The sequence below is a fragment of the Anabrus simplex genome, chromosome 4 (genome assembly GCF_040414725.1).
Source record: "Anabrus simplex isolate iqAnaSimp1 chromosome 4, ASM4041472v1, whole genome shotgun sequence".
Taxonomy (NCBI): domain Eukaryota; kingdom Metazoa; phylum Arthropoda; class Insecta; order Orthoptera; family Tettigoniidae; genus Anabrus; species Anabrus simplex.
In genome coordinates this window covers 142,583,165-142,655,253 of record NC_090268.1, presented here as the reverse complement: position 1 = coordinate 142,655,253, position 72,089 = coordinate 142,583,165, and the positions used below count along the sequence as shown (strand labels likewise).

General features: G+C 40.6%; 1 protein-coding gene and 1 pseudogene across 1 annotated transcript; both read left to right on the top strand.

Moving 5' to 3' along the window:
- The first annotated feature begins 9,157 nt into the window (after positions 1 to 9,157).
- On the top strand, positions 9,158 to 9,787 carry LOC137500468 (craniofacial development protein 2-like; annotated as a pseudogene).
- Positions 9,788 to 38,041: 28,254 nt separating this feature from the next.
- On the top strand, positions 38,042 to 64,520 carry LOC136871714 (dual specificity protein phosphatase 3). The gene is made up of 4 exons (XM_067145239.2): positions 38,042 to 38,166; positions 38,319 to 38,497; positions 43,463 to 43,686; positions 63,405 to 64,520. Exons 1-4 carry the CDS (start codon positions 38,146 to 38,148, stop codon positions 63,617 to 63,619), a joined length of 639 nt encoding a protein of 212 aa, XP_067001340.1. The 5' UTR covers positions 38,042 to 38,145; the 3' UTR covers positions 63,620 to 64,520.
- Positions 64,521 to 72,089: the final 7,569 nt, after the last annotated feature.

Sequence of the window (72,089 nt, the reverse complement as noted above, 5' to 3'; positions counted from 1 at the left end):
AAATAACGGTTCTACACCCGTCACAAACGAAAAAGGGGTACAAGTCTCGTTTCTATGTAAGGGAAATGCTACGAGTAGCTCTTTTTCCAAATATTTATTGACGAGAAAGTCAAATAGCAGGTTAAGGGAAACAATATTTAAATTGAGAAGTAGGATACGGACAATGAAATCAGAAAAACGTTTTAAGATATCTGAACTTCACCAAAAATTTCCGATCAGGATGATGCGTTCAATAATTTCAGAAGGAAACCCTGAACCGCAAAGTGCTAAAAATTGTGATAACTTCCTGCATTTCAGGTAAGCTAATCTTATGTATCGGTACGTCATACATTATAGATAATATTCTATGAGATTAACTGAATTGTTCCTTGTGATCATTTGAACATTAATGCTGCTGATATGTATTTGTCTTGATTGATCACGAAGTTTTCGTGAATTACTTATTTCGTCTTAACATAGTGTGAGACAAAGGCCTACGTTCAGGAAAATAAGTCATACAATTGCTCTTAGTCTATTTTTTATCTTATACGTGTTTGGTGTCCTCTGAAATTGCTAGTTTTAATTAATTTTTATAGTTTTTCGTAAACCAACGTGTTGCAATGAGCGGACGAGACAGAATAGTAAAGAGCACTCTAGCGGCGCTTGTCGGAAGTATCTCGAGGACAAGTTTAGAGTGCTGTATTTCTCGGCCTTGTGTATCCCGTAGGCAACGCCATAACCGACTAGCTAGAATATGTAGAAGGCCGTGGATGGCTAACCATAACGTATAGTCTACATATTATTATGCACACCCAAATATTAATTATTTACGTGTTTGTTTCCTGAGTATTATTTTCGTTTTTAGTTTATTTTCTAGTAAGTTAATCAGTGGCAAGTTGTACAGTTCTATTCTCTATTTTATATGATCATTTGTTGAGGTTATTGTCAGTTTATTATCCGAAGGTCCCATTATCATAATTCCATAGTGCGAAAAACAATTAAACCTTTCTCAGAACTATGGGAAAAATATTTCAATCATATTTGAAATAAATGGGATGGAGAAACTCAAACTAAAGGAAAACGGTTATACCAATTCATTAGGTTTATATCAGATATACCCTGGTTTGCGACAGGCAAATATACGCGACGTCACGTTACTACAATTATATCCATGAGATTAAATTATGCATGTACTCCTGAACATTTATTTCGTATAAGAATTCTTCCATGAAGTTCACAAGCTACTCATTAGGTAGCAACCTTAGGCAGGTCATTCACGCTCCGAAGTAGACAATGAAATAATACGAAAAAATCGCCCTCTAATGCCATCCTCAAATGGATCATGGTCAATTTTGGAAAAGATAACGGAACATAAGCAGTAAATGCCCATACACTAAAAAAAAATAATGCATTACCGCCCAAGTTTTTGTGTTAGCGAACTAAAGCATCTAACTGTCTTTTTTCTTTTAAAAAAATACAATTTGCTTGTTCTATTGTATGTTATTCGAAAACCATTTCCACAAAGCATAGGATCACGTTCGGGAACGTGAACCTTGAGATAAACTTAACATAACATTTCGGAGCGAGGTGGAAGTTGAGTGTATAATTACAGTCCCGTGAAGTATGGAACTTGAAACGAAGTGATTATTTCCTTTCTGTAAATATATTTTGTCTTGTAAGGTTAGGTTAGGAGTATTTTAATTGTGAAATGGACTTTAGTTTAGGTTAAATAAACAATAACATAGTCGATCTGCACAAGTTGTCATTGATTTTAAAAAAGGTGCATACCCGATTTGGCGTTATGAATCAGAAAAATCAAAAGAGAAGGAACGAGCAAGACCAAATAATACCTATCAGAACTTAGAGTTGCTGCTTGGCAGCGGACCGGAACGGTTGCCTGTATAGTGCGTGCGGTTGCAAGTAACGTACGGTCGAGTGCAGTGTAGTGAAGTGTGTGTTACATAGCGTATTACTATCATTTAAATATCAGTGTAGTGCGTGTGATATGGCAACGCATAGTGGAGGTGACGAATTGCCTGATCCGTCACAGCTACAGGTTGAACGGGAAATAGAACTCCGTATGGAAATGATAACTCACTACCTAAATCGGCTCACTTATCCAATTCTTCTTCTCAAAATATGGAAGGATCCAATGATCCACCCCACTCGGATTCCACTCCTCCTGTTGTAACTGAAACGTATCCCAGTACTGACTATGGCCCATATATTGTATATGTGGAATCCACCAATCCCCAAAATATCAGTCATTTGCACACGATGGCTTTGGGCCGCAAATTTCATGAAAATAATTTGCGTGCGAAACCCATTACTCGCAAAGGGTGTATTCGACTCCAGATTGAATTCCCGTATGCAGTGCAAGCTAATACTTTTATTAACTAATCCCCTTCTCACTACTCTTCAAATTAAAGCATTTATACCAAATTCCATTATTATACATGTGCGTATCATCCGTGATGTTGAAAAAACACTTACGGAACCTGAGATTCAAAAAACTTAAAATCACCGATCCTAGTCAAATCTGTTAAACGTCTTAATCGTCGTGTCACACAACAAGGTAGTACACAATATCTATCCGTTAAAGTGGTATTAAGTGGACTGGCGCTCCCTCAACATGTTTCTCTATACAGTGTTCATATGACGGTTGAACCGTTTATTTTTGTTCCTATCCTTTGCGGCAAGCGCCAAAGGTATGGCCACCGACACAAGAATTCTCGGGCAAATACTACCAGATGTGGTCGTTGATCACTTTTCCATTCTACTAAAGACTGTATAGAAACATTCTTTAAATGCGTCCACAGTCTAGGCCCCCATCTGACTGATTCTGCCACCTGTCCCAAACAACAACACCAGTTCCAAATTAAAAAATGCATGAGCACTGAGAATATCCCCTTCTAAGCTTCTCTAAGCTTCAACACCCAAGTTATTCTCCTGATTGGCATTGGCAGAGTTTCCCCCTCTACCTCAAGCTGCATCTCCTATGCCTGCCAAACAACCAAGAAAACGCAATTTCACTCAAATTGTTACTCAACAAATTCGGCCTGTACCTGTACCAGGATATGACCGAGATGGTTATTTAAATCTAATCCGTGGTCCTCCAGCACCAGTTTCTCAATCCCTTTCACTGCCGTCCACTTCCCATTCAACCGCCCCATCTATACCACCCGCTTTAGGAGCTCGAAATGTATCAGAAAGTGTGGCACAACCACCATTGTTAGATAATATCCAACGCCAACGTATACATCTACGAAATTATATTACCAATAAACTTGTACAACTAATCCAACTTATGGTAGACTATCACCAAATATCTCATTATCTGACAGTCTCACGCATCGGAACGCCAGGAGCATCCTAACTAAGCAACATTAACTAAAATTACTTATCCAACAAACATACCCTCAGGTTATAGCTTTACAAGAGACATGGTGTTTGCCGAGTCATAATTTTTCTTTTCCGGGTTATAATACTGAACGATGTGATGGGCAAGGATTTGGTGGTGTGGCACTCCCCGTTCAAAACCACATATTATATCAACCATTACACATTACTACTCTAATTCCATACACCTTCAGTCTCGGTATCCTTTGTAGCGATATATACATTATCAATATCTATTGTCCCCCGGATATTTATATTTCAGAAGAGCAATGGTCGAACTATTTCCCTCAGTTTGATCATGCATCAAAGATTATCCGAATCGGTGATCTAATTTGTCATCATACAGTGTGGGGTAGTGATTCTGACTCGTCAAAGGTATCCATCTCTTAGATGCGTCATATCAACATAATCTCATAATAAATAACGATGGCTCTCCCACAAGATTGACTCCCCCAGGCTCCACCACCCCCAGCGCGGTAGATCTTACTCTATGTCGTAGTTCTATGGCACTACTCACAACATGGCATAGATACATTTACAAGCGATCACTTTCCCATCATTATTACGTACGGCATCAGTAGACCGTACTCGTCTCTGTTTGACACCAGAAATATTCCTATGCTACGATCGCTTAAGAATTTTGACGCGAATACCTTCCGTCACTTTATTGAAACTCAACTTTCTTTCATGCCTTATAATATGTTAACATACGATTCCCTCCTGCAGAACGTCTTTCGCTATATCAATATCTATCACCCTTTTAAAGTCGTTACAACCCCTCAACCACGACAACCTTGTCGTCTGCGATGGTGGGATGATGAGAGTCACAACATTACACAGAAACGTAAAAGATTATTTCGCTATTATCGCAAAAACTTATCGCCTCACAACTATTTTGCTTTAAAACATCATAATGCTTATTCCCTCCGAGTTTTTAATGCCAAGCTACGGGATAATACCATCTTATCGACATGTAAAGTGCCATATCAATGGAATGACTTCTTTCTTGTACCAATCCTTAAACCGAATAAGATAGCTTCTGATTTGTACAGTTACCGTGGGATTGTTCTAAATTCATGTATGAGGAAAACATTCCTTAATATAATACTACAAAGATTTACATGGGTGCTTGAGTACAATAACCTGGTCCCAAAAAATCAATATGCGTTTCTTAAAAGCCGTAGCACACACGATGCTATAAACACCATTGTACTCGATCTATTTTTGGCCAAGGCACGCCGCCACAGTACCATACCTACGTTTCATGATATTAAAGGAACATATGAATCTATTCCGTTCTGGTTTTATTTCTATTTTAAAACAATTATTTACATACCGTAATTTTATAATAAAACCATCTCAACATCCTATTTCTAGTCGGCAGACGTCAAATGGTTTGCCGCAAGGAGACATTCTCAGCGGGATACTTTTCGCTCTTTACATGAGCGATTTTGACAGGCTAATAACGCGTCCCGCACGCATAATAGCGTACGCTGATGACATCGTTCTTTACATATCTCACACCAACAAAGATATATGCCGACAGCGAATGTCACAACTTATGAACGAGTCTACATCGTGGTTGGAATCCCATGGCCTCCATCTGGCAAAATCCAAAAGCTCAACTATGATCTTTACCCATCGCCGTAATTACGACCGGAACCCTCTTATGTTCGATACGTATTCTATCCCTCCCTGTGCCCATTATAAATACATTGGACTACATTTAGACCTAAACTAACCTGGACTCCCCATATTAAACATCTACGTTATAAAGCTACTTCTCTTTAAATGTCCTCCGAACTACCACGCGCAGAAACTGGGGAGCGAACACGGCGACCGGTCTTTCTTTATATAAGGCCAGAGTCCGTGCCTATATTGACTACGGTGCCCACTACTACTTTAGCGCATCTAAATACGTCCCAATTCAGTGCTCTTCGCATCTGTCTCGATGCTCTTCACACAACGCCCACTAACGCTTTACGTGTGGAAGCTTGCGAGCCTCCTCTAAAAATACGCAGACTTATGTTAACAACAAAATACCACTTAAAGAAATTTGTCATCTTAGTGACTCCCCTCATGCCAACATTACAACTGTTGTACGAACTTTCCACTCTTCCCCATCAAGGTCCTCACAAAATGTCAACACTATACCACGCACATATCTATTACATGGATATCGCGATGCTCTTTTGCGCACGCATTTCTTGCCGTATTTCTCCTTTTCTTATGAATGTTTCATTCATCGTCCTTATGTTATTCTCCCTCCTGCCTCTAACTATTACCGCGTTGCAAATCAGCACTGCTCACAGGCACCGTTTCCGAAAAAAATACGTGTCTCCCCTTTTAAAAGTACTGTCGATATATACACAGATAGCTCTAAGTTATCGGCTGGCGTTGGAGCGGCCTTTTTCGCTGTTCAACCTCAGTTTGGCCAACAATTTAGATTACATAATCACTTTTCCATTTATTCTGCTGAACGTTTTTCTGTACGCCAAGCTGTTGTTTATGTTACACAACACAATTATGCAAAAGCAACCATTTACACTGATTCTATGAGTGTACTACAATCACTCTCCTCTACCTCATTCTCATACAATTGGTACCTATTTAACATAAAACATCTTATTTATACACTTGATCACTCCAACGTATATCTCACTTTCGTCTGGGTGCCAGCGCATAATGGAATTTTTGGCAATGAGCGAACAGATATTTATGCAAAGCAAGCAGCAAGTCTTCCGCTTCTCGCCTTTCCTATAGCTATTATCCCCCACTGAAAATTGTATACATGTCAAGACAAGGCTCACTCTGAATGGCAATCAGAATGGCATGTTATTACCAAGTACAAAGTTAGATCGTACTACCAAGTCCAACCTTTTATTCCTCTACAATCGTGGTTCATAACAACCCAATACTCTAGATGACATATTACTACTATCATCTGCCTACGATATAATCATGTCCTTACTCCGCAATATAAATATCGATTTCATCTGACACCTCACCACTTTTGTGAACGTGGTAGCCCCGATGGAGATGATTAATCATATATATTTTCCACTGTCCCTTATATCATTCAGCCCGACGACGTTTTTTACACCACATTGTACAGCACAATCTTTGATTGCCTACCAGTATTCATGGTGTGGGTTACTGTAGTCACGTTCTAGTTCGTGAATCATGGGCAACCGCTGAGTGACCCTGTAAGTGATCCTGAGATTCGGGATACAAGTTGCTATGGAATGGAAGTGGGCATCTCGGACATACTCTGAGTCATGGCCCTTCTTGTGCTCAGGCGGCTAGGACTGTTCAATTCACCCGTGGTCCATAACCCGTTAGAGGAGATATCCATACTTGGACTATGTGCAAGTATGGTAGCATCCTGCTTCATGAATTTACCGAGCTCAGAACATTTTATGCAAGCCACGGACCTATATTATTTATTTAATTACTCGTGTCAGAAGCATACTTAATCATACAGTTAAAATAAAGTGATAATTAGACTATTTACACTGACTGACAGAGCAAATGCAACACCAAGAAGGAGTGGTCAGAACTTTATGCCAATTGCAGGGTAGACTGACGTCACTGAGGTATGCTCATGATGTGAAATGCGCCGCTGTGCTGCGCACGCAGCGAACGATAAATGGGACACGGCGTTGGCGAATGGCCCAATTCGTACCGTGATTTCTCAGCCGACAGTCATTGTAGAACGTGTTGTCGTGTGCCACAGGACACGTGTATAGCTAAGAATGCCAGGCCGCCGTCAACGGAGGCATTTCCAGCAGATAGACGACTTTACGAGGGGTATGGTGATCGGGCTGAGAAGGGCAGGTTGGTCGCTTCGTCAAATCGCAGCCGATACCCATAGGGATGTGTCCACGGTGCAGCGCCTGTGGCGAAAATGGTTGGCGCAGGAACATGTGGCACGTGCGAGGGGTCCAGGCGCAGCCCGAGTGACGTCAGCACGCGAGGATCGGCGCATCCGCCGCCAAGCGGTGGCAGCCCCGCACGCCACGTCAACCGCCATTCTTCAGCATGTGCAAGACACCCTGGCTGTTCCAATATCGACCAGAACAATTTCCCGTCGATTGGTTGAAGGAGGCCTGCACTCCCGACGTCCGCTCAGAAGACTACCATTGACTCCACAGCATAGACATGCACGCCTGGCATGGTGCCGGGCTAGAGCGACTTGGATGAGGGAATGGCGGAACGTCGTGTTCTCCGATGAGTCACGCTTCTGTTCTGTCAGTGATAGTCACCGCAGACGAGTGTGGCGTCGGCGTGGAGAAAGGTAAAATCCGGCAGTAACTGTGGAGCGCCCTACCGCTAGACAACGCGGCATCATGGTTTGGGGCGCTATTGTGTATGATTCCACGTCACCTCTAGTGCGTATTCAAGGCACGTTAAATGCCCACCGCTACGTGCAGCATGTGCTGCGGCCGGTGGCACTCCCGTACCTTCAGGGGCTGCCCAATGCTCTGTTTCAGCAGGATAATGCCCGCCCACACACTGCTCGCATCTCCCAACAGGCTCTACGAGGTGTACAGATGCTTCCGTGGCCAGCGTACTCTCCGGATCTCTCACCAATCGAACACGTGTGGGATCTCATTGGACGCCGTTTGCAAACTCTGCCCCAGCCTCGTACGGACGACCAACTGTGGCAAATGGTTGACAGAGAGTGGAGAACCATCCCTCAGGACACCATCCGCACTCTTATTGAATCTGTACCTCGACGTGTTTCTGCGTGCATCGCCGCTCGCGGTGGTCCAACATCCTACTGAGTCGATGCCGTGCGCATTGTGTAACCTGCATATCGGTTTGAAATAAACATCAATTATTCGTCCGTGCCGTCTCTGTTTTTTCCCCAACTTTCATCCCTTTCGAACCACTCGTTCTTGGTGTTGCATTTGCTCTGTCAGTCAGTGTACAAAACTTACAAAAATAGACAAACAAAAGGAAAATTGACCAAATTTAACATACATCACGATGATGTTTTTCCAAAATTGAGCCACAACTATGGCATTGTCATGAGCAAGCATTAAATCTTGCTCTGAACATGAAAATGGGCAGAGAGGACATTAACACATGTGGATTACTGTTTGTTCTTCACCGCAGTCGCACTTGCTGTCCTCTGATGTGAAGCCCCGTGCTTAAGTAAGGACTTAGCCCTGCCGACACCAGTTCTTAATCGGTTTAGGGACCTCCAAACACTCCAGTCTTCATTGTAACCAGCCGAAAGATGTTCACGCGGCTCCAGTAATTCTTGCTGCTTAGAATTCCACAAGGAAAGTCTTGCCTTATCTGGTGGTCCTTTCAAGGACTTTGATGTCTGGAGGAAACTTTTTTCTGGATTTCAGCATAGATTGAGATTGATGATGACCAAACGGCGGGTGAGCTTCAACATTCTCAACCTTCAGTCGTTCTTGATCAGCAGCGATTTCTCGATGAATACTTGGAGGTGCAATGCCAGCAAGACTGTGTAGCTTCTCAACAGGGATAGGTTTCAGGTATCCTGTAATTAATCTACAAGCTTCATTCAGGGCAGGGTCCACAGTCTTGGCGTGGGATGACCTATACCACACAGGGGATGCGTATTCCGCAGCAGAGTAACACACAGCCAGTGCCTTTGCACCCCAGTTTGTACCTCCCATTTCACATGCGAGGGACTCCTTGGAAACAACTTGGCGAACGAAATAGAATTCGATGGGAAGCTATCAATATTAATGGGGCTTATGGAAGAAAGAAGGTAGAACTGGCTGAGTCAGCAAAGAGGATGCATCTGGATGTGCTAGGAGTAAGTGATATTCGGGTAAGGGGAGATAATGAGGAAGAGATAGGAGATTATAAAGTGTACTTGACGGGGGTTAGAAAGGGAAGGCCAGAGTGTGGGGTAGGGCTCTTTATCAGGAATACCACTGCACGCAACATAGTTTCTGTTAGGCACGTAACTGAGCGAATGGTATGGGTAGATTTGTGAGTTGGAGACATTAGGTCTAGAATTGTCTCCGCGTATTCACCATGTGAGGGTGCAGATGAGGATGAAGTTGACAAGATTTATGAAGCATTGAGTGACATCGTGGTCAGGGTCAACAACAAGGATAGAATAGTGCTAAAGGGCGATTTCAATGCGAGAGTTGGGAATAGAACTGAAGGATACGAAAGGTTGATTGGTCAATGTGGGGAAGATATGAAAGCTAATGGGAATGGTATGTGTTTGCTGGAATTCTGTGCTAGTATGGGTTTAGCAGTTACGAATACATATTTCAAGCGTAAGGCTATTCACCGCTACACATGGTAGGCTAGGGGTACCGAATCCATAATAGACTAGATCTTAACCAACTACGAATTCAGGAAATCTGTTAGGAATGTGCGTGTTTTCCGGGGATTTTTCGATGATACAGACCACTATCTGATCTGTAGTGAACTAAGTATCTCTAGGCCTAGGGTAGTGAAAGTGAAATCTGTCTGCAAACGAATAAGGGTAAAAAAATTCCAGGACGAGGAAATTGGACAGAAGTACATGGATATGATTAGTGAGAAGTTTCGAACGGTAGACAGTAAGCAGGTCAGGATATAGAAAGTGAATGGGTAACACACAGGGATGCTGTAGCAGAAACAGCAAGGGAATATCTAGGAACAACTGTATGTAAAGATGAGAAAAGGCGAACATCTTGGTGGAATTATGAAGTGAGAGCAGCTTGTAAACGTAAAAAGAAGACTTATCAGAAATGGCTCCAAACAAGGGCTGAGGCAGACAGGGATTTGTACGTAGATGAAAGAAACAGAGCGAAACAAATAGTTGTTGAATCCAAAAAGAAGTGGTGGGAAAATTTTGGTAATAACCTGGAAAGGCTAGAACAAGCAGCAGGTAAACATTTCTGGACAGTAATAAAGAATCTTAATAAGGGAGGGAAAAAAGGAAATGAACAGTGTTTTGAGTAATTCAGGTGAACTCATAATAGATCCCATGTAATCACTGGAGAGGTGAAGGTAATATTATGAACATCTTCTCAATGTAAAAGGAAATCATCTTGGTGGTGTTGCGAACAGCCAAGCTCATGGGGAGGAGGAAAATGGCGTTGGTGAAATTACGCTTGAGGAAGTGGAAAGGATGGTAAATAAACTCCATTTCCATAAAGCAGCAGGATTAGATGAAATTAGACCTGAAATGGTGACGTATAATTGAAGGCAGGGATGAAACGGCTTCATAGCATAATGAGATTAGCATGGAGTGTTAGTAAGATACCTTCACATTGGACAAAAGCAGTAATTGCAACTATGTATAAGCAAGGGAACAGGAAGGATTGCAACAACTATCGAGGTATCTCATTGATTAGTATACCAGGCAAAGTATTCACTGGCATCTTGGAAGGGAGGGTGCGATCAGTCGTTGAGAGGAAGTTGGATGAAAACCACTGTGGTTTCAGGCCACAGAGAGGCTGTCAGGATCAGATTTTCAGTATGCGCCAGGTAATTGAAATATGCTAAGAGAGGAATACGAAGTTGTGTTTACGTATCGTAGATGTAGAGAAAGCATATGACAGGGTACCGAGGGAAAATGTGTTTACTATACTGGGGGACTATGGAATTAAAGGTAGATTATTAAAATCAGTCAAAGGCATTTATGTTGACAATTGGGCTTTAGTGAGAATTGATGGTAGAATGAGTTCTTGGTTCAGGGTACTTACAGGGGTTAAACAAGACTGCAATCTTTCACCTTTGCTGTTTGTAGTTTTCATGGATCATCTGCTGAAAGGTATAATATGGCAGGGAGGGATTCAGTTAGGTGGAAATGTAGTAAGCAGTCTGGCCTATGCTGACGACTTGGTCTTAATGGCAGATTGTTCCGAAAGCCTGCAGTCTAATATCTTGGAGCTTGAACATAAGTGCAATGAGTATGGTATGAAAATTAGCCTCTCGAAGACTAAACTGATGTCGGTAGGTAAGAAATTCAACAGAATTGAATGTCAGATTGGTGATACGAAGCTAGAACAAGTCGATAATTTCAAGTATTTAGGTTGTGAGCTCTCTGAGATTGAGTCAAGGTGTCGTAAAGCTAATGTAGTGAGCTCGCAGTTGCGATCAACAGTATTCTGTAAGAAGGAAGTCAGCTCACAGACGAAACTATCTTTACATCGGTCTGTTTTCAAACCAACTTTGCTTTACGGGAGCGAAAGCTGGGTAGACTCAGGATATCTTATTCATAAGTTAGAAGTAACAGACATGAAAGTAGCAAGAATAATTGCTGGTACACACAGGTGGGAACAATGGCAGGAGGGTACTGGGAATGAGGAGATAAAGGCTAATTTAGGAATGAACTCGGTGGCTGAAGCTGTACGCATACATCGGCTTCGGTGGAGGGATCATGTGAGGCGAACGGAGGAGGACAGGTTACCTAGGAGAATAATGGACTCTGTTATAGAAGGCAATAGAAGTAGAGGTAGACCAAGACTACGATGGTTAGACTCGGTTTCTAACGATTTAAAGATAAGAGGTATAGAACTAAATGAGGCCACAACACTAGTTGCAAATCGAGGATTGTGGTGACGTTTAGTAAATTCACAGAGGCTTGCAGACTGAACGTTGAAAGGCATAACAGTCTATAATGATTATGTATGTATGTATGTATGTATGTATGTATGTATGTATGTATGTATGTATGTATGTATGTATGTATGTATGTATGAATGTATGTATGTATGTATGTATGTATGTATGTATGTATGTATGTATGTATGTATGTATGTATGTATGTATGTATGTATTGTCCCCGTACTAGGTCTGCCGGCAAACAAGAGACATCCCAGGGGTGCTCAGTTCACAGGACCGCAGACTTAACAAAATATGCAAGTGGCAGGATTGACATAAGGTTTTGAAAATATGAATGTTTCGAGTATAGAGAACATATCACACTTTTATACAAAGAAAATGAAATATTAATCATCCTGACATCTATGATAATGAAAATAATCGCTACGTTACGTTAATTACTATTGCTCTTGATCTGACAAAAAATACTAACAAATGGGATGGTACACGTAACTTAGTTTTTCCTACCATTCTAACAGCGTGTTGAATATAACATTACTTTTTCTTCGTTTGAAAACATTCATTTAGTAATTTAAAGTTTGATTGATTAGAAAAATGAGATCTTTCGTAGAATTCCTCGAACAATCTGGAAAAATGCATTAATTTTAATGAAGTGTATAACAGAAAATATCCATATTAGTTCATTTACTACCCTGACAAAACATGGACTGAAATTCTGTTCATCAAAAATTTTGTTAACATTTAAATGAAAATTTGAACTTGCCTTTGTTTTCTGAAAGTTAATTAGAGACGTCGAATATATCTGTCACGTCTTCCCACTTATCTCCTCGTGAGAACTAATAACAAAACTTATTATTGCTTGGTCATTAAAAGAATAAATTGAGAATTATGACCCTACGGAAAATCAATAAATAGAAAAAAATCTTCAAAATGAAAATCCTGTCCACATAATGAATCAACACCATCAAAGTGTCACACATCACCACAACACAAATGCACAGAAAATAAATATCTTGACACTAGAAAATCTCTAAATCGACAACTAGCTACTGAAAAATGCCAAAGAAAGAAATATTTACAATATTTACATGTCATCATCGGGTGTTAACCAATCTCACCAATCGCCCGTTAGCTCGTTCCATCATGTTAAAAGGTAAAGTCTCCACGTGAGTACGAAATAAGACATCGAAAATTGAGCATGCATGGTTCCGAACTGTAAATTTATCAGGATATTCAATTGAGGATCTATTCCCTAGACCTAAGGTCCTCCAGTAAGATATACACGTACATTAAACTTAGAATTACTGACTTTCGTTAAGACTATTAGGATATTATCCTAAATTATGGAGTACATCGATCAACATGAACTTGTCCTTATCAAAAGAAGACATTCCTATATTAACTACACCTCTTTTAATCTCGAAGATTTCGTATTTCCATTATATCATGATCAACATCATGTATAAAAATATTAACCATTAGCACGTGAAAATTCAATTTCACAAAGATTCATAACGTACGTACACATTCCTCATAAAGTACACGTACAGTACAACATAATAACGACGACCATAACACATCGTAACCACTTATCACGCATGTGTAGTCATGAAAATTATAAGGACCTGTCATCGTCCCAAAACAAGTCATATTCTCATTAAATTTGTCTCGATGATTAACTAATCCATTAGTTATCATATACCAAAATGCATGTACTCTAAACAAATTCATACACTCGATTCGGAATTAACATCCTGATGACATGCTATCGTAAAATACGAGGTACGAGTCCAGTTACCGTGAAAATGTTACAAAATATTGGGAAAATATCCCCTTGATAAATTCTTCGGACACAGATTAACTCACTATCATAATGAAATTCGTACAATGAGAATGGATGGTTCCGATAACACATGGATAACTTCAACTGATCCATCATCTTCAAACTCGACAGCACGTGGTCATGAATCAAGCAAGTATACAAATTAAGCTACAAGTCCTATCTCGCATCTAAGAAATAACCCGTGAAATACCGTGAAAATAAATCGACTAGATATTACAAAACAAACCTGAGGAAAGATTAAGTGTAGAAGTATAGAGCTACATAGAACAGATATAAATAAGACGTTGTCGACTTAACTTATTTAGTTGTCTTCACATCTCGAAGTCTGGGGCCCTCAGTCACCCATTCTAAGGCGAAAGTCCCTGCATTTTGCCGCTGCCGACGCTGGTCAATGGGCTTAGAACTTCATGATGAAATGTGTGGAGTCCGTAGCATGAACTTCCATTTTCTGGCGATGATAACGTAGAGGTCCTCTTCCACGTTTACACCCGTAAGATTGCTGAAACTTGTACCAAATGTATTCAAAGAAATCCTGAGCACACATGTAATTTAGGATGAAAAGAACGCGTACTTTAGAAACTTATCTGCTATTTCGCCATCATTTTATTGCACTACTTAGGTCGTAGATTTGCACAATTGTAGAAAGCGTCGAACACAGGAATGAGTCCCCTATCCCTGATGATAGTATTCCACTGACGTTCTGCGTTGAAACCGCTAGCGAAGTACACGAAGTGACTGTAGAGGGTAGACCAGGAACAGGTGAGAGCTTTTACTCTTACAACTTGCCTTAAATATCGTTGCATAGCGTTCGTTGTAGGAAGTGAAGTCAACTCAAGTACTGAATTCTTCTCGGGTTTGATTAAATAATATCACCTTCATTTCTAGCCGAAACACCGTTGAAATCAAGTAAAAATTCAGTTATTAATTTTTATAATTCACACGTGACATTATTAACACGGTTCTGTCAAATGATTCATATGTACCTTCTTAATTATGCGTATCACGGCACCAAAGATATTATAAATATTTCATTTTTACAAATCCATGTGATTGCAGATGAACATATTCTGGCTATTTTTTGTCTCGCTCGCTTTTATTTTTATTGTTTTTTCCTGTCAGCCAGCTACCCCCTTCACGTCAGTTACAGGTTCTCTATTACCTGGCCAAGGCCACACACGCCATTGCCGACAAAGTGAACCCCAGTAACATACTGACCCATATTGTCAGCCGAGACCTGGATACGGTCACAGTATGTATGTATGTATTTATGTATGTATTTATGTATGTATGTATGTATGTATGTATGGATGGATGGATGGATGGATGGATGGATGGATGGATGGATGGATGGATGGATGGATGGATGTACCAGTATTTCTTGTTTACTCTATAACCTGACTCCAACTGCAATTTCAACAATTAACACTTTTCTTCATGAATCCAACGTCACTTTATAAGTCGCTATCATATTACTCTTTCATTTGTCATTTGTCGGTATGCTTCTGACTTCCTTTGTGTCTACAACCTGATCGGTTTTTTATGGTGACTCTTTATCCATCATCAATTATGCTTCTATTTTGTTAATTGTGCTATTGTGCTACTTAGTGCTCCCTGTGTGACTCTTATAGCTTGCATACGATACCGTTTACGTTTTATGAGTTACTCAAGTCTATAATGCGCACTCATTTTCACCAACCCTTGTTTTCCTTTCGTGTGTATAATGCAGTACTCGCATTAGTTTATTTATATTTATAAGTGTTACCGTCTTTTTGTGGTAGTTATGCGTGAAAGAATGTGCGGGGTGGTGAACAGGTCTCAAGTTACGAAAGTAAAATTAATTTAAAATTTAACAAGGTTATATTTTCTTTTCAAAATAAAGAAATAACAAGCATGGCAAGTACAGAGTAGCAAGTCAAAAGGGTAGTTACAATATTTACAGGATTTGGGCTTCGAGCCCTGACTTCACAATGCTTGGGCAATCAGCCCAACCTTACTTCAAAATAAGTATTAACAGAGGGGCAGAAAACCCCATTCATGCTCAGGAGCACTTGCTCCAAATTACACCGAAAAGCCTCCACGAGGCATACAACACTCAATTTTCGAAAAAGAGCCACTCGCTCTCAACTTTAAGCCTCTCAAAGGCCACACCAAACTCCACCTTCAAGTTGTCCTCACTGGACATAGACACAGGGGTAAAATACCCAACCTACTGAGGTCTATTAAATGAAAAGGGGTAATTACATGACCTCTAAAATAACAATTTGAGAGGAGGCGATCTGCACTCCTAATACACTTGTTTTTAAAACCTAATCTGGCTCTAGGCCACTAATGCAAGGGCTAATCCCATACTACAGAGGTGACTTTAGAAAAGAACAATTTGTTTTACGTTAACTAAGAATAGGTTGAGAAAAATAAGTTCACCTCAAAACAATATGATTGGGAGCTCGAGAGGGTTAAGCACTCTCTATCCCGATATGCAGTTTAAAAGATGGAATAGATACAAGTTCCTTTACATTTTAAGGAAGGTTACATAATGGAAAAACTTCGGACCCGCCCCGAGAGTTAAACTGCTGAGCAAGCAAGAAAAGAAGTAATTAATCGGCCATTACCTGGTTGTTGACCGCTGCCGGAGAAAGAGGCGCTTCCCGCCCCCTGCTATGTACTTTACACACTGAAAGATGGAACAGAAGTGGCTCGGAGACCCTAAAATCAGCAGTTTATATACTCTCGCGGAAGGTTCGAGGCGTTAGGGGAATGAGAACACCCTCCCACAAACTCTTTATTGGGTAGGATACAGCAACATATTCAAGTTGGGGGAAGATACATCCGATTGGTCAGAAATTAATAAAAGAAATTCGGGATTGGCTAAATACAAAACAAGGGGAAAGAGAGGGGTATACAGCCAACTTAAACAATAACAGAAGGAAATTTAACAAGAAACAAACTTTTGAAATAAAAATTTCTCCAAAAAATAGTTCTTTCACTCCGCACTAGGGTGCACTATTGTTGATCTTCAGTAGTGTCCTCTAGAAGAGAAAGTTCACACTTCTTACTACAAGCAAAACAAAAATACGTCGAAAATGACACAGTTCAAAAACACCAAAATTTCCAGGTAGTGACATCTTCTGAGAAACTTGAAAAATAATACCGTCAATAAAGTTCAGACTTCCTCCAGCAGAGGAGTTTCAACTGGCGCACATTTTAAATTAGCGGCGTGGAGGTGTACCGCCCGGTACAGACCTCCCCCCCCAAAAAAGTTCCTCCAGGGGTGACACATGAAATCTGTTTGAAACAAGGTCCAAGTTATGATGTGGATATGAAGATTGATTGCAGAAGCATTTATAAGATTTTCTTAATTTGGTTTGATTCAGTTTCAAAATTTTTGTTGTGACTTGGTGAAGTAAAGTCTTTATGTTTGTAGTAGTTGAATTCAGAAGATAAACTTTTAATACTTGAAAGTGAATAAAATTTTGCAAGGTCCACCAAATATTGCTGTTGAATTCCCAAGTGTAGTAATTGCCACTGGCGTAGCCAAGGGGGGGGCCCACTGGGGCCGGGCCCCCCCCAAAATATTTCCTGAAACTAGAGCGATGATCACCCGTTGTTTTACGTACGGTACGAACAACTTAAAAACGTACGCCGAAATGTTAAGTTAACGTAGCGACAAGAATCTACTAGCAGGGCTCAATAGGCCCATACATAAGTCTCCACATTTGTACTGCTTGAATGAAAGGAAGACACTTAGGATTGTGATGCGCGGGGATATTTACCTGTAGAGGCCTCAGTATTGAGAATGTAACAGTGTGTTGACAAATGTCAAGACATGGAGAAAAGGGCAATTAGGAAGGGATTACTCAGTAGGGGGCCGGAACGTGACCACCGAGATAACAACATCGTGTCAGCTTTTGCATATCGGTTTCAGGAAACAACAATGTCCTAGGGATCCTCGGGTTGTACCGTGGTTGAGAGATGTGCTGTGTTTAAGTTGCAGAGCTGGGAAGACTGTGACAGGATTGTGAGCTGCACGTTAGTTCCTCATTTTGTGCCATATAAGTAACTTTTTTTAAAGAGGGACCGTTCTATCACTGAGAAGCCAACACCATGTGCATCCTCGGTAAGTTATAAAAATGTTTTTTTACTTTTAAAATAACAAGACAATCGCGGAGTCGTGCCTAAGTTCGATAGGTAGGCCTATATATTTTATCAAATGCCCGGGGACTGATTGGAACCTCAAATGGCACCATCAAAAGTGCGGGTAACTATTTTGTAATTGGCGGGCGTGATAACTCAGTTCCAATGGTTCTATCTTCTCATCAGGACGGCCCAGGCTTGAATCGCAGTCGATACATGAAACGTTTTTAAAATGGGAAGTCACGTTCTATTGATAAGGTTTCTACTTAAAACACAGATCCCGTCTCTTACATTTCCTTACACTTTTGAGCCAGAACCGCATCATTTATGGTGGCGTATTTTGAGTGTGGATACAACTTTTCCTTGGAAGGGGGTGTGAAAAGATTTTTTATTTTTTATTTAGAATTTACTTTACGTCGCACCGTAGGTCTTATGTCGACGATGGGAAAGGAAAGGGCTGAGAGTGGGAAGAAGCGGCCGTGGCCGTAATTAAGGTACGGCCCCAGCAATTGCCTGGTGTGAAAATGGGAAACCACAGAAAACCATCTTTAGGGCTGCCGATAGTGGTGTTCGAACCCACTATCTTCCGGATGCAAGCACACAGCTGTGCGCCCCTAACCGCACGGCCAACTCGCCCGGTGGATATAAAAAGAAAGCTTGTCCTACCGAGTGCGGTGACGGATCTTCAGTAGACATTGTTGGTTTTGATTGTTACCATGTACAATCATAGCTTCTGTACTCTTAACAGTGGGTGGGGTTACTGTTCGTAAAATTGATAATATCATTCTTCATTTGTGAGGAAGTAGAATATTTATTTAATTTCTCTTCTTAAAAAAGGAACCACTTCGGTACTACACTCCGTGAAGGTGACTACCGTCCAGGCCGTAGATATTTCGATTTCGGGAGACTCAAGGAAAACTCTACTGCACCCCAAAACAAGGTTTTATCCTCCCGATCCCATGCCTTTCTTAACTCTGTCAGTGCCGGGAATCGAATGCAGAATGCTTTAAGTCAAATTCGTAAATAAGGAGACCTAAAAGTAACCAGCCGGCCCCACGGTGTAGGGGTAGCGTGCCTGCCTCTTACCAGAGGCCCCGGGTTAGTTTCCCGGCCAGGTCAAGGACTTTTACCTGGATCTGAGGGCTGGTTCGAGGTACACTCAGCCCACGTGTTTATAATTGAGGAGCTATCTGACGGTGAGATGGCGGCCCCGGTCTAGATCCCCCTGTGGGTTGGGGCGGTAGAATAACACCCACGGTATTCCCTGCCTGTCGTAAGAGGCGACTAAAAGGGGCCCCAGGGGCTCTGAACTTTGGAGCGTGGGTTGGTGACCACGGGGCCCTCGGCTGAGTCCTTACATTGCTTCCACGTACTTGTGCCAGGCTCCTCACTTTCATTTATCCTATCCGACCTCCCTTGGTCAACTCTTGTTTTTTTTTCGACCCCGACGCTATTAGGTTTGCGAGGGCTAGGGAGTCTTTCATTTTCACGCCCTCCGTGGCCCTTGTCTTTCTTTGGCCGATACCTTCATTTTCGAAGTGTCGGACCCCTTCCATATTTTCCCTCTGAATAGTGTTGTATAGAGGATGGTTGCCTATTTGTACTTCCCCTTAAAACAATAATCACCACCACCACCATCCCGGTCTAGAAAGCCAAGAATAACGGTGGAGAGGATTCGTCGTGCTGACCACACGACACGACGTAATCTGCAGGCCTCCGGGCTGAACAGCCGTCGCTTGGTAGGCGATGGCGCTTCGGGGCTGTTACGTCATGGAGTTTGGTTTGGAAAAGTGAACAGAGAAGGAAGCGACACCCCTGCAAGGCTCCTTAGCTTCCAGCTAGTTCTTCTGCCCGGCCTCGTGCATTTAGGACAGTAAGAAAACGTACGGCTTAATAAATGCTCCTCATAAAACCTTTGTAAAAATACTAACTACATCTATTTATAACAATAATCACAAACGCCTTTTCATGTGGCTCAGTTGGTTGTGTCTCTGTCCTTCTGAGTCCGAGTTCGCAGGTTCAAATCCCGGCTTGGATCGGTAACCCTTAAAACGGTGTTGAAATGGCAACAGCTCAATGTCGTTTCTGACACGTTAATAAAAATTATACATACGAATATTAACGTCACAAAACTCTAACTTTATACTACTATATTCTGTATCCCAGGCTTGCGAGGAAAGTAATTAACAATTTACTTTACGTCGCACCGACACAGATAGGTCTTATGGTGACGGTGGGATAGGAAATGCTTAGGAGTGGGAAGGAAGCGGCCGTGGCCTTAATTAAGGTACAGCTCCAGCATTTGCCTGGTGTGAAAATTGGAAACCACGGGAAAACATTTTCAGGGCTGCCGACAGTGGGGTTCGAATCCACTATCTCCCGGATGCAAGCTCACAGCTGCGTGGCCCTAACCGCGTTGGAACTAATAGGACAAGGTAAACCCTACATAGCATATGTTGTAACGCGTGTTTTTCTTTACCAACTAACAAAATATCTATACCCACACGCTTTACATTATTTATTTATTTATTTATTTATTTATTTATTTATTTATTTATTTATTTATTTATTTATTTATTTATTTATTTATTAGTGCCTTCAGTACAGTGGCGAAGTTAGGGTTCCAGGCCCTCTCGTACACTTAAGCACATACTAATCAGAATCTTAAATAAAATACTGAGATACTTAAAATAGTTAAAACTACATAAATTAATAAAATTGAAAATACATTTAAATAAATTACTTACTAAATTAATATTAGAACTAATTAATATTTAAAACTCTTAAAAATGGCTAATCCTCAAGAACACACACATTCATACTTCAACCATTCAGTCAGCTGTCCTCAGCAGGTAGTCTCGGCAGGTGACCTTAAATCGTGATTTAAAAAAGCTAGTTTTTCTGACCTGAACTGGCAGGGAATTACATAATCTGGCGACAGTCACCACAAATTGTCTATTAATTTTATTTGTGCGGTGCAGTGAAATAGAAAGAATGAATCTAGAACGTGTATTTAAGTTGTGAAATTGTGATAAAAAGATGAATTTAGAAGACCTGTACATTGGCTGACTTTCAGCTACCAGTCTGATCACCATCGTTAAAGTGTGTAGCTGCCGACGTTTATCAAACATCAGCCTTGAGACAGCCTGATAGTATGGGGTGATATGAACATCTTACGTGATATTGTAAATAAATCGCAGGCAGGAATTCAGTGCTCGTTGAAGTTTAAGTGTTTCTTCTCTCGTCAAGTCAACTAAAACAACGTCACAATAACCAAGAATAGGGAGAATGAGTGTCTGTATTCGTTTGACCTGTAGCTCAAATGGAAATACATCCCTCTGCCGTTTAAGAGGGTGAAAAACTCCAAAAAATCTCTTTACGCATTTGTTTCGTCTGATCAGACCAATCAGCTGCTTCATTCATCTATACGCTGGGATTTTAAACCGTTTTACTCTAGGGAATAATTCAGTAGGATTGGCGGGATTGCGACATTGTTTGAGCAGCTCAGTAATTCTCGTGATCCAATTATAATTGTCTGAGTTTTCTTGCAGTTTAGTATAAGAGAGCTTCGTTGTGCATATACAGTACACTGAGTCGTCGGAGGTCCCTGTTAATATCTTGTCCTGCAGTGTCGATATATTTGAAGATCATCAGCACAGAGGTCATGTGTGTTATTTCCTGTCAGAGAAGGTATGTCACTGATAAAAATACGGAAAATTTGGGGCCGCAGAATACTGCCCTGTGGGGCAACACTAAGTTTCATTTTCCATTTAGAGGCCTTGTCGTTTACTGTTACACGCTGTTGACGGTTACTCAAATAAGAACTAAAAACCTTAAGCACAGCCAGGTCGAAATTTAGCCGTTCCATTTTCTTTATAGTCGGAATTACTATAGTGTCAAAGGCGCTACTGAAGTCAAGAAGGATACGTATAATGAGCAGTCGTTTGTCCCTAGTGTTTCTAATGTCTTCAGTAACCTTCAAAAGTGCTGTCGCGGTACTGTGACCTTCTCAAATCCAGATTGTAAAGGGTACAAAAGAGCATTTTATTTAGGTATTCCAGAACTTCCTTGTATACTAAACGTTCAAAGTCTTTAGAAAGCGCAGGGAGTACGGATATAGGACGATAGTCAGAGGGTGATTGTGGGTCTAAACTCTTAGGTACCGATATAATATTGGCTGTTTTCCAGACAGTAGGGAAAGTTCCGTTTAGTAAACAGTAGTTCAGTATGTGCGTCAGTATAGGCGAGATAGCACCCATAATGTTATGTAAAAAGTAATAGGAATATCATCTACACTTGTAGTCTTTGATTTAATCGAATACAAAGCATTTTAACCTGATTTTCTGTGACGCTGTGAAATGTGAATGGTGGATTGGTTGGAGGAGAGGGCGGTGAGTCGGTGCAGTTAATTTGGGTAGGTTGATTATTTATTCTACTAAAGTAATCGTTCAGTTTGTCAAGTGGAATGTCAGGAGTTGTCTGTCTCTGTTGATGTTTTCCTATTCCCAGAGCTCTAAGCTGGTCCCGTGCGCGATTAGAATTTAAGTTGTTAGCTAAACACCGAAAATATATACATTTTTTAAAATTTCTGATTAACTGCTTTGTGCGATTTCTTAAGATGCGGTAAGATTCGAAGTTTGTGTCATCTAGGGTTTGTTTATAATGTCGAAATAAGGAGTCACGGTGGGCCATCATTCTCTTGCCTTCATCATCTAGCCATGGACAAGAAGGAGGAGAAACCTGTATTCGACGAGTGTGTGTGTATATCTTTGCCGCATTATTTGTATAAAATGTCACTTCTTTATTGCTTATCACATGGCCATTATTATAATAACATTACCGTATTTATTCTAAACCAGAATATTGCATCCTTACTCAAACTGTTCATTCTTGCATTCATTTCACTTGTACTCGGAATATATGAAATGCTGCAGTTATGTTGGGATGGGAGTAACAGAGGTAGCCGTGGGACGGGGGTGGGGGGGTTGTCGCCCAAGAAGTCCAGACACCCCAGGAGTTTTAACGAATGTACTTTTATTGAGCATTTTATATATAATGTACATTAATATTAGCTTACGGAGTCCGACTCATTGGCTGAATGATCAGTGTTGAGGCCTACGGTTAAGACGGTCCCGGGTTCGATTCTCGGCTCCGTCGGGGATTTCAATCGCGTCTGATTAATTCTTCTGGCTTAGGACTAGGTGTTTGTCCCAACATATTCATATTCAGACAACATACTACACCACCAACCGCCAAAGAAACACACAACACTGATTACATCCCTCTATATAGAGCTGGCGTCGGGAAGGAAATCCGGCCGTAAAACAGGTCCAAATCTACATGTGCGACACAGCACCCGCGACCGCACAGACGTGGGAAAAGCTGGGGAAGAAGAAGAAGAAGAAGGAGAAGAAGAAGAAAAACTACTATTAGCTTCCGGAATCCGCACGAATCCACCACTCTTACATGGATCCAAGCACACCCATTTCCTTTTTCGGTATTCTACACCACCTAAACTATGGAAGTTTGGACACCTATCAAAATAAAATTCTGGATGAACGGGCCCCCCCCAAACTGAAATCCTGGCTACGCTACTGGTAATTGCTAATAGTAACTGTCCAGGTAGTTGATGTTGATAAAGTAGGATGGCCAGACCGGCCGTTGCAGCTTGCGTCCAAAGGCGGCCGCTCGGACCCCTCAAGTACCCTGAGATACCGCTCGCCCGCACTATGAGGGGAGCAGTGGAGTTGAAGCACGCCCCGCCCGCGGTGAACATATACAGGCTGCGGGCAAGTAGCAGGTCGTGCGCCGCACATCAGCCTTGTCCGGGAGGAGAGCTCCGGCTCGCCGTGCACATGTCGTCCTCGCTGGGGTCGAGGGGGCCCTTCCTCTAGCCCAGTCGCGGCACGGCGTCGCGCGGCTGCGGGGGCACTGAAACATTAAAACTAGGCGGCAGAATTTGTTGGACCATCATCTTTTTTTGAGGGCACAGGCTTGTGGAGAGGTTGAGGGGCCAGCGGCGTGCAAACATCCATGGCATAAGTTAAGCCACTGTGTAGAGTGGAGCAGGAGACGGGAGCGTGGTAATGGCCGTGACAAGGATAGGATGGCAGTTTAACGAATCGGGAGAGGTTTACAAAAATGCTTAAATATAGAAAAATATTATAGAAGGGGCAGAATGCCTTAAAAGTGAAAACTCAAAAAAAATATAACCTTCATATTCCTTTCAAGATAATATGAAGCAAGTTAACACAGAAATTACACCGGTTTCACCTGGGACAGGTGAACCCTAAATATCCTCTCGGTGGCTGGATTGCTTAATAACAACGTAACCGGCGTAAGGAAATCGAGAATGACACACGGCCCATGGAATCTGGGGGCAAGCTTGCCCGCGGGAACAAAATTCTTGACCATTACTTGGTCACCTACCTTCAAAGGGGTGGGTCTCCGTCCACGATCATACCTTTCCCTAACCTTTTCATGAGACACTTTAAGATTGGCTTTAGCCTTCTTCCAAAGATCTTTAATATTATCCGGATCTATTGTCTCGGGTAGAATGTCACTCAGAGACCAGAGGTTAGAGAGCGGCGTGTTGGGAACGAACTTGAACATCAAAGAAGCTGGAGTAAACTTGTGAGATTCATGAACCGCCGAATTCAAAGCAAAAGCTAACCAATGCAGGGACGTGTCCCACCTGGAATGATCTTCATGATGATAGGCAATAAGCGCGGACCTGAGATTACGATTAACTCGTTCAGCCAGAGATGGTTGAGGGTAATAAGCAGAAGTTGTCACGTGAGAGATGGACAGGTCAAAGCAGAATATACGAAATAAATTAGATGTAAAAGCCTTAGCATTATCAGATACAATATATTGGCACGGACCAAAAGAAGCAAAAATAGAATTTAGGCAAGTAATGGTGGACTGAGCGGTAGCCAGCTTAGTCGGAAATAACCAGGAAAATCTAGTAAAGCCATCTACGCATACAAAGATGAACTTGTTAGCATTTCCCTTTGACTGGGGGAAGGGTCCTACATAATCAATATACAGGCGTTCCATGGGGCGCGACGCTTGATGCGAAGACAAAAGGCCTACCTTTGTGGACATGGTGGGTTTACTGAGCAAACAAGATTTACAAGCTTTTACAAGTTCACGGATTTCACCGTCCATACCCTTCCAGATGAACCTTTCACGAATCTTTTCACGAGTTTTAAAGATACCAAGATGCCCTCCTAATGGGTTCTCATGATAATACTTGAAGATCATAGATACAAGAACAGCTGGAACGACAACTTTCATCATCTTATCATGCCTCGATGGGCAACATAAAACACCACTCCTCAGAACATAAGGGACAACATGTTCCCCAGAAGAAAGGGTTTCCATTATCGGAGCCAGCGTCGGATCTTCACGTTGGTATTTCTCGATATCCCTAAAGAGCATGGGAACATCTGTTAAGATGGCATTAACATCAGATAGTATGGACTCGGAAGGTGATGAACTGTCGACCGGTTCATGGGTCTCGACGTCGTTGGAAAACATACGGCTGAGTCCATCAGCAACAACATTTTCGGTACCTCTGATATGCCTGACATCGAATTGGAAGGCACAAATACGGATGGCCCAACGGGCTATGCGACCAGTACGACGCGGCCTACCTAAGACCCAGCTTAAGGCTTGATTATCTGTCTCCAAGTCGAATTTGACATGTTCCAGATAGAGACGGAACTTTTCTAAGGCAAATAAGACTGCCAAACCTTCGAGCTCATAGATGGAATACTTGGCTTCTTGAGCCGACAAGGTCCTAAATGCATAGGCGATGGGTCGCCTCCCTAGTTCAGTCTTTTGAAGAAGGACTGCAGCTACTGCTGACGACGACGCGTCGGTTTGGACGATGAATTTCTTTGAGAAATCAGGCATAGCAAGGACAGGGGCATTAAAGAGAGCTAATTTAAGATCTTCAAAAGCGGCTTGTTGAGAAGGTCCCCACTCGAATTTGATGCCTTTCCTACGAAGAAGGTTCAAGGGCTCCGCTCTATTAGCGAAGTTAGGAATAAACTTCCTGAAGAAATTCACCATACCAATGAACCTGGCGATACCTTTAATGTCCTTGGGAGGTTTAAAATCACGGATGGCCTGTGTTCTAGAATGATCGACTGCTACACCATCAGGTGGCACAATATGCCCTAGGAATGACATAGAGGGCTTAGCAAAGGCAACCTTGGACAACTTGACAGTTAACCCAGCCTTACGAAGGCGATCGAGAACTTCTCGCAGATGATCTAGATGTTCTTCAAAAGTCTCTGAAAATACGACGACATCATCCAAGTAGTGGTACAAGTACTCAAATTTGATGTCGGAGAAGACCCTATCTAGCAGCCTAGTGAGTACAGCTGCTCCAGTGGGGAGCCCGAAAGGCACGCGGTTGTATTCGTATATTAGCATAACTAATATACTAATACAACCGCGTTATTCCAGTCCGTGGCAAACCCTGTAAGATGTTTAGACTCTTCGGCAAGGGGAATTTGATTATAGGCCTGATTCAAGTCCAAGATAGTAAAGAACTTGGCCTTACGAAACCATGAAAAACAAGAATGAAGGTCAGGAAGGGGCACAGATTGCAACACCACCTTCCGATTGAGTGCCCTATAATCAATGACAGGCCTGAAGCCTCCTTGGGGTTTCGGGACTAGAAAAATAGGCGAAGAATACGCCGACTTAGAGGGCCTAATAATACCATCCTTCAACATTTGATCGATGATTTCTTTCAATGCCTTCATTTTAGGTGGAGATAGCCTATATGGTGGAAAACGGACAGGAATCGAATCCGTGACCTCAATTTTGTATTCGATAAGGTCAGTAACACCAAGAGTGTCAGAGAATACCTCTGGAAACGACTGACACAACTTACGAATACTATCAGCCTGCTCCTCAGGTAGATGTCTCAGGTCTAACAACATCTCATCCTGGGTAGGCGAAATAGATGAACATGATACAGAATTACACTTTAACAAGGGGATTTTACAATTGGACGCAAATTTGAATGTGCACGACCTACTCTGGAGATCGAGCACAAGACCAGTGTGAAAAATGAAGTCCGCTCCCAGTATGATGGGGCAAGACAAGTGCTTAGCCACAAACAGTTTGGTTTTCCATGTAAATTTAAAAATACGAATTTTGACCTGTACAGAACCTAGAATTTCTAATGGAGATGAATTAGCCGAAACATATTGAACAGGAGATGAGTCATAGTCGCGTAGTTTACAAACAGACTTCAGTTTTGAATACCATTGGTCCGAAATAATTGAACAAACACTGCCTGAATCTAATAGAGCGGTTATAGGCTCGTTATTTAACTCAATCCTAAGAAAAGGAACAGGTGCGGGGGTATCCGCCGCAATCCTAAGACATTCTTTGGGGCATTCGAAAGATGGATTTACAAATTGAACGTTCCCTGAATTCACGACCTTTTTGCCAGGGGCTGAGCCTTGGGAAGCAGAATTAGTCGACTCAGCCGAAGCCGCTAGTCACATTTTATTATTGGCATTGGTGGAATTTGCACCAGAAGTTGAGCAGGAGGGGGTGCTATTTGAGTTTGGGCAATTCTTGGCGATATGTAAGAAAGCCCCACATTTAAAACAGCCTTGTGATGAACCAGCCCCATTCCTTGTCCCACTCGACTTGATCAGTGGACACTTATTGCGAAGATGGTCAGGCGACCCGCAAGCATAACATTTACGGGGATTGACTGGTCGGCGAGGTGGAGGCCGAGGATTACTAAAAGAAGGAGGGGGTTCTTTCGCGACACGTAAAGATTCGGCGTATCTAACTCCTTCCGCTGAGACGGCCAATGCTTCAAGTTCAGAGAAAGTTTGCGGGCACGCCGCGAAACACAAATATGACCTATAGGATGGTGAGATACCTTCCACAATGGCTTGTACAATCTGATCCTCAGGGAAGTGAAGAGCAAACACCCTAGTATAAAACTTAATGTCCTGTATGAAGTCAGCCAAGTTTTCATCCAAGCGCTGTACACGGTATTAGTACTTCTGAATCAGAGATGACCTCGCGCGAGCAGGAATAAAATTTGCAAGCAAGTGTGCGTGAAAATCTTCAATAGATGACTGTTCAGCTATGGCTCTTACTATTTTGTCAGAGAGAATACCAATTGCATAAGGATAGATGATTTGCAAAATTTGACATGGAGAAAGAGAAAACACAAGGGCATGGTCCTGAAATTCAACTAGAAATCTTAAAAATGGAATTACGTCACTGGTGGTATTAACGGAAAACTTAGAGATACCTCTTAGCAACATTGCCAATGGATGAGGCAAGCTGCTAAACCCTGGTGACATAGTAGGTAAAGGTTTCAATGGCAAGGAAGTTAATTCCGAACGTATATTATTCAACGATGCACGGCGTTCAGACTCGTCCAATGGGGCAGAGGTTGTTTGAGCAGCGATGGTTTTCCTATTTACTTCTCCCTTAGGAGGCTCTTCCTCGCTACCTACATTCACTGTGGTGGGTAGATCGCTTTTGGGAGGAACCTCCCCAGTTAACAATTGAGTGACCTTGCTAGATAATTCAGAAATATTTTCAAGCAGCGTACTAGCTTCCTTCTTCTGAACATCATTCAGCTTTAGAGACAACAGATCGTTAACTCTATTTGAGAAATGATATAGCCTGGCTTGCACACGCTTAATTTGATTAGGAGAAAGATCATTTTCATCAAAAAAACTAACTACAGATGCTAGCCCAGTAATATTCTCGACGATCGTTGAAAGAGAGTCGTCAATTTCTTTCTCTCCCAAGGTGGGGATGGAAATGGGCAAATCAAGGGACTCTCTAAGCTTCTTTGTGTCTACCGCAACCGTGCCTCCAGATTGCACATTTCTAATAGTCAATTCATAGATCAACTCCTCCTTGCGCAAATAGTTAAGATGGAGAACATCGCGAGGGCCGGGCACGATAACAGAACAATTTTGAAAAACTCAAAAAATTCCAGCAAATGAGAAAATAGTTAAAGTTGTAATCAAAGCAATGTTTAGCCGTCAAAAGGGGCTAAAATGAGACCCATTCAACCACGCTCTGGTACCACTTGTTACCGTCTTTTTGTGGTAGTTATGCGTGAAAGAAGGTGCGGGGTGGTGAACAGGTCTCAAGCTACGAAAGTAAAATTAATTTAAAATTTAACAAGGTTATATTTTCTTTTCAAAATAAAGAAATAACAAGCATGGCAAGTACAGAGTAGCAAGTCAAAAGGGTAGTTACAATATTTACAGGATTTGGGCTTCGAGCCCTGACTTCACAATGCTTGGGCAATCAGCCCAACCTTACTTCAAAATAAGTATTAACAGAGGGGCAGAAAACCCCATTCATGCTCAGGAGCACTTGCTCCAAATTACACCGAAAAGCCTCCACGAGGCATACAACACTCAATTTTCGAAAAAGAGCCACTCGCTCTCAACTTTAAGCCTCTCAAAGGCCACACCAAACTCCACCTTCAAGTTGTCCTCACTGGACATAGACACAGGGGTAAAATACCCAACCTACTGAGGTCTATTAAATGAAAAGGGGTAATTACATGACCTCTAAAATAACAATTTGAGAGGAGGCGATCTGCACTCCTAATACACTTGTTTTTAAAACCTAATCTGGCTCTAGGCCACTAATGCATGGGCTAATCCCATACTACAGAGGTGACTTTAGAAAAGAACAATTTGTTTTACGTTAACTAAGAATAGGTTGAGAAAAATAAGTTCACCTCAAAACAATATGATTGGGAGCTCGAGAGGGTTAAGCACTCTCTATCCCGATATGCAGTTTAAAAGATGGAATAGATACAAGTTCCTTTACATTTTAAGGAAGGTTACATAATGGAAAAACTTCGGACCCGCCCCGAGAGTTAAACTGCTGAGCAAGCAAGAAAAGAAGTAATTAATCGGCCATTACCTGGTTGTTGACCGCTGCCGGAGAAAGAGGCGCTTCCCGCCCCCTGCTATGTACTTTACACACTGAAAGATGGAACAGAAGTGGCTCGGAGACCCTAAAATCAGCAGTTTATATACTCTCGCGGAAGGTTCGAGGCGTTAGGGGAATGAGAACACCCTCCCACAAACTCTTTATTGGGTAGGATACAGCAACATATTCAAGTTGGGGGAAGATACATCCGATTGGTCAGAAATTAATAAAAGAAATTCGGGATTGGCTAAATACAAAACAAGGGGAAAGAGAGGGGTATACAGCCAACTTAAACAATAACAGAAGGAAATTTAACAAGAAACAAACTTTTGAAATAAAAATTTCTCCAAAAAATAGTTCTTTCACTCCGCACTAGGGTGCACTATTGTTGATCTTCAGTAGTGTCCTCTAGAAGAGAAAGTTCACACTTCTTACTACAAGCAAAACAAAAATACGTCGAAAATGACACAGTTCAAAAACACCAAAATTTCCAGGTAGTGACATATTCTGAGAAACTTGAAAATTAATACCGTCAATAAAGTTCAGACTTCCTCCAGCAGAGGAGTTTCAACTGGCGCACATTTTAAATTAGCGGCGTGGAGGTGTACCGCCCGGTACAATAAGCATAACGCTACTGTGTTTTACACCTCACATAAGTTTATTGGCTGCGCAAAATTACAAGGAGCACAACACAACATTTCATAAAGAAGAAGAAGCTATCAGAGGCAGTCTCGTTTGCTCCTTTGAGTAGTGAGGTTGTTTCGCGAGTGCGGTTGAGTCAGGTGGAGTAGTATCGTTGCCTACGAGATACATAAGGCCGGGAAATACAGCACACTAGTCTCGGCCTCGAGATACTTCCGACAAGCGCCGCTAGATTTCACTTCACTGAGCTGTATCGCTCGCTCATTGCAACACGTTTGAGTACGAAAAGCTATAAGGATCCATTAAAGCTGGTAATTTCAGAAGACACCAAACAGATATGAGATAAAAAATAGATAAAGAGCAGTTTTATGACTTACTTTCTAGAACGCGTTTCTTACACTTTGCTTAAACGAAATAAGCAATTCACGAAAGAAGCAGAGAAGTATGTTAGCGAGTTTGTCACTTCTTCCCGTTTTCTCTAATGCTGCTCAGTGTATCCGATAAACTGATCGAGATTGCGGTCATAAATAACTTTGTGTTTAATCGTCATCTTATAAATAATCAGCGATCCTCCCTTTTCCTCCACACATCTGATGTTGCGACATTCGTAGGCCTATTGAAGCCGCTGTTCGGGGACCGATGTTGTGCCCGTTTCACAATTAGAAAATCCTATGCAATTTTTCAGCCTCTTCTGATGTGGTGCAGTTAGGCAGTGCAAGGATCTCAAATCTGTAACCGGTAGGTGCTTTCCTATGCCAGAGGACGCAAATTCTTAGCGTCGTTTCTCCATATTTCACTTTTTCTTCCCGTAAGATTCAATTTGTTCTAACAGGAATAAAGCTCCTATATAATCATTTGTACCATTATTTTCAATTTGGTTTATTTTTGGTCATATTCAGATACGGTACCTCAAATTATTTTTCTGATTTCATTACCGTATCATACTTCTCAATATAAAGACTGTTTTCCGTAATCTAGCATTTGAAATCTCATCAATATATATTTTAATTTAACATAGATTCTCGTGGCCTTTCCTTGACATAGAAACGAGACTTGTAGAAACTTCCTTTTTGTTTGTGGCTGACGTAGAAGAGTTATATGCTGAAGATATTTTATGTTCATCGTCATCTGAATCAGATACTTTACTAAATTTTGATGGCAATACGTCATTTCTGGGAGCTGGGGCTTCCTGCGTTTGACACTTCTCAGTTGTGCCCAGGATATACGCTGAAAACAGAAGGAACTTCGTTGGGGAGAAGTCGCTTGATTTATATGCTTAGACTGAAATCTGATAGCTTGCCTGCATTTTTCTCTTACACCGCACTCCGAAGGAAAATTACTATGGAACGTCACATTTTCTTGCTTTTTAGCGGTATTCATAGTATATAGAGGCACACAACAGTGCACCACGCTTTTCAATCTGACGGACACTCACCGACAGGAACAATATGCACAATAAATTGCATAAAATCAACCCAACATCACAATTACACCGTACATCACAATGTTAAAATCCGCCAAGTGCAGAACACAAACCTGACATCTAGCGGCCAAACTGTGAACACGGTCGGGCCATCTTTTCAGCGGCAATTTAGTAGCTATCTCCCGGCCTTGTATATCTATTAGGCAACGCCTAAACCGACCTAAACAGCATACCTTAAATCAGTCAGCGCCTCGTGACTCAGTCAAACTTAATGGTTCGTCAACCACTAAATACGACGCTTGATCATATATTATTACGTTTTCACTTTCTGTCACAAATTTAAAAGGGCACTTCCGTGGCAAATTCTCTTCTAGAAGATCGAAAACTTGCCATAAAACACGTGTTCCATAGCACACTTTCATAACAAATAGAATACCCAAAACTAACCAATACACCGGACAAAGAGTCCCTAGTAGGACTGGCGGCCCCGCTCCCAAACAGGGAGAGTGAAATAACGATAAGCAGCAGCAGCAGGAGACTTGGCAATAAGCAAAATCTGGCCAGACACCAAACTGGAAGTCGGCCCCCTACCCCCACCATGCCAAACTGCACACTCCCAGGTGTAGATCTATCTTTCACAGACGCAGCACTCTTCAAATACCTCAAGAATTAAAGGCGTCCCAGTCCTGAACTTAAGAAGGATACTTGAGAACTTCCTGCCAACCGACCGAGTCCTAATACAACTCCCAAAAATGAAGCAGTCCAAAATCTCATAAGATGTGGCATTTATATTAATGAAAATCCACGCTACGCAGAGCCATGCCCACCTCACATGGAGAACGACTTTGGACCCGACCCGGGCACCAAGCCACCCCGACACTCTCCGCAACCAGCAACAAGACCACCTCCATATACCCCAGCACCCCACCCGCTGACCTATTCATACACCACTCCCATTACCACCATCACCACCACCGTCGCTACTACTCCCGCCCACACTTCCCTCAATACCCCCATAACCACCACAGTCATGGCCCACTCTTCCCCTATAATGATGTCTCCCCTTACCCCCACCCTTCCCAGTCCAAACCGGCCACCGTTCGAAGAAGAAGAAGAAGAAGAAGAATAAGAAGAAGAAGACCCAACATGACCATGACCATAGAAACAGGAAGGCTAACATCACTGCCACCAGCTCCCGAGTCCAACAGAACAACCCCGTCGCCACCTGCGCCCGAGCCCAATACCAGCTGCGTCATCCGAGGCGTAAACCCAACCATCCCACCAGAAATCATAATCCAGGAAATACGACGAATAAGTCTCCAGCCTAAAAAAGCAACTAGGATCCATAACGCAGCCGGACCCACTTTCATGGTGCGGTTCCTATTCCAGCCACCCGAAGAAGTCCACCATCTCATACAACACGGGATCCAGATCTTCGGGAAACACCACCCAGTGGAACCATCTCGCCCCGCTCCACAACCTCACACCTGCCCCAACCCACCTCGCAATCATCACCGTCTCCAACACCACCTTCCGAATCCACATAACCACACCAATCTACTCCAGCTATTACTCACATCCCTCGCCAACATAACCTCGTTCTACCAACAAATTCTTCCCCTCCTACTCCCCAGTACCAGATAAGCAACAAATAGTACTACAAACTGTAACTCACAATAATTGTAACTTGTATCCAACCAAATATGTAAGAAAATTTATGTAACCAACCAATGTATGTAAAGAAATCTAATAAAAAGCACGAGAACAGAACTACACCCCTTAGCCAAGAGGCCAACCCTCCAAAATCCCCATTCAAAAACATCACAGTTCCCCCCTCATCCAACTCCTGCAAATCTCCAACCCCGCCAAATCTCCTGGCCAGAGAGAAGGCGTTACCTTCTAGGTGCCCCGTCCCTTGGAAATGGGAATGAAAACATTTCCCTTGGTCCTTGGCCTTCGAGACTTGCACATCCTTCGCCGACACTGCACTCCTGGTGGTGTATTCTAAAATCACAGAGTACGTGTCAAGTCTGACGAGCCCGCACACCGTAATCCAGAACGGCGCCTTATCAATGCTTAAAAAGTGTATTGGACAGGTGGACTGAGTGATTTCGTGGGGTTTCACCCCTGGACTTGCATATTCCTCTACTAGCGCAGTACAGCTCTTCATTCTTCTGATACCGGCTAAATTCCTCCTCAGCCACTCCTATATACTCTTCGTTCTACTGAAGTCAAGTCTCCAGGAAGTCCAGCGTTCCTTTCTCTAGGAAGAGATGTATCCGTACTACCAGTACACACCTGTCACCACTGCTACAGTCACTACAACCACCTCTACCATCACCGCTGCCCCTCAGCAAAGCCAGTCAACCGCCGAAGCCGCAGCAGTAGCCCATCACACAGCATTGATGTCTACGTTTATGAATTGTCCGAATTACCCTCGTCACCTGCTAGCACACCCTGCTCCACAGTACGACCACAACATTCAGTACAAGCGTACAGCACCTCGCGCCGCACATCGAAGTGAGCCTGCTCCTCGCCGCGTCGCAATAGAAAATCCACCTCCCAACATCTATGCTCCCTCTCAACCAGACTTCGACACCGTTGAAAACTCAGTCTCTCCCAACGCTATTCCCGATGACAATTTCCTCCCTCTCCTACCAACCAAACTTCCTATCATTTCAACTCTTCCGTTCCAACCCCGTCCCCAAGGGGCCCATCCATTACTCCTTTCCTATCCCGCGCCAGAATTCAGCTCAGCCCAGAAAATCCTTTCTACTCTCCTTCACATCAGTATACAGAAGGATGACATTGCTGACATCCGCCCAATGGGAGGAATCATCATCAAAGTGAACAGCGAAGAAGCTGCAAACAAGATCTGCAACACCATCAGCCCCGCTCAATTTGGTTCATCTACACCATTTCACTCCTCATTTCCCTAGTACGCCTCTTCAGTGATGCCTAGGCCATCTATAACAGCTGATGGGAGAGCTGCTGAGGATCCCACCAGCGGAATCGCTGACGGACTGAGCATACATACACCATTTCAACAAGTCCCCCAGCCTGTCAGTACTTCACCATTGCCTCGCAACTACCTCTTCAGCTGCGTGATCAAGGGAGTTGACCCAGCCATCACGGAAGATGCTATAGTCGAAGAACTTCAAGATGACGGTATTGTAGTACGGAAAGCCATCTGCATTTAAAATGCCACCGGGCAGACCTACATGATTCGCCTCGTTTTGCCATCCACCAATGATTTGGACAGATTGCTGGAACAAGATGTCTACATTTTTCGTCAGCATCGTCGGGTGGAACCCTCACGCGCTCCTCCTCCTGTAGCTGTAAGATGTGGGCGATGATTACAATATAATGATCAATGCACAGGTCAATTTCGCGCTGATAGACCGAACTGTGGCCACTGTAATCAGTCCCACTCTACGCCTACTTGTTCCAACAAACGAGAACCTCCGCAGTGCCACACCTGTGGACTTGCTCACACAACTTATTCAAGACAGTGCAAAGACCGCCCAGTTCCACCTGCAAACCACCCAGATCTTTTAGCTCCTGTCCGCACACTAGATAACCCCACTCTTCCGTCAGACTCCATCTACCCAGCACCAACCGTAGAAGACCTCATCCGGTTTTTAACACTATTCTTGGTGAACATCTTTTCATACCATCGCCCCTTAATATTATCCCATCGCAAAGCAGCAGCCAATCAGGCAATCCATCTTCATTTTTAGACCATTCATACAGGATTAAACAGACATTTCCAGTATCATCGTTTAGAAACCCAAGTATAATGCAGTTTGACCTACCTCCCTCACAGAGTTCAACTCTTCACAATGTGAACCAGTGCAACATTAACGGCAAATAGCGCCTAAGAGAGTGGACATTCTCCTCAAGATCACGGAACGAGACCTGAATAATTCACCGGAGTGCAACACTACCGAAGATATTTCCAAACCCCATATCTGTTTTTGTATTAGTGTAGAATATGTGTAGATCTGTGTTTGTATAAATTTGCATTTATCATTTACAAAAAAAAAAAAAAAACAACAACATTGCAATCTATGTATACCATCAATCCCTATCATAGCTATTGTTACTGCAAGAAATAAAATAAAGTCTAAAATCTTTCACCCAAGAGGCAACCCCCCCCCTCCTTCATTTTCTTACTTCCTTTACCCACCTTCCTTTTCCATTATATTTAATCGTTGCTCACACACCCGATAATTAAATACTATCTGCACACACCTCTTATTCCATACATCAAATCACCCTCCTCCCCATACCATCACTCCTTCTCCAACCTGCCAAAACTCTTGGCCAGAGTGAAGGCGTTACCTTCAGGGTGTCCCGCCCTACCCTTCAGGGAGGGAAATGAATACTAGAAAGAAGAAGGAGACTTGCCTGCGGACAACGGCCACAAACGCAGAGACTTGTTTGGAAAGACTGGCATGGGGCCCTTTTTCTAGCTCGTCGTCTGAAGAGGTAAGGGAAAAAAGTTGCACAAATTTGTCCATTTTTAACGAATGTTGAAAGGCTATAGCGTACTGCTCTCGAGGCTGGGTGCTTGTGTTTTGCCTTACTGTTGTTTGTCCAACCCTTGTCCTGTTTTCCTACGGGGTACGGGTATGAGGTGAGATGAATCTGTCGTGGCGGGTTTTCATGACCGGATGCCCTTCCTAACATCAACCTCATCAGAGGAGTTAATGAGATGAAATGAATGACGGGATATATTATAGTAGGGAGAGGGTGAAACCCGGTGCCGGCACATAGCATATTCCTGTCGAATAGCACCAAGGGGTCTGCTCAAGGCGTAACATCCTCATCCGACGGACGAATCACCATCAACAGCGTCATATGCGGAGAGGTTTTGAATTTGATACAGGCTTTTGGCACGCAATGTAGTGATTAGAAATTGTATACCACCACCTCCCTTTTCTTGCCGGCCAACATTCTCTTGTTTTTTTTCCTTACTAGCCCATCTTAATTTATATGCAACACAATACCACAGAATCATGCAATAGTGGATATTAACGTTAGCGTCATGAAAGACATCCAGCCATAAAACTGGGCCAATTCGATGGAAATGTCCGACTCCAGAAAATTGAGAAAGGCCAGGAAGGAGAATAGATAAGTAAGAAGCGATTGCTTCGTTTGAGAAGTGGACGGTTAAAAACTCTCAGTGTATTTTTTTGGTGTATCTACTCCTCTCACAACTGATTTCTTTTCTATGCCATAATATGCTATGTGCCGGCACCGGGTTTCACCCTCTCCCTACTATAATATATCCCGTCATTCATTTCATCTCATTAACTCCTCTGATGAGGTTGATGTTAGGAAGGGCATCCGGTCATGAAAAGGGGCTCTGGTTAAGACACAGCAGGTCGTTATGCTACTTAGGTTCCAAAATGGGTAAAATATAAATATGTAAATAAATTCAATGTTAATTTTAATCTTATACCAGTTGTATAGTATTATTAGAAGTAATTTCACATACCGTACTGTATATGAGTTGACTATGTTTGTAAGATATTATAAGTAGAATTTTGTAAACAATATAAATTTATTAAGGATGATGTGTGTGTTTAATAGAAAAAATTATTATCGTAAATTGTATAATATTGTATTCTAGTAAAATTTTCTTCGTCTCCTGTTAATTTAAAATTTAGTGCTTGACAATAATGTATTTTAGTGTACCATTTGCCACCGAGGTAGACACCTCATTTGCAAATAAAGAGATTTTGATTTTTTGATTTTTGATATTGTTAAAACTTGTTTATTGCAATGTTTGACTTCTCTTGATAGCTGTAGCCTTGTGGAAAATAAAAAAAAAAGGGCATAACTCTATTCCACAAAAGAAAAAAAACAGTAAAACTTCAATTGTTATACAGATTCGCGTCCTTATACTGATTAGTGAATATTACGCTGTTACGCTTATAAATTAGAACGCAATGTGTAATACCATAGGAACAGAACAGGATAACTCACTATTGTTGGCAACCCTTTTATCTCATATTGTGGAGGAAATTCGCAAAAATTTACAGCACGTATTACTTATGTATACTCTTAGATGGAGAAATATTTTCGTTTTATCATGGTTTCTTTTGGTAAGCATGTTTTGGGCATGAATCATGGATCAAGATGGTTGACGAATGAATAAGCTGAATTATATATAATAAAAATAGTACAATAATTCTTAAGCACAATGACATCTTGGCGTGATAAGGTACTTTAGTTGTATGGTTATACCGCTCTATTTCCGTGCTTCATGGCTGCGGATTTTGGAATTCATATTTTTTAGATAATTGTGGACCATCGGTAATTGTTGGTATTGGTTATGTGTATAGATCTATAATAGCATTACTTCTTTTTGTTTAGCACCCTGTAGGTTTCTTGGACAATGGAGATGAAACCACTGCGAGTATGTTAATGGAGACAATACACATCACAAGGCTTGAGCCTAAACCATTGTCCCGTTTTGACAGATATTTACAGCCTCAAGACTTGGCTGGAGTAGATGCTGATGAAGTGTATCCAAACGTATTCATTGGTGATGCGTAAGTAGTTATAGTTTTTTGTGGACAGCAGTTGATCAATGTAGTGAAAACAAACTATTATGAATTCTATATCTTCATACAAATATATTAATATACAAACTTCTTTTGTGTGTGTGATCTATGCGAGTAGAGCTATATTCATATAAGATTTACAGTGGTTGGAAAATTCAGTTAATACCGGAAACTGCTGATGATAGGAGCACGAGATAATGATAAATATTGTAAGTTGCATCATAATGTTAAGAATAAGTTGAAAATGTTAGATGGTGGTGGTGATTATTGTTACACAATTGGTGAGGAGTTCTTTCCGTGCGGACGTTAGGATAGGTCCTGGACAAGTCCAGTGATATAGGGACAAGCAAAGGGGGTCGGGGGCATAAGCCCCCAGGTTAGAAGCCGCGAAGCTGCCCTAGGCTTGTAGTTTCATGTGGAAACACGATTGGTCTGGAGTGGTTCTTGCCGTACGGACGTTAGGATAGGACTTGGACAAGACCATTGATCTGGAGTGGTTCTTGCCGTACGGACGTTAGGATAGGACTTTGACAAGACCATTGATCTGGAGTGGTTCTTGCTGTGCGAACGTTAGGATAGGATCTGATAAAGAGCTGTGATATAGGGACGGCAGCAGCACATTTGATTCTTGCGCTTTTGTTGTGCTGGGGTTGGTAACAGATTATAATTAACATTATTGATGGGAACGAGATTACGTTCCACTTTACATTGGCCAATAGGAATGTAAGTAGCTACTTTAGAAATGAAAATGGCATGTAATACTCTTCATTAGGTTATAAAAGTATATTTACTTCTTGGGGTGGGATGGCGGGTTCCTGGACATCGCAGTGAATCATCTCTCCTCTGAGATCCGCTCCAAGTAAGATTTCATTAATTTCTACTTACTTGTAACATTAGCAATATGTTGTCAGCCAGGCTGCAGTAATACCTTGATTATAAATTTTATACCACCAAATACACTATAGACAATACTGGACACTTCTGTATTCTCCCATACTAAAACTGAGGGACATGTTGACAGTGGCACACGTGGCGGCCCAACCTTCAATATTAGGTGGCAAGATTGAAACTACAAAAGTTGCATGTTAAAATTGATAGAAATAATAAAACTAAATGATTTTTTTCTTTTTTCTACTACGAAAGTTGATAGAAATAATGAAACTCAGTAATGATTTTGTTTTGTCCGATTCCTTGGCTGAATGATCGGCATTGAGGCCTTAGGTTCAGAAAGTCCCGGATTCGATTCCCGGCTGGTTCGGGGATTTTAATCGCGCCTAATTCTTCTGGCTCTTTGACTGGGGGTTTGTGTTTGCTCCTACATGTTTCTCTTCATATTCAGACAACACACTACACTTCTGACTGCCACAGATACCTTCAATAGTGATTACTAGACCTGAGATTTTTAGGTGCTTAAATGTTATTTTAGCTGCCTAAAATAGACACTCGAATAGGTTATAAAATATTTTTAGGCAGCTTCAATTTTATGTATTTTAATAGGCATCAACTAAAATACCATGTTTATTTTGCTAAATTAATAACTCGTTAGGGGTAAATAAAAACAAGTTCACTCACTTCGTTGCTGCAGATGTTACAGAATATAATTTTACCATCTGATGTGAAATGGGGAAACTCCTGTAACCAGTTTTTAATTAAAGACGACTTGGAACCTGACACTTCCGGCATAATTCATAAAGTGTAGTGTACTACACTCAGTTTCAAGGCCGTCTTGTTAGGTGCGCTGGCAATCAATGTTTTGCGGTATCTCGCAAAGTTGCACGTATAGTGTATTTGATATCACCACCTCTCCTACCCTGCCAACCAATGTTCTGATTACAAGTATGAGAAGGTTGTTTCTTATGTTTTTGAAGAATGGTGGTTTTTTTTTTTTTAATGTCGCATCGACACAGATAGGTCTCTTGGCAACAAAGAGATAGGAAAGTGTGTGGAGTGGGAAGGAAGTGACCATGGCCTTAATGAAGGTACAGCCCCAGCATTTGCCTTGTGTGAAAATGGGGAAACCACAGAAAACCATCTTCGGGGCTGCCAACAGTTGGGTTCAAACCCACTATCTCCCAAATGCAAGCTGATAGCTACGTGACCCAAACCATGCGGCTGCTTGCTCAGGTGTGTAAATTTTGTCAGTCCTATCTCCTTGCTGTAAATCGCTTAGTCAATATTTGGACACTTGCCTAATAAACCACCTCACTTTTATGCTATGGCGTTAGCAGTTACTTGTGTCAGCTATTTTCACACAATTATTACCGGTATTAGTACATGGCTCAAAACAAGTAAAAATAAGTTACAGCATAAATTAAAAGACAGAGGAAGCAGTATTACAAGATAAAATAACTCATTGTAAGATATTCACAGGCGAACTCTGGTGTTGCTCACAATCATAAAAATGGTTTATATTTTCGTGTACACTTCCTAAATGAAACACTGTCAGATGTTTGTAAATAAGCTAGTAAACACTGGAGCTTAGCAAATAACAAAACATTCTTTAAGAAGTACTCACTGAATTCCAATCAATACCGGTAATTTAAATTACCGTATGCCATATGTCAGCCACATGTCTACGTTCAGCTATCACCTAGTGATGAAACTAGTGCTGTGCAGTGGTGGAACATGTGAACTAGCACAAGTCAGCTCACTATATTCGTTATGATACAGCCAACTATGATTCTGTGTGGTACTGGTTTGACAAACCCCAGGCTGAATTGATTTCTTCAAGTTTCACATGATGTGTAATGGATGAAAGCTTCATGGCACACCTCTTCCTATTATTCTGTTCTCTTAAGGTTGCAACTACCAAAACTGAAATGCAACAAATGCCAATGCCCTACTGCAATTGGCTGTTACATCAGATGTGATGATTACATTGTGTGAAATGATCTTCGGTTAACCGAGTACCATCCTGATTGTGTTATAGAATACAAGTGTAGCTTCAGCAAATAATTTGGGGATCTTCCAAATATTTTATGTGCATGTAGGACTCGTTCCTTTTTCTGTTGACCATACATATTTCTCTTAAGGATCATGGTAAATAAATAGCACTCAATGAGAATGAACTTGTTTTATTATTAAAATATATAAATAAATATGATTAACTAGATTAAAGCCACTTACATATTACTAAAACAAAGCTGAGCTTTCCACCAAATAACATTGGCCTTCGTCAGGGCATGTAAAGATCTGCTTCTGACTCTGATCATAGAAATTCTTCAAAGAACTTGGAAGTCACAACAATACTATCCACGGCCTCCCCACAAACTGGACTCGGGTATCATTGCGCTGTGCTGTGGTGGTTGGGAGTGAAGTTACTGATTTTCAAATACAGGGAAGATGGCTTCAAGTTATCAAATACATGGATACCTCTACTCCATGAATTCATGCATAATACCACCATGGCACAGCGCGACGCACTCCTGGAACTGTCGACAAAGGGCTGTGAATAGGTGGAAATCAAAGTTTTATTGTTCTCCTTTAAGTAAATACCATTCTGTTTTCATTCTCATAAAGTGTGCATAACGGCTAATGACTATATACCTCAAGTCTCGTTAGAAATTGTTTCATCATCGTCTTAACCTAAAACAGAGGTGCACGAGCCACACACAGTGTTCATTGCATTGTACACATAATGTTTTCACATGATGTTGAGAGAAATGTGCAGACAGACAAAAATTAGCTGCACTTTTTATTTGACTTTTATATACCGGTACATAATTTGAGATAAATTCAAAGTATGTACTGTATGTTCAGTCCCGAGCCCGAAGGCTGGCTGGATCCTCAACAGCTCTGCCATTAGCTGTCATAGATGGCCTAGGCATCACTGAAGAGGCGTACTATGAATATGAGGAGTGAGGTAGTTTCCCCGTTGCTTTCCTCACTGAGCCAGAAGTTGCTATTACGTATTAGTCTGCCAAGCCCACTGAAATGCATGCATCAACTAATCTCCCCCTGTGGGTGGGGCCGGCAGAATAACACCCACGGTATCCTCTGCCTGTCGTAAGAGGCGACCACGGGGCCCTTAGCTGAGTCCTGCCATTCCTTCCACTTACGTGTGCCAGGCTCCTCACATTCATCTATCCTATCTGACCTCTCTTGGTCAACTCTTGTTCTCTTCCGACCCCGACGCTATTAGGTTTGCGAGGGCTAGGGAGTCTTTCATTTTCACGCCCTTCATGGCCCTTGTCTTCCTTTGACCGATACCTTCATTTTTCGAAGTGTCGGATCCCTTCTATTTTTCCCTCTGATTAGTGTTTTATAGAGGATGGTTGCCTAGTTTTACTTCCTCTTAAAACAATAATCACCACCACCACCACCACCAACCAACCCTATGAGCAACATTTTCACGGGCTGCATAAGGAATGGCATTGCTAGCATCGCTCATACCTCAGTCACTCATATTGTCAGAGCCAAGGATGAGACTGAGACAGAAAGATCAATGAAAGTAACAAAATACAAAGTATGGAGCCAAAATTTGAAGTGCCGGGCTGAGTGGCTCAGACGGTTAAGGCGCTGGCCTTCTAACCCCAACTTGGCAGGTTCGATCCTGGCTCAGTCCGGTGGTATTTGAAGGTGCTCAAATACGACAGCCTCTTGTCGGTAGATTTACTGGCACGTAAAAGAACTCCTGCGGGACTAAATTCCGGCACCTCGGCGTCTCCGAAGACCGTAAAAGTAGGTAGTGGGACGTAAAGCAAATAACATTATTATTATTACTATTATTATTATTATTATTAAAATTTGAAGTGTAGAGACAAAATTATGATTTTATTTATATATATATATAAAATATTATTTTGCTGTTTTCATTTGTTGACATAGAAACACAGCTGAGTTTTTTGTATGATTTTTTTTCCCATACCAGATTTACAGCCCCATCTGCTGGAAAGCTGAACTATAGATTATTTCTCATTCTGTTTTTTTTTTTTTTTTTTTTTTTTTTTTCAGAGGAGCAGCCAAAAATAAACAGTACCTTAAAAAAATGGGTATAACCCATGTATTGAACACTGCAGAAGGTAATAGATTTGGAATGGTGAATACAAACCAACTGTATTACAGGGACACAAATATTAAGTACATGGGATTACAGCTTTTGGATATTCCTATAACTGATATTGGAGTGCACTTTCAAGATGCTTCTAATTTCATTGAAGATGGGATCAGGAGAGGAGGTAAGTAATTAATGGTAACTAAATTAAGTACTCTCTGCATAAAGATTGCTGTCCTTGCAAATACATCAAAATTTTGTGGTAATTTATGGAAAAACAAATTTCTTATATTCAATAAATGTAGGTTACACATTTTAAGTTTAATTTCTTATGTTTTCCGTTGTAATATACTGTACTCATCTGGGCTCCTGTTCATGAGGAGTAAAAATTTAGCATTTATATTATTAGTGGGGAAGAAAAACTTTATTCAACTTCCCCTCATCAGAGGTTGCCAAATGATGAAGTATGGTAGCAGCATTTAACAAAAAGTCTGGTACATTTTACATTTAAAAATAATTTTGATGTTATTGCAGCAGTATTAACACTTTTTAATTAGAGTTAGTGTACTTTTTTAAGTGATGCAGTTTTGTATATCTTGAAAGTATGTATCAAGAATTTTGGAATTGTTTCCATAGGCCAATCATCAGCCCCCTAACTTCGATTTCCTCACTTGTGCTTTCACAGATATTCTTCTCCAAAACTTGGCATTTATTTTACCAAATTAGCATAATTTTTCTTGAAATTGCGACAAGGCCTACAAGTACACCGAGTATACAGTTCAACATGCATAAAAATTTACTGATCAAAGAAGCATTGTAACTAGTTCAACATTGCTTTATTTTGAGTTGCTCCTATCCATAACCCCTGAACTACAGTGTAATGAAAACTGCTTATTGCCGGTATTGATTATTGTGGTCCACAAGAAGTCAATACGACATTTAGTCTACACATTAAATTGTTACAGTACAACTTCGCTAATTCGAAGTTGTTGTGACGCAAAAATTGGATTTCGAATTACATGATTTCGAATTAACCGCCAACTCTTAACTCATCAAAATATATTCTAAGACCTGTACTGCATGTAATTAACCTTGATTCAAAGTTTAAACCTGTGAAATGCCTTAGAAAAAAAGATTTCCAAAATGTATCCAACAAGGTGCATTTACAGTATTCAAATTCACAATACAGTATTCACTTGGATAATTCACTGACAAACATAACCTCACGCAACGAAAGAAAACAAAAGTATGATTCAAAGACGAGGAGAAATCTAAGCTGGCTCCCCTGAGCAAGTCCTTTATTCATTGGATTAGTGAACTGAATGCATTTTAGATGTCCTGTACTTGCACAGAATGTACCCAATGCCCTTAAAACATCGTGGTTTATCAAATTTTTCTGTGATGAGGGGAGAAAGTTAGTGATGTGTGCGAGTGACACTTGGTCTCACGAGAATAGAGTCTGGCAAGTCCAAACCTCTCCGAGTAACCCGTGCGAAGTACTAGAGTCTCCACGGTGACGTCACGATCCATAACTGCGACCTGTTGCCGAGCAGTCGGAATAAATACTCCAATCATTAAGTACTATTACAACAGCTGAGTAAATGATGACCATAACATGAAACACGCGAGTGTAAGACCGTAACATATTTGTTTCGAAATATCATTCGTTTATCGAAAGTGGCTTTCAACCTATTAGGTCGTGTTACGTACATTTAGTACGTGTTGAAGAGATGTTAAGTACAGAACAAAAATGGCCAACCAGACACCAGTGGGATCCGAACCCATTCGTTTAGTTTGTCACAGAGTGACATTATTCGTTCTCTCCTTCGTCTATATTTAGTTGGGTTCATTGATTATGATTACAGCGCCTCTGTAGTATAACGGTTAGTGTTATTAGTTGCCATCCTTGAGGACCTGGGTTCAATTCCTGGTACCGCCAGAAATTTTAGAGTGTCAGGAGGGCTGGTATGTTGTTGAAATGGTACATACAGCTCACCTGCAACGGGGGGTTTCCTGAAAGGAGCTGCACCACCTCGGGATGAGGACATGAGTTTGCATTTTTGCATTATATCGCCCATTAGGTTAGCCTTTGATAACTTGAGATGCGGAGTGAAGATTAGGAACATATAATTTAACTATTCATTGTAGGTATTACATACTTCCTCCAGGGTGGTGGTGGTGATTGTTTTAAGAGGATGTACAACTAGGCAAGCATCCTCTATATAACACTAATCAGGGGGAAAAAATGGAAGGGATCCGAAACTTTGAAAAATTGCGGTATTGTCCAAAGGAAGTCAAGAGCTTAAAATAATGTCCTTTATAATAGAAATAGATTAGTCGAAAATGTACTTTTGTCCTGCCTTATCTCTAAAATTTCACACTGTGCGCCGGTAAAATGAAATGGCGTGTGGCTTTTAGTGCCGGGAGTGTCCTAGGACATGTTTGGTTCTCCAGGTGCAGGTCTTTCGTTTTGACGCCCGTAGGCGACCTGTGCGTCGTAATGAGGTTGAAATGATGATGAAGACAACACACATCCCCAGCCCCCGTGCCAGCAAAATTAACCAATGATGGTTAAAATTTGCGACCCTGCCCTTGTGACCGAAGGCCAGCACGCTAACCATTTAGCCATGGAGCCAGACTGTGCGCCAGTGATATTGTTCCTTAGTTTATGTCCCAATAAGGTTTTGTTGTGTAGGCCTATACATTCATGTAAATATGGCATAATGTACATGTTCGGTTGTATATCTTGTTGTGCAGTAGAACAACGGATGCCCGAGTTCAATGTCCACAACGTTCCATTGATTGAAGAAATGCTCTGGGCATTTGGTGAGGTATCCAAGAATAACATAATTATTATTGTTTCCACTTCCAGTATTTTGTCCTGCAGTATAATATCCCATGACCCCCCTTGTACGATTTTCCAGCTGGTACTTCCCTCCTATAAAACCGTAAGTCTGTTTGGGCTCGGCAGTAAGAAAACAATGCAGTTTCATCGGCATTGACAATATTCGGTACGTACGAATTGATTATACGAGCCACGCTTTTTCGCCAACTGTTGGCATCGCCGGTGTTCGCGGATTCTGCTTCTCTGCACACTGCCTGCTAAGTGATATTATGGTGTTCCTTAAAATGCTGAATACAAAAGAATTACGATTTTACTCAAACTTAGGAAATATGAAGCACACTGTACACACACCGAAGTGAGTGAAAATACTGAAATCTACCCCAGCATGTTCCGGAAGACTTGTTCTATCGCGGAAAAATTTCGAATTAAAATTACTCCGAAAAAACAAATTTTAAAATATAAAGGCAGTTCGAATTAAAAGTCTGAATTTCGGTAATGGGACCGACATTCTTCGAATTACGAATTATCCGTATTTTGAATTAAACAATTTAAATAACATGCAAAACTTTACCTCATGTTTCCGGGAATGAGAGCTTCTTCGAATTAGGCGGGACTTTGAATTAACCGATTTCGAATTATCGAGGCTCTACTGTATTGGACCACAGTAACATCTTATTTTTCTTTCAGCTCACCATACTAGATCCTAATTTAAAGGGTCATAGACACTATACAGATTTTTAGTCTGTTGCATTAGCATTGATATTGAAGATTACATTTTTATAAAAAGCTTGAAATATTGATAAAAATTCTTGTAATTTGGATTTTCACAGTGGTAGCAATGCCTTACAGAATGAGCTGCTTTGATACAGCTTGTTCCTGGGGAGTGAGCTGCTACAGAATATTGACTTTCACAAATTGTAACAGAATTAATATGTAGGTTTTCAAGTTTGGGGTACAGTAGGTGAAAGACGGTATATGGAAAGCCTTTAGATGCTTTCTAGTATTCTAGAAAGCTGACATTACCATTCCCACTACTTGATTGAAACCGGATATTACTTCTCTCGACATTTGCCGATCAAGCTGTCTTTATGTGCCCACCACAGCACATATGCATTAGGTTAATCCACATTACTTAGGGTCACGTATGAAGCACTATCATTCACAAATATTTTTATAGCATCATATGGCACATTATAGTTTTGTAGTGCCTGTAGAATAGTGCAGATACAATTTATTCCATTTCCAGTTTCAATTAACTTCCTCTTAGATTCAGCTGAAGCTTGGAATAGAATGATGAAAGCACAATGTTTAATCACTTAGGATGTATTGTTTCTTCCCAGTTAGAGCTCCAGTGTCACATAGTCAAATGCAACTTTTAGAGAAACAAATTTTGTTGATATATATTACGCGATCAGACCTAGCGGACTGTGAATCATAAGTCTCCTCCTCCATTATGTTCTATCTATCACTGCCAATCGCCATCTGCCTATGCCTATTGCTGACTGTTGTAGGTACTCATGGAAGCCATTACTCCACCTCTTCCGTGGCCTACCCAAGGGTCTGCCTGTGGGGATGGAATCCAGGAACTTCTGTGGCCATCCACGGTCTTCCATCCTAGTCACGTGTCCAGCCCACTGCATTTGTTTGCTTCTGATGGTTCCTGCTATGTTGGCATCTTGGTACAATTCCTTTAGCTCACAGTTGTCTGATCCTCCATTCACGTGTGTTTGCATCCAACACCGGACCAAAGATCTTTCACAAAACTTTTCTCTCAATACGAGGAGTTCATGAATGTCCTGCTTTCCGTATACTCCACTCTTCACAGCCATATAGTACAATGGACTAGATCAGGGTTTTGTACTGCTGAATCTTGAACTGTTTTGAGAGCTGCAGAAAGATCGGTTTGCTGCCTGGATCCTGGCATTGATTTCCACCTCACATAACAAGTCTGTCATGAAAAGCACTGACAGGTATTTTAATTCATGGACTCTCCTGTAAGACCAATCTCTCACCTGGAGTGACTGTAGGTGTTGTGCAACTTAACCTTGCCCTCGAGTTACACGGTAATCCATCTTAGCTTCATTTATGAGGAGACCGAATCTGCTGGTGGCCATCACTAGTGCTCTGGTCATTTGTTTCAATTTGGATCTCTCTGAAGTTCTCTCGGAAAGACACACGTATGATTTTCTCAAGGGCAAAATTGAACCGGGTAAGAGATAGTCCGTCTTCTTGTCCGAGACCTGTCTCAGTTTCAAAGTTCTTTGTCGCTCCGTTTCCCATCTTCACCTTACTGCATGTTTTGCTCAGGCAGATCCTTACCTGGTTGTTTAAACCTGACATATATTTATTGTGCAGGGCTTTAAGACACCTTGCAAATCTTTGTTTGAAAATTTGACAATTCATAGTCATAATTCTTTGTTTCTAAACTGTTCCAGTGGTATATTTGCTTTTGCAACCCTGTTGTTTTCAATAAGTGGTCCCTGTCTAACATCCATTGTTTTCAGCTGTCTTTAGGAGTCTCATTTTGTTGTGATTTACCAACAGTAGAATACTTACTTCATTTGACCAGATGTTTCTCAGACTTAACATATTTATCAGTTCTATTCTACTTTGTCATTTAACTCGACCATAAAAAATTTTTGCAAAAATGCCCGGTTTGAACGGCTCAGACAGTACAGCTCTGGATTCTGAGGCCAAGTTGGCAGGTTCAGTCCTGACTTAGTTCGGTGGTACATGAAAATGCTCGAATATGTCAGTCTCATGTCGGTAGAGCATATAAAAGTAGTTAGTGGGACATAAAATCAGTAACATCCAATGGTGTTTGAAGGAAACGTGTGTTGGCAGATTTACTCGCACATAAAAGAACTTGTGTAGAATATAAAACCATAACTTTTTTTCTCTACCAATGATGACCCTCTTTTTGTGAAATAGCTGAAAACCTGTTCGATTGATATACAGTACTTATCAAAGAAATGCATTGATAGTTGTAATATTTTCCCTTTCCTTCCTTGTAGATTACTGTTTCAATGGAATCAAAAGTTGTCTTAACCAAGCCCCATTCTAAAACTATTACTCTGTGTAACAATTTTGTCCCTACTTTATTATCACTATCTAAAGTTCTGCTGCAATTTTATTCACTCCTGCCACTGAATTGCACGCCAAATTTCTTACCATTTTATTTCCTTAACCCTGATAATATGGTCTTCATCGCTCTTCCTTTCATCTAATTAAGTTCTCTGTCTGAACTGGTACCAGAAGGATTTCCTTTGCAGGGAGTAGCTTTTCAGAAAGTTCCTTGTTGATTTCTAATGCTTCCGTAGGATTTTCAGTTACTTCATCTGATGTGTTAGGAATTTTTTATTATTAATTCTCTCACAAACATTTCCAGTGTCTTTTCAAAGTTGTCTTAGGAAATTCTTGAGATCATTGTTATTTGTTTGGTTTTCATTATGTGATGTATATTCATACATTTCATATTTGAATCTGTCTATGATATGCCTTCTTCATTTACACACTGTTCTGATAATGCTATTCCACCAGAATGTATGCATTTCCCCATCTTACCACTCAATTGTACAAAGACACCTTACATATTTCTGTTGCTGCATCCCTACATGCCACTTATTCTGTTCTATTTCCGGGACATCTGTGCTGTCCTCTTCGTTCAACAATGTATTTCTTTTGGTTTTCTTACTGTAGAGCATTTCTACCATATTCAGTTGCCAAGAGACTTTACTTTCTTCATTAAAGTCTAATATTATCTAGTTTGTTGTAGATCAAGTAATGGTTGGCATTGCCAAAGAATCCCCTGATACCTGTATTTTTTCTTGAATTGAAAGGCAGGTGATTTTTTTGTGTGTTTTCTTCTTCTTCTTCTTCTTCTTCTTCTTCTTCTTCTTCTTGTTGTGGCTGTTTCTAGCTTGGTGCAGCCCTTGTAAGGCAGACCCACCGACGAGGATGGGCGGCATTTGCCGTGCATAGGAAACTGCGTGTTATTGTAGTGGAGGATAGTATCGTGTGTGGTGTGAGAGTTGCATGGATGTTGGGGACAGTATAAACTTCCAGTCCTCGAGCCAAGAGAAGTAACCATTTAAGGTTAAAATCTCCGAATCAGCTAGGAATCGAACCCAGAATCCTCTAAATTGAAGACCATTCAGCCAAGGAGCCGGACAAAGCCAATTATGATGTTATCTACTATCAAACTGGTACCTTCCTAAATGATAATCCTGAATTAATTTTTGCAGTGCCGGGCTGAGTGGCTCAGACGGTTGAGGCGCTGGCCTTCTGACCCCAACTTGGCAGGTTCGATCCTGGCTCAGTCCGGTGGTATTTGAAGGTGCTCAAATACGTTAGCCTCGTGTCGGTAGATTTACTGGCACGTAAAAGATCTCCTGCGGGACTAAATTCCGGCACCTCGGCGTCACCGAAAACTGTAAATGAGTACTTAGTGGGACGTAAAGCAAATAACATTATTATTATTATTAATTTTTGCAGTAAAAGTTCACAGCTGTATTTCCCAATGAATTGGACATAACAAATCAGTGACTCTTACATTGCTGAAACAGACTTTTTTACATTTAAACATCAATTGCAAAAACCATTGGGAAATATGTCCCAAGATAATTCACCTGTAAGTCATATAAAATAGGAACATGAAAAGGAACACATAGTAGGATGAACATAATGACAGGTCAGAGTAAAAAAGGGAGCTATAGAAAGAGAAAGTAATGTGCAAGTAGGAGATGGAAGATATCTTAAAACAAGAAGAGGTGTCCAACAAGGGAGTCTCTTTTCTCTTTGCTCTTCATTTTACTCAGGGATACTTTTTTTTTGCTAGGGGCTTTACGTCGCACCGACACAGATAGGTCTTATGGCGACGATGGGATAGGAAAGGCCTAGGAGTTGGAAGGAAGCGGCCGTGGCCTTAATTAAGGTACAGCCCCAGCATTTGCCTGGTGTGAAAATGGGAAACCACGGAAAACCATCTTCAGGGCTGCCGATAGTGGGATTCGAACCTACTATCTCCCGGATGCAAGCTCACAGCCGCGCGCCTCTACGCGCACGGCCAACTCGCCCGGTAGGGATACTTTTACAAAGTAACTCAAAGGAATAGATAAGGAAGATCTTCTTGCATTTGTTTTTGCTGATGTCATTTGAGGAGAAACTGAGAGAGATGTTCAGCGGAGATTAGATCTTTGGAACACGAAGTTTAAAGAATATAAGTTAAATGTGAGCAAGAGCAAAACAGTGGTTATGAACGTTAGCAGGACAAATACACCTTATACCCTCACCATCGACGGAGAGAAAATTGAATGTGTGAATGAATACCTTGAAATATCTGGGGAGTACAATATCAAATGACGGAAGTGCCAAGAATGAAGTGTTGAACAGGGTGCGAAAAGGATCCAACTTCTTCCATCAACTACGGAACATAGTGTAGGACAAGGGAGTTCCTCAGAGGACTAAACAGACCATGTTTAAGACTTTGCCCATCATGACATATGAGTCGTTTAGTTGCAAAAGCAACTACATCGCTTTTACAAAAATTTGCAGGACACAAAAAAAAACCACTCTAACGCTACTGCATGAAAGAATTAAATCTTGAAACTCTGGCAAGATTTTTGCACAAGATAAGTCGATACACACCTCAGATATAAACAATCAATATTTTATAGTTTTGTAAATAATTGAGAATTTATTTTGGATGTATCTGGTTTAGAAGCCAGCTACACGGATATCCCGTTTTGAAACAATATAAATATTTCTTAATAATTACCATTGTCAAAATGTAAACAAAACATGAACATTTAGGTAACAATGTAAAATGTAAGTTGCAGAACAGTTGGGCTCAAAGTTTTAAGCACAGAAATGCTATGTTTTGTTTGTTCACATTTCTTGGCCATTCAGTAGCCTACACAACCAAATCAATAACTTCATGTGCATTTGTACACACAGAAACTTGCTGAGTAGCATCTTCAGTTTCTATATTAGTTATCTGGACTATGTTCTTGTAGTACAACAAAGACTTCACTGACAACAAATCAGAACCAAAATGTTTTTCGAGTAATGCTGAAACATTACAGACTTTCAGCAGAGACACCTTAACACCTGTTGGTATCCGAGTAGCATGTAGCACGTCTATCATTGTCTTATACCTTTTGCAGACAGTCCTGTAGCATCATAAGTTAACCCTGTAATGGACTTCTCCCCTGTTTCTTTTTAAAGAAAAATCTTTTGCAGGGATTAAATTGAAAGTGCCACTGAGCAGGTGTGCGGACTGTATTAGTAATAACTTTTTTCCATTAAACGTAAGGAACTTCATCTTATTTGTCCGTATTGAACTGAGATCACAATTAAGTAAAGGCTATCAGGTTCCACCTTTTCAATACTAATACAATGTTGTTGGATGATATTTACAACATTATTTATTACAGTACATGTTTCGGTGCTCTATTATGTCACCATCATCAGCTGATTTAGAAAATGTGAAAAATACTTGGCGATCTAAATATTAAACAAAATATTGTCATACTTAACTCATACATATACATATTTACATACAACAGAATATTTATTGGTTAAATCCTAAACATCTATTATGCTATATTAAATATCCCTAATATGCACATAAGAAATCACGGAAGTGCCAAGAATGAAGTGTTGAACAGGATGCGAAAAGGATCCAACTTCTTCCATCAACTACGGAACATATGCACATATTAGGGATATTTAATATAGCATAATAGATGTTTAGGATTTAACCAATAAATATTCTGTTGTATGTAAATATGTATATGTATGAGTTAAGTATGACAATATTTTGTTTAATATTTAGATCGCCAAGTTTTTTTTTACATTTTCTAAATCAGCTGATGATGGTGACATAATAGAGCACCGAAACATGTACTGTAATAAATAATGTTGTAAATATCATCCAACAACATTGTATTAGTATTGAAAAGGTGGAACCTGATAGACTTTACTTAATTGTGAACTTTTTTCCAGTCGAAGACCTTACCTGCGAGAGGGATAACGGTTCCAAATTGGGAAAAAATATTGGTATATTCTTGTGGATCGAGTATAGTATCACTCCTCTTGATTTCCTTTTCAGTTTGTGTGAAAAACATGGTCAGACGGAAGGAAAGAATGCCCCACAACTGGGAACCCAAATTCTATTATCCCATCAGTCTGAGGAGTGTAGTTTAAAAACCATACACATACCATGCCCATCATGAAAATGTTCTTGTTCTATTCCCTGCATCCATCTGATGTGAGGGGAACTACTTTGACACACTCTGGAATGTTAAGGTTTGATAGATAGTGAAATACAGCTGAACCTACTTCATTAGAGCTTTTACTATGCTCACTCTCATCTCAGTGGTAAATAAATACGTTCTCCTTTGTTTATTTGCATTTTGAATCACCGACCGCTATGGTAGATTATATTTATATAGTAGCTGTGAATAATACGCACTTTGATCAGTTACACGAGGCAAAAGTTAGTAATTTTCTTTTGTAATCAAGCAATACTGTCATGAGGCCGTCGCGCTTTTCTTTCAGAAAGGAGTAGAATGCTTGTGCTTTTAGCATCTCTTCTCACACATCATAGACTGTCTTTCCTTTGACTTTCTTGATTTTTTTTTCATTCTTCCTTCAAGGGAGATGAAAATGGAACATTCATCTGTTCTAGGACTGCCAAACCCAATATTGAAAACAGTCCAGAACACATAATGAAAGTATGATAATTTCACATTTTTCCTATCGTCTGATGCAACGACATCATACAACCACCACATTTTTGTAATGTTTAGATTGGAACCTAAGTACATCTGACAGCTCCTGCAATAATGATTTTCTATCACATTGAATTTCTTAATAAACTCTACCGTGGAATTTTGCTTTTCCTCATACATTTTGTGCTTGCGATCACCGTCCCTCTTTTCCCCTGGCCTAAAATGTCGTGAAACAACACCATTCACACGGTTCTTTGACAATCTCAAAGTGTCTAGGAATGCCTTTCAGCAAACTGGCAAATGGCTCCCTCTTAGATATATTATACATCGTGTACTTCACCGTGATATGTTTGTCCCGTTTGTTGTTGTTTACAGGCCTTGATATCTTAGCAGTGAATGAATCAGTATATTTTAAAATGTACGAGTCTTGCTTGATTTTCAACTGTGATACATTTCCACTAGTATCGTAGAACCTCCTATGAAATGCAATAGATCAGCTCATGTTACTTCACTACAACGATAAGCTGATGTTTTTTCCCACGGTTACATGTAAGCAGTTTTGGTGGATCAGGTGAGCCATATCCGCAATGAGAATAAAACTCGTTTGCTACGAGCTCGGATGAAATAACACAAACTGATAGTAGTCTTGTTGTGGGAATGCTACTCAAACATCCCGGGGGTACACCTCCATCCAGTTAAACTGCGCGCCTTCTATAAGGCCATGTATGTTATTGTTATGTAATGCAAGATACTTGGATTTCCAACATTACTGTTAGATGTCTTTACCATTGTTGGGATTAAGAACAATTAATTCTTAAGGGAAAGTTGATTTTTACTGTTGGACAACCTTAGTTTTTGAGGATTTTGTTCTTGTGTCAAGGTTGTTGACACTTCTGTCCCTCTCAAACTCCGGTATCTATCAACCAGTCAGAAATTTTGTCAATATTTTCTCTAATCAATTAAAATTGGGGGTGTGTACAGGCATCCAGCCTATCTGGAAAGAGTTCTGGAAAATTCCCCTCAAAACACTATAAAAGCTGAGCACTTTAGGCCTGTGTCGTCTTTGTCATCTTCATTGCTCCAGTTGATTGTGTGCAGCGTGTACTAAGGGGACCATTCACAATTCAATATGAATCAAAACCTTGAAGTTTATATCCTATGAAGGGGGCAGGTCAGTGTTCGGAAGGCCCATTAACTCAAGGTAATGGCAGAATTTTCTAAGCATGTGATAGCTCTGGCAGATAGCTTGAGGGGAAGGTTTCAAACTTCTTTTATTCATGTAAAGTTTTAGTTTCATGTACAAGCATAGATTTTCTGCAAGTCTGAGGACTCTGTTCAAATCCCTGCTGGGAAACATGTAATGTAAGGGAACAAAGAGTGATTACCTTCTGTTGATTCCCATTCAACTTGGTATGGGGTGACTAAAATTTCTAATTGTCTAAAATTTTTAACACTTTTGGAATTTAATGTTTAGTCACCCCGGCATAGAATAGCCTTAGCCTCTGTACCATGGGGCATAAGCCCAGTTAGGGTTTTAAAAACTTGTAGAAGGAGTGCAAGTGTATCGCCTTCTACCCTTTGGTTCATAGCCATTTAGTATGGGCATATTGCCCCTGTTTATGTTTCTGGAAAAGAAAGTGAAAAACTGTTGAGCATAAGATAAGGCCAAAACAGGGCTAAGTAACTGTAAATCCTTATTTGAAGATTGTCACGTATCACCTTGTGTGCTGTAAGAAATGTATGCCGCTGAGAGGCTGAACTGTATTCATTTTGGAGCTCTGACTCCTAGGCTATGTAAGTTAGCGGAGCAAACATGCTCTTATCAAATAGTGTACCTGTTTCAGAGCTATAATGCTCATCCCTTTGTATATTATCTTGTTGATACTTCTCTCTAGTTTTGTACCTGATTTTGGACTTTAAGTCATTGTTGTTGGAGCTGACAAGCTCATTACTATATTGTTATTGTTTATTCAGATCTATCAAATTTTAAGCTAAAAAAGAATTTTAAAATTTAGTTTCATTAACTTAAGCTCTGGTCAATTCCTTGTCTGCCCATTCATTCACCCCAGCACCTTCTTACACCTCTGTAAGCCACAGAATTTCCGTATCAACAGTACCTTTGCTTTTTCAGTTTTGCTCGACTCCACATTTCTTCGTAACATGGCCTCCTCCTTGGTTTATTAGTTTCAACTGGATGGCACTCCATTTCACATGAAAACAGTACTTTATCTCAGTTAATACCACACAGTAATTAACACTAACGATCCGCAAGCAGCAGTCAGACTGAAGAGCTGACAATAGGCGGGAAAAGGTGAAGCGCAGTAGTATACTATGCAGTGCCTTCTCACTGATGTATCTGGTTTTGCAAGTGAAATAGTGACTTAGCTGATTTTGAAACTAACCCCCAACTTCACCTGCTTGTAATAGCGTGATGTATCTGAATATGAACTGTTCTGCACTTACAGGATTGTAGAGGACTTGTTGGAGGGAACAAACCCAGTTGCTTTTGCAACTAAATGGCTCGTATTGTAACAGTAAATACAGTACTTTGATGAGCATGAATTAGACGCAGTGCGTGTACCGTTTCTGATTGAAGTGCTTACAGAGGAAAAGGGGTTTCTTGAAATGATTCTTAAGTTCTTTTTTAAAATTCTAAATTTATTAACAAAGTTCAAAATTATAGGTATCACCTTCATACAGCAGATATGCAGGAAATGGTTCTTTCCTCATCCAGGCTGGTGATGTACTCGAAATCCAGCTGCTCTCCTCGTACTGCCATGAGTCTCCTCTCGGCACCATGGAACCACGATTTCTCCCACGATGGAAATTCTAGAAGTTCTGGAATATCCATACGACGTCCAGAAGATCGGGGTAACGTAGTAATATGAACATTGAGGTTTGGTTGCACGGAGAATGACTTATCACTCTACACATTAGCACCTGGACACGGAAAGAGTTTCTTGAATAACAGATCTGAATGTTGAACAAAAGAATCACTCGTAGTGTAACGTAATCACATGTCAATAAAATTGACTAAAGAAAATGTGACATTTGCAACAGTTTGAAATTATCACACAAGAAATATTTGTTTAGGGTTACACACAATTTTAACTCAATCACTTGAAAAAGAAAATGTTTAATTCGTAAACCGATTTGGTTCACTAATTTGAAATTAAATGTAATGGATTTCACTCTTCCACAATCCGTGGTTTGATCACACGAAAAACACTGTCTATTGAAAACCCACAGTTTAAATGTGCATTTCATTGCTAGTCATGAATAAACAGTTTAATTTCACGGTAAATGTACACCTTAAACACAGTCTAATGTCTACCATGAATGCAAAGTTCGAATACATAATTCACTTCCTAGCACAGTCAATGTCTACCACAAGTGCACGGTTCAGTTACTGTGTTCCACCCAACGATATAAAAGATATAGACTGCTATCTGCCGACCATCTTTGAATCTACTTGAACTGCTGGCAGCTATGACACTTACAGGCAAAACAAACGACAGGTGTCATGGCAGAGTGGCTGTACTTCTACAGACGTACACATTAAATTCGATATTCCTTATGTTTCATGCAATAAAATTGGCCTTAATTATGATACAAACCTTTTTTTAAATACGTATTAAAAGTACCGTAGAAGTTATGTGATGACAGTGTTTAATCAATGTGGTTATGTGGCAATAAGACTGTGTTGGTTGAAAAGTGGTTCCATATTCCTGTTAAACAGTATGTATATTTCCTATTTGCTTTACGTCGCACCGACACCGTCTTATGATGACGATGGGATAGGAAAGGCCTAGGAGTGGGAAGGAAGCGACCGTGGCCTTAATTAAGGTACGACCCCAGCATTTACCTGGTGTGAAAATGGGAAACCACGGAAAACATCTTCAGGGCTGCTGACAGTGGGGTTCGAACCCACTATCTCGCGGATGCAAGTACACAGCTGCCCCCCACTAACTGCACGGACCACTCGCCCAGTAAACGGTAATACTGAATGAAAAAATGTTAAATGATCAAAGTAAGTTGAGTACCTAAATAACAAACTGGAAGTTCATTAATTAGGTGTATTGTAATGATTCAATATTAAGTCCTTCTCTCTCAGTTGTAATCTCAGGAAGAGGGAGTGGTGGTGATTATTAGTTTAAGAGGAAGTACAACTAGCTAACCATCCTCTATATAACACTAATCAATGAGAAAAATGGAAGGGATCCGACACTTCGAAAAATGTACATATCGGCCAAAGATAGACAATGGCCATGAAGGGCGTGAAATTGAAAGATTTCATAGGCTCTAATGCCACAGGGGTCGGAAAGTAACAAATAACAAGTAAGTGGAAGAAACACCAGAACTCAAGGGTCCCGTGGTCATCAACCCACGACTCTTACGACAGGCAGGGGTTACCGAGTGTGTTAATCCACCGCCACAACCCACAGGGGAAGTTCAAAGGAAACCTTAAAGAAAAATAATTTGTCATAATTAGAATGGCTTATTGAATATGAAATTGGGTTTAGGCTTATACTAAAACAACTTGCAAATAGGTGTTCATACATAGGGCCTACTTGTTAAAATGTAACGTTAACCCCTTTCTGATGGCGATTGGTGAAGTTAAATGCTGCGCACGACATGGGCATCTTGATAATGGAAAACACGTATTATTACAAATTAATACTGTTCATCTCTTTCCAACCAAACGGCCGCCAGATTTGTGGCGCTTATTTCATTAAAAGTCCTATGATTATTAATTGTAACAGTATTTTCAAACAGCGTCTGAACTTGCTACATTTAAATGACTTTATTTTTGCTACAAAAAATAAACCCATTATACACAAACTGATAATACGGCTAAGCTAAAGTGACATGCGGCTTGCCCAGGATCAAAGTGTCAACTTCTCTTGCCTGCAACTGTCATGGCGGCCGTAGTTCCCTGAGCTTCAGTCAGGGGCGCTGTAACGAATATGTTTAGCAGTCTATATCTTTCATGTCATTGGTTCTACCTCTTAACACAGTTCATTGTCTACCATGAATGCACGGCCTAAATAAATATCCATAGTCTGTCATTAACACACAGCTGATTGTCTATAACGAATGCACAGTTCGAATAAGTGTTTCACAGTTAAATGTCTGCACAGATTAAATGCATAGTACACGGATTGAAACTAATCACGGTCCAATGTCTACTCTCAATGCACGAGATGTTGGAAAATCCCACGATTTCTATAAGTCTCATGACACAGTCGTAGATTGAAATTAATTCATCCCTTGTCACAGTCTGAAGAGTTCTAACTCTGACACACAAAAATTGTGAAATATTTCAGGTAGTTGGCAAGGTGAATATCGTTTACAATTTATCACTGTTCGGATTGTTTCATCAATCATGGGTTATGAACACTTGTAAGAAATATAAGTTTGAAACATCTGTCCGAATAAATCTCCATTAAAGTTTAAATCAATCTTAACTGAGGCTAAATTCTATCGCTCGTGAATCACGGGAAATTTACAAGTCCACACACAGTGTTATAAAATTTAAGTCGGAGATTCGGCAAAATAAGACTATCACTTGCAACTCGCTGAAATATTTATAAGTTTGAATGTGGAGTTTAAGTCTTTAACTCAGCGAAATGAGACTATCACTCTCGTAGCGTCGTGGTTCCCACAAGCCGACCGGCGGGTTTGACTGTGGCATAGAGGATCCGTGTTCTTGCCCACTGCTCGCCGCATGAACTCCACACACACTCTGACACACACGTTCTGCTTAGGGAAGCAGCTCTCAATTTATACATGAACCAAGCCAAAATCTGCCTTTATATTTCGCTCAACAACTTCGTTGTCTCTTGCTGGATTTTTACCAAACGTTGTAGGACTGGAGATAAAATATGGGGCTACATGATGATGTTGATTTTACCCAATTATTACTGTGAGAGAAGTTATTAGCCGAAGAACTTTTCGAACATTCCATACTAACGTAGGCTCTCTCTGTGTCACAGGGAGGCAGGCTGTGATGTCAACCCGCTCCAGAATATTCTATACTGATGTAGGCTCTCTCTGTGTCACGGAGAGGCAGGCTGTGATGTCAACCCGCTCCACGTCACACACACAGGTTGCTCGCTGTCCCTGGCTGTCTTCTGCTGCTGAGCCGGCGCGTAGCTTAAGCTTTAATTGCGGAGACTTAGTTCTGTACCAATGTTCTCGGTACAGTATAGTCTGGAGAGTTGCGTCATACTTGAGAGAACTAAGTCAACTTGTGATATGAAGTTCCTTAGATCAGCTGTACAGAAAACAAGGAAGGACAGAATTAGGAATGATCAGATACGAAGTGACATGCAGGTCAGTCTGACCATGGAAGAAAGGCTGTGTTGCAAGGCTGAAGTGGCTAGGACACGTTAAGCGGATGCAGGCGACTCAAACACCAAAGAAGTATTTTGAAAAGATTGTTCCGGGGATGAAGACGAATTGGATACTCCAGGAAAAAGTGGTTAGACCATGTAAGAGCAGACCTAGAGAAGAGAGGAAAAACATGGGATGTCCTAGAGAGAAAAGAAGCATACCAGGACCATAATAAATAGAGGCACATCGTTCTTAAACATCCTACCCGGCTCACTGGAAAGAATTCATGATGATGATGATTATGATGAGAAAGAGAAGACATGGACAAACATAAAGACACAAAAGGACAAGGACAAACTCCACGTCTTCTAACAATGTCGTCTTCAAATAAATAGGCTCTCTCCTCGTCAACCCCAGTTCTTCTACATCCATCTCTTCTCAGCTCCCAACAAGCTCATTTTTGCTTCCCAGCTTGGCATCAACACTCACTGAAGGGCATTTTGATGGACCTTCAGTCCTGATGCAGGAATTCTGGGATAAGAATAAATCCAGATATAAACAGGAACTGGGTTAAAAACATAACATAAATACAGCTGGTAAAAGATTAGGAATACAGGACAAACACGAAAGGAGAAAAGGATCCCAATGTGATAATATAAGTATTTAAAGGAACAATTAAGTGTCAAATCAAATCATACGAAATCATACGTGCAGAGACAGAAACAAGAAAAGGAACACATAATGGGACGAATATGAAATGGTGATTGTTCTCCTTTTGTGTCTTCATGTTCGTTCTTGTCTTCATTCTGTTGCTCCTTCCTCGCATTCCAACCTGCCATTATGTTCATCCTATCATGTGTTCCTTTTCTAGTTCCTGTTTCTCCATATATGACTTCTGAATTATCGAAATAACATTTTTATGAAGGTATAGAAACAAAAATCAATATTTTTTACACTGAGTGGTTCCCATCTTACAGTTTGTTAAAGAAAATAGCAGTAATCCATTTCCCGGATTATGCACAGGTTATTGTCGTCATGAAATTTGCAGCGATCGGGCTTAAATATAGTCGCTTTTCCTTTCGTTTAAACAGTTATATCAGAAAACATGTTTTAATGTCTCATCGATATAACAAATCTTCTGATTAACATCCGGACTTCACAATTGTGGCACAAGTGTGGAACATACGCTCACAGTGATAAGTGTTGGTTCTGGGTGCTACAACATAGGATTATTGTAGGAGAGATAGTCTGAAATTTGAAACAATGATCAGTTTATGGTGTCCCGCGCACATTTCCTTATTGTTGAAAAATAATATAAATAATTGGATTCACACCAACTGTTCGGAATGATGTCACACCACGGTACTCTGCCAGATGGAAGAGAAATTTCTGTCTGTTGGGTGATATATGACCGAGTTTATTAATTTTGTCAGGTAAACACCAACTGTGTCACTGAGGTCTTGTACATGTTCACATCATACGGCATGCAGTGCTAAATGGACCTTTTTCTGCCCTTCAAATATCCGCCTACATCTGCCAAATTCAAACCCACAATCTTGGAATCTAGAGGCCAACACGCCGTCACTGATCCACAGTGGGATGATATGCGTTAAAACTACCACCACTACCTCCTGAATTAGTTGGTAAAGGACCTTATACTTGAATTTGCAACAGCTGATCTCGTATTGGTATGGAACTTCAATGTACATCCCCATTCCCTTTTTGCTTATATACGTTTGCCACTTGTACCTGTTCAGTTCCGTTTCGAGTTCTTGAATTGCAACTTTTAGCACTAGGCTACCTTTACTGTTGACTCTTCCTGCTATAGTGCATTGCTTTAATGTCTCATAACTCTTGTTTATCTCACACTTGTCTGATACCGAGTGAGTTGGCCACGTGGTTAGGGGCGTGCAGCTGTGAGCTTGCATTCAGTAAATAGTGGGTTTGAACCCCACTGTCGGCAGCCCTGAAGATGGTTTTCAGAAACTGTTGAAACACCAACACCGAAATCAGCTGCCACAGTACCCAAAATCTCACCATTTTAAATTCTTTTAACTGCTTCTAACTTTTCTTCCATTATTATCAGACCTGTTTCTGCGTGGTTGACATGACGCACAATAAAAAAGCTTCACTTAAATGTTCGATTACCACTGCACGAACAGATACTGTACTACTGCGCAACTGATGTCAAAAAAAAAAAAAAAGGCTAGAGTCAAAGTGATCTGTGTTGGCACGTGCGGTAGCAGTTGAGGTCGAATTCCACACATTTAGTTACTCATCTCCCTTGTGTACAAGGGTTCATGATAGGGTGGGGACTTTCCTTTCCTCACATGCTTTGTGTATTTCATACAAAGGGATTCCATTGGCTTGAAACACAACTTACTTGCCAGAATAACATAAATGTTTCTTTCATTCATTTTTGTAATCTAACCAATTTTTTTCCCCAATTGTTTTGGTTAGATAGTATTTTGGTTAAAAGTGTTTCAGATAATGGAGTTTCTGTTGTACTTCAAAAACATGCTGCTCTTTTTGGTTGGTGATTCAGTCGTTCACAGAAGCATAAAGAATTCAGTAGTGTCCTTCGGATTGCCTTCGTTTTATTCTATGTGGAGGTCTAAAGCATTATTTTCAATCAAGGGAATTTTGTTAAGAAGGAAGCCATATTTTTGGTGTTGACTCAGTTAAATGCATCTTATAGGCTTTTCAGTCTGTCAAAAACACAAATTCAATATAAATATACTATAACATACTGGTAAAAATAAACCACACTCAGTACACTTTTAGTCCCTAAACCATTCGTTACAACGTCTCTGGGATTATGTACTTGTTAAATTATTTTCCTCCTTCACAGAGATTAACTGAAGGCTGCTAACAATGTTTTCTGCAAATTTTAGTAACCAACCTACCATAAAGTGACCTAATATTATGTACGTAGTTAAGTGTATTTATTTTGCCTCGATGCATATAACAGTTTTGTTCATATTTCAGGTAAAGTGCTGGTTCATTGTTTAATGGGAATGTCTCGCTCCAGTACCTGTGTTCTGGCATATTTGATGATCAAGGAAAATATGACAGCTGTAGAAGCTCTTCGAGTTGTGTGTAAAAACCGTTACATTAGACCAAATGATGGTTTCCTTCGTCAGCTAGCTGACCTAGACAATAAGCTTCGTCGAGAAAGAGCACGATCGTATTCAAAAGTTTAGCAATGAAATGTCAACATCTAATCTCCTGCATGAATCGAAGCATGTGATACTAATAACGTACACATATCATGAAATGCAGCAAAGTCTGCTCTTCCAGATTCTTTGGTTCTCTTGTCCCTGTATACTAAGTGATGCATACCTTACCCTAGTGATCAAGCTAAAAATTAAATTGGGAATAAAAGTTACTAATTTACTGGACCCAAAATACATCTGAATAGAATGTTGGGGAATTTTACAATCAAGTTGTGATAATTAATTGAAGAACTTAGTAGTAGTTAATAATATTGGTTTAGTTGAGGGTTAAGGTTGTGCCACAATCTACAGTGCCTAAATATTTCCTACTAAGCCTCTCAGCAACCGTCCCTTTGATGTATCCATGTTCATATTTTTAACCCCCCTCATAAATGAAGCCTGAATTAATAAGCATCAAATCTGTGCTAGGTTTCTAGTCTTAAGAGGCTTCACTAGGTAAATTAATGGCTGCTGTAGGAAACTAAAACCTGACTTTTTATTCGCTGGGATTGTTTTATAATATGAAAGAACAAATTGTGATATTTTCTCTAGAGTAATTCTTAAGTTAATCTTCTTCAAAAGTTTGTAACTTATATTACAGAACGTAAAATCTGTATTTAAACTTGTACATACAATACACTAATTTATATCTGCAAAGAATAGTACAACAATATAAACAATTTTGTTACTGTTGAGTGGTATATGTATTTTATACATTTGGAATATTTCACTTTGTCATCTTTTGTGTCAATGTTTGTAAAAAAGTAATGTGTACAAGGAATCAAATGTTATAAATCCATGATACAATTCAACAACTTTTGGCTAAACTCTCTACTGTAAGAAAATAATGTAAATATACCAAGCTTGAATATTACAGAAGTATTACTTCCTCGTGTTTATTTTATAGTGTTATCCTGGCAAATTCTCTTTCATCACTTTTGCTTATTACCAAGCATACGCAAGGTACATTAACAGATGGAAAGCAGTACGTGCTAGGTAAGAAGAGTCTCATTTTATTCCATCCTTTCACAAAAGTTTTACTAAACATCTTGCACACAGAAGAAAAATATTGCATGGTTTGTGTGATATCTACAAGTAACTTACTTTTTTACTTTGACATTCTGCCTGGAGGGAAAACCGGTATTGAATTTTTTTGTTTTGGAAATTTATACTGTTGTGGGAATTTCGTGGATCGCAGAGGTGTAAGAAGGTGCTGGGGTGAATGGGCAGACGAGAAATTGACCAGAGCATAAGTTAATGCACGAAATTTTGAAATTTTATTTCTTTCCTTTACTTTTTTAAAAATCTGATAGAAAAACTGAATAAACAATAACAATATAATAATGATTTGTAGTCAACAAAGAGAAGCCTCCGCAGCTCAGGTGGCAGCACGCCATCTTCTCACTGCTAGGTTCCATGGTTCAAATCCCGGTCACTCCATGTGAGATTTGTGCTGGACAATGCGGAGGCGGGACAGGTTTTTCTCCGGGTACTCCGGTTTTCCTGTCATATTTCATTCCAGCAACACTCTCAAATTTCATTTCATCTGTAATCCATTAATAATTTCCCCAGAGGAGTGCGACAGGCTTCGGCAGCCGGCACAATTCCTATCCTCGCCGCTAGATGGGGGCGTCATTCATTCCATTCCTGACTCGGACGAATGACTGGAAACAGGCTATGGATTTTTATTTTTCAGTCAAGAAAATGATTCTGGACTCAATCACAAATTTCACCTCTGTGAATAGCAGAGTCTCGACTCTGTCCTTTCGAAGCACAAACAAAATGTATATTAATGTGAATGTTCATGTGCCGATCAACCAAGTGAACAAGAGAGACCCGGAGGGAACTGATAGATTCTGGGAAGAACTTGAGGATATTTTATCCAAGATTCCAGACAAACATACCATCATCTTGCTTGGATATTTCAATGCCCAGGTAGGCAAAGAGAGAAAGTTCCAAAACATCGTTAGAAACTATCCTGCTCGCCAGAGAACAAATCGTAATGGAGAAAGGCTAATAGAGCTCTGTAAGGCATTTAACCTCGTAATGAAGTCTACTGCTTTCAAACACCTGCCCAAGAAACATAAGACCTGGAATCACCAAATCCCCACCTTGGTGAATTCCAGATCGATCATGTCACGATCACACAGAAGGCTCAAAGAGAAATTCTAAGAAATGCAAAACTGTACTCAGATCACTATCCAAGATAAAAATCAAACTGCTTCCCAGAAACACAAGGAGAGTTTGAGCCAAAAGCATTGAAAGATTTTATAGAGAAAAACTAGGATCTAACCATGAGTTCATGCAGAAACTACAATCTGTGGATGCAGGGAACTGGGAACAACTGCGCGGGGCTCTGGTCGAAACAGCTAAAGGGACGGTTCAGCTTACTAAGCCCAGGAAGCATGCTTGGTGGAACAGTGAATGCGATTACAGCGATAAGGAAAAGACAGTTCGCCTGGCAGAAATGGAACTCGCTAAAGAACCAAATCAACTGAACAAACTTCTTGAATGAGAGAAATTGTGCAGCATTAAACATGCTTTTGATAAACACCAGCTGGCTCATATTGAGCAGGATTTCCAAGAACAACAATACACTCAACTTTTATAAAACATTCAAAAGCAACTTGAGGAAATAACGACCCACCGAGCCTACAGTTCAGAGATTCCAACGGAAAACTAGCCAATAACGACAAGGAAAGCTGCCGGCTCCTTGCAAAATACTTTGAATCCCTTCTTAACTGCGAGCCCCAATATCCAGATTCACATTTGAAGTTAATACACAAGTCCACCCAGATTCAGCCCCACCCACGAAAAACGAAATCAGACAGATTATCCAATCCTTGAAGAACAATACGCCGGGTGAAGATTCAATAATAGCTAAGTTGTGGAAGTTTGCTAGTGACAATGCAGTGAAGAAATTAACGGATAAAAAAATACATGAAATCTGGAATACCGAAAGACTTCCAAGTGACTGGACATGTGCTCTAATCCACCCACTTCATAAGAAAGGCGACAAGTCGGATGTTAATACCTATCGCAACATCTCCCTCCTACTCATAACCTACAAAATTCTCTTGAAAGCTCTTTAAAGCAGGGCAGAAGAACAGCTAGATCCAGAGCTGGGTGATTATCAACGAGGTTTCAGGAAAGGACGGTCATATATGGAGCAGATTCAACGAGGTTTCAGGAAAGGGCGGTCATGTGTGGAGCAGATTATGAATCTGAAATCTGTCCTTTCATATTTCAAACTAAGGAGCAAGGCTTTTGTAGTAACGTTCATTGACTTTAAGAAGGCCTATGATTCAAATGACAGAACTACCTTAATTCAGATCTTATAGGAATTTGGCTTGGACGGTAAAACGAGCGATCATCCAACACCATCTCAAAAGTGAAGTTCAGAGGCCTTTGATATATGGACAGGAGTTAGGCAGGGAGATGGTCTCTCACCTCTGTTCAACTGTGTTTTTGAGAAAGTGATCCGTGATTGGCGCAGAGAAATGAGTTATGAAGGAGCCGAGAGCGGATTCAGACAAGGCCACAAGAACAAGAACCTTTCAATTTACTGTCTAACATTTGCAGACAATCTTGCAGTTTTTGCTGATTCCTTGGATGTGGCCAGGAAGCAGATCAACCAGCTTCAAACACAAGCTGCAAAGGCGGACCTCCAGATCTCCTTTGAGAAAATTAAATTCGTCACAAACATCAAACTGGCGCTAAGTGTGCTAGAAGGGACTCCGGAAAGTCAAGCGGGTTGAAAATTTTAAGTATCTTGGTGAATGGATAGAACCTAACATGTCCGAAAAAGAAGTCTTTTCATCACGCATTATGAATAAAATTGAAATGGCTTACCGTCTGACTAAAAATGTCTATAACAAAAGATCTGTATCTCTGAATACAAAAATCAAACACTACTGCACTGTCATCCAGCCAGAAGCTCTATATGCAGCAGAATGTCTCGCCAAAAAAAAAAAAAGTGAGTTATTCCACCTTTTCAATACAAATTAAATAGTGTTTATTAATTAAACATTTAATGGGACTAGTTTTGACCTATTTAAAGGTCATCTTCAGCCATATTGCGTGTAGAACAATGTATTTGAAACAGTTGTTTTAAAGATGGTCTTAAAACCTATAAGTTTGATACTATGAAAAATAGTTTATAGAATTTCCTGAAAACACATTTGTTGTAAGAAATTAGTTCACTTAGCTGTAGGAATATATGAGAAGAAGAAGTCTTCAAATATTCTTCGTAGTATTCAAAAACGTAGATACAATTCAGTCTTGATGAGATGTGTTTTAGTGATAGAGGAGAAGTAGTCTTATGATATTCTTCTTATCACTGTGAAGCGTACATACACTTTAAAATCATTCATAATCTTGATGAGATGTAGAATTGAGCATATATGCAAATTATTGCCTTAGTAAAATGTGAGTTCAACGGTATGAGTTCAACTCACATTTTACTAAGGCAATACTTTGCATATGTGCTTTTCTCTATAAATCCCGGATATTCTCTGGATCTATTGTGTCTGGCAAAAGCTCATTGATCGACCACAAATTTGACAGAGGAGTATTAGGGACAAACTTAAACGTAAGAGAAATTGGAGAAAACGTGTGGAATTCACGAATGGCCGAGTTAAAGGCTAATGATAACCAGTGTAAGAAAGTGTCCCAACAAAAATGATCTTCATGGTGGAAAGCAATAAGGGCAGATCGAAGATTACAATCAACCCGCTCAGCTAGAGACGGCTGTGAGCAGTAAGTGGACGTCGTGAAGTGAGATATAGAGATCGGAACAGAACTTTTGAAATAAATAATGCCTTAGCATTATCAGAAACAATATATTGACAGGGTCCAAAAGATGCAAAAATAGTGTTGAGACAAGACATAGTGGACTGAGCAGTGGCAAGCTTAGTTGGAAACAGCCATGAGAACCGTGTGAAACCATCCACACACACACACAAGAATGAGTTATTTCCCATTCCCTTTAGATTGAGGGAAGGGTCCGACGTAATCAATGTACAATCGCTCCATAGGGCGAAATGCTTGGTGTGATGACAATAGCCCTACCTTGGACCCTTGGTAGACAATGCGGGCTTGATAATCAAACAAGACTTACATGCTTTAACTAGTTCCCTAATCTCGCTGTCCATAATCTTCCAGATAAACGTCTCCCTTATCTTCTCTCTAGTTTTGAACATGCCCAGTTGTCTCCCTAATGGGGTCTCATGCTAATACTTGAAAATCATAGGCACTAGAACAGCTGGAACCAGAGTTTTCATCTTCTGATCGTGCCTCGAAGGGCAACACAGGACTCCATTCTTCAAAACATAAAGGGACGACATGTTCTCCAGAAGAAAAGGTTTCCATAATAGGAGCCAGGACCGGATCTTCATGTTGATATTTCGCTAAATCCTGAAATAACAAAGTGGCATCCGTTAGAATAGCACTTATAGTAGGAGGTGTGGAAATGGAAGGCCAGGGGCTTTCCTATGAGTCAACAGAATCACCGGAAAACATTCGGCTTAATCCATCTGCGACCACATTCTCAGATCCCCGAATGTGTCACACGTCAAACTGCAACGCTGAAGTACGATTCGCTCTGTACGACAAGGCCAAGCCAAAACCCAGCTCGGAGCCTGATTGTCGGTCTCCAATTCAAATTTAACGGGCTCAAGGTAAAGATGGAATTTGTCTAAGGCAAATAGGATGGCCAGCTCTTCTAACTCGTATACAAGGCCCCACACCGCTGGCTGCGCAGTAGCGTGAGACTGGGGAAGAGCTGTCCATGTACATACCACCATGTTGAAGGCACCCATCAGCACGCCTGGGAGGTGGTAGTATAGAATTTATACAATAACTTACATTGCACACGCACGAAAACACCTGTTGATAGGTTATTTTTATTCTTGAAAATTGGGATAATACTTGAAGAATAGATATTAATTAGGTACATCGAAAGTAAAATGTTTAAAATGTGCCACAACAGGAAGCAGAAGATTCTTAATTTTCAGAACCAGTGCAACTGTGGAAAATATGTACGCTTCTTCAGAAAAGCTGTTTAGTTTTTAAGAAGTGTCACCAATGAATAGGAAAATTGCCAAGAAGGTGCCTAAATATTCAAAATACGTTCTCTGAATCCACCAACTTATAGCCTACTAAATTCAGTTCAGAAGGCCCTGGATCGAGGATTTTAACCTTGTCTGGTTGCTTCCTCTAGCTCGGGGGATGGGTGTTCGTGTTTGTCTTCATTACACATCTTAATCTACACACAACACATCACGCTATAAACTACTACAGAAACACAATAGTGAACACATTCCTCCAAATAGCGTTGGGGTCACAAAAGGCATCCAGGCGTAAAACTCGGCTAAATCCATAAAAAGTTCCGACCCTAGGTAATTGAGAAAAATGCCTGAAAGAAGAAGAAAGGCTAAAGTTACTCTCCTTCAGTATTGATTAATTTAGCTACTGTATAATCTCTCACATATTATTCTCTGAAAATATTTGGCAATATACATTCACTCCATCACATAATAATAAAACAGCAAAAACTTGCACGGAACTGCAAACATTACCACTGCATTTGAAGGTGAAGTGCCCACAACATGGCGATACACAAATGTGTTCAAAATTCCGCATAGCATCGACGCGCTCTGTGAGTCTAGATAAATAATATTGAAGTCTTTGCTCATATATAGAGTACTTGGCCTCTTAAGGTGACTAGGTTCTAGACGAATAGCTCCATGGCTAAATGGTTAACGTGCTGGCCTTTGATCACAGGGGTCCCGGGTTCGATTCCCGGCAGGGTCGAGAATTTTAACCATCAGTGGTTAATTTCGCTGGCACAGGGGCTGGGTGTGTGTGTTCATCATCATTTCATCCTCATCACGATGCACAGGTCGCCTACGGGAGTCAAATCAAAAGACCTGCACCTGGCGAGCCGAACATGTTTTCGGACACTCCCGGCACTAAAAGCCATACGCCATCTCTCTCTCTCTCTCTAGACGAATAGGCAATTGGCCTCCTTCCGAGTTCAGATTCCTGAAGAAGAACCGTAACGACCGCAGATGAAGAGGCGTCTGTACAATGAACATCTTGGAGAAATCTGGCATAGCCAAGATCTGGGCGTTACACAGAGCTAATTTCTGATCTTCGAACCCAGCTTGCTGCGACGGCTCCCATTCAAACTTGACACCTTTCCTGTGGAGTTAGTTTAGGGGTGCTGCCCTGTTAGCAAAGTTATTCACCATGCTGGTGAATCTATTAACCCCTTTAACATCTTTGGGAGGCTTGAAGTTATGGATTGCTTGCATTCTGGAATGATCGACTGAAACTCCATCAGGTGAGACAATATGTTCCAAGAAGGACATAGATGGTTTAGTAAAAGATACCTTTGACAACTTGACTGTCAATCCAGCTTTACAAAGGCGTTTTAGAGCTTCCTCTACATAAGCTAAGTGTTCTTCAAAGGTCTTGGAGAAAATATTATCTGTATAATGGTACAGATATTCAAATTTAATATCAGAGAAGACCCTATCTAGCAGCCTAGTAAGAACCGGGGAGCCCGAAAGGAACGCAGTTGTATTCATACAGATTCCAGTCAGTAGCGAAAGCAGTCAGATGTTTCGATTCTTCCGCCAGAGGTATCTGATTATAGGCTTGGTTGAGATCTAAGATGGTGAAAAACTTAGCCATACAAAACCAAGAAAAACATGAATGAAAGTGGGAAAGGGGTACTGATTGTAGAACAATCTTACGATTTAACACCCTGTAATCAATTAGTGGCCTGAGGCCGCCTTGAAGTTTCGGCACCAGACAAATGGGTAATGAATATGTCAACTTGGAGGGTCGAATGATACCATCCCTCAGCATTTGGTCTATGATTTCCTTGAGGGCCTTCATTTTCAGCGGAGATAAGCTGTAGAGAAGAAATCTTACAAGGATTGAATCCATAACCTCAATCTTGTATTCAATTAAGTCAGTCACACCTAGATTTTCCGAAAACACGTCGTAAAATGACTGACATAATTTACGAATGCAACTAGCCTGATCTTCAGGTAGATGACTAAGGTCTAACGACATTCACTCTGGGGAGGCAAAATAATAGAAGATGCTACAAAATTACATTTCAAAAGAGGTAAAGGGAAATTACTCCTAAATTTAAATGTGCAGGATTTACTTTGAAGATCGAGCACAATATGAATTTTACATGAAATCTGCCCCCTAATATCACAGGGTATGACAAATTTTTAACAACATATAACTTAGATTTCCACGTAAATTTTAAAATAAAAATTTTGGCATGGATAAATCCTAAAATTTCTAGGGGAGGAGAATTGGCCGAAACACATTTTACAGAAGAAGAAACATATTCAGGAAATCTACAACAGTACTTCAGCTTGGAATACCATTCTACCAAAATTATGGACACAATACTTCCGGAATCTAAAAAGGT

Bases quoted from the DNA above. Each gene is read 5' to 3' on its own strand.
- LOC136871714 (XM_067145239.2), top strand. From the start codon at position 38,146: ATGACATCTTGGCGTGATAAG. The intron at 38,167-38,318 runs GTACTTTAGTTG...CTTTTTGTTTAG, and splicing joins TGACATCTTGGCGTGATAAG to CACCCTGTAGGTTTCTTGGA. The intron at 43,687-63,404 runs GTAAGTAATTAA...TTCATATTTCAG, and splicing joins AGATGGGATCAGGAGAGGAG to GTAAAGTGCTGGTTCATTGT.